The sequence below is a fragment of the Chlamydotis macqueenii genome, chromosome 2 (genome assembly GCF_036417535.1).
Source record: "Chlamydotis macqueenii isolate bChlMac1 chromosome 2, bChlMac1.mat, whole genome shotgun sequence".
NCBI lineage: Eukaryota > Metazoa > Chordata > Aves > Otidiformes > Otididae > Chlamydotis > Chlamydotis macqueenii.
The window spans coordinates 132,725,612-132,786,559 of record NC_141557.1 but is presented as its reverse complement, the minus strand read 5'-3'; the positions used below and the strand labels follow the sequence as shown (position 1 = coordinate 132,786,559).

Sequence of the window (60,948 nt, the reverse complement as noted above, 5' to 3'; positions counted from 1 at the left end):
AGCTCTCCAGATATTTCTTTTTGCCATTATAGATTAAATATGCAGTGTATTTGCAAACAGGCTTTCAAAATATGGTTATACCTTAATAGAATTAAATGTAGACCCACAACTGTTAAAAGATCCAAGAGAACAGGAGCAGAGCATGGACTCTGACACGGGTCTACGGAGCTCACACTGTCTTGTTCTTCACTTGTGTCCCTGGTGCATTCTTGGTACCTGCTGAGAAGCATTTCCCAGGCAATGCCTAGGTCTGTGCTGAGGTGAGCATGTGCTGGGGACCATCCCAATGGGCACTTTGGATGTGAACGCCCTCGTTTGTGGGAGAAGAGAGTTTAGGCCCATGGAGGTGCAGCAGGCTGCCCCGCTTGCCCTCAGCACCAAAGATTTGTCCTTGACCTGTTCTCCAAGCACAGCCAGCAGGACAAACGGGAAAAGGGCTTGAAGAGCAACCAGAGCTTGTGAAGTCAATGGACAGGGAAAACTGTAAGTGACTTGCAATTGGGAAATTAAAACAAAATCCAGGAGCCCTCAAACCAAGATCCTGCACTTTAAATTGAAATACAAGCTTGACTAAATGACCTGTTTTACTGCAGCTTAAAGCAATACACAAACTTGGAAGGCTTGGGAACATTGAAGCTCATGATATCCAGATTCAAAGTTTGCTATCTGGTGTCTCTGCCAGGTTTACCTCTGTTGATTTTGCCAGAAAGACAAGGAATTTAGGCAAGGAAACCCAGTTGCCATAACAAGTTGGAGTACTCCTCTCATTCTGTGGTACAGCGCTGAGCTCGCAGCCTTGTGCCTGGATCAGTTTCTGCTGCTTTTTGACTGTGGGCCAGGTCTTCTAGGGACATAATTTGGCTTTGAAATGCAATAGGCTGCATGGGTCAGAAACTGACTGTTGCAGATCTGGAGCTTTTGGCCGATCTCTCCGAAAGAGCAAGTACATGATGCCACTTTCATGACTCTAAATCAGGAAACTAATCCTAGAGGTAATTTTTGATCACTTTTCCAGTTCCAAATGGAGTCAGAAACAATTTTACATCTTAACTCTGCAGCTCAGCAGCTTCTCTAGTGATCTTGTGTTTTTCAATAAATCCTGTAAACAAATCCCTTTTACCCTGAAAATCAGTGTGTTAACAGCCAGAATCTTGCTGCAGCTATTGATGTATATACTCAGAGCTAAATTATTCACTTTTCTTTCCCCAAATTAATTTTTTTCTTCCCCAATATTGAGTCAGGATTAAGGGATGCATGTGCATATGTGTTTAGCTAGTTCTCTTTTTTAATAAATTCAGTGCTAGAGGTCATATTTATAGGCTCAGTTTATACAGTAATCCTTAAAAACAATCAGCCTAAGCACTGGAAGACACAGAACAGGGGTCAGTCCTGTACTAGCAGAGAAATAGGCTTGGCATATTACTAGGTCTTATTTAAGTCTCATTTCCATGCTTTTAGGACTGCATTAGGTTTTCACCTCACATGGGGAAGTGTCAGAGAAGTAATGGAGCAAGAGAAGAGACAAGCCCTTTTTCAGTTCACAGAACCCCAATTCTTTATTAATCACAGCTTGCTCACAATGACATACAGGAAAATAGCACTAATGAAGAGTAGAATATGCAGGCAGCAACCTCCGGGGTGGGTAGGGACAACTTCAAAACTGCAGCTATTTTGGGGACGATGTGTTAGGTTTGGTGATAACTTGGCACAAGCACCCTGTCTAGTCATTCCTCCTGCTTCAGCCCTCTTAGCCCTAGATGTCTCTCACTAGGTAGGGTTGGCTAACACTGAAGAGTAAAGGTCATGACGAATGGAAGTCAGCAGTGTCAAAAAAAAAAAAAGGTAACAACTGGCTCACGGGTTCCAGGTGAAATATTTGGTAGCCTCTTGTACTATTACACATGTAAAGTGGTAGCATTAGATAAGTATCATAGATCATGACATCTACAGATAAAGCCACTTGATGCTTTTAGTTGCTCCATCGATAAATTTTCAAGTGGTGAATTAAGCTCACTTTACAATTAGCATTTGTATGGCTGTTTGGCATCATCCAGAATTTGTCATAGCTTGATGGTTACAATGTGCCTCTTAAATTTACCTCAAACTGATCCCACTTGCCTTCATTCTGTTGCATGGCTGTATTTGTTGCCTCTCCCTTCAAAAGGCAGAAGGAACAAGTACTGCATGCGGCGATTTTACCTCCATTATAGAGCACACTACAGAGTCCTGTAGCGTAAGTTGCATTTGAAGAAACTACACTTTGAGAGCCTTTTCTCTTGGACAATGTGAAGTCACAATACCTGTGATCTAGTCACTGTTTCAACAAAGCTTATCGATGGCAAAGCTGTCTAGGTTTTTAGGCAATGACTGGTCTCTAGCACCATAGAACTACTACTGACCTCGTGTTGTGTTGGAATGGAAGTCGCAGGGAATGGAATTAGACATGAGGTGCTTCAAATGAACAGACCCAGCAAATTCAACCGAGTGGAAATAGACAACATCAGAAGCCTGTTACAGGACATGTAAGATTATGAAATAACTTGCATAATGCAATACTTGTATTTTTTAACAAAAATGTAAGTATTTACAAAATAAGATCCAAGTTTTTTAAACATCAAGCAAATCATTCTGCAAAGAGACCGCATTATTTTTGTTTTTATTTTTGTTTCTTTTAAAAGTTTTTTATTGAGTTCTTGATTTTTTTTTTAAACCATGTCATACATTTCCCATACTGATATCGCATGATCCATAATAATATAGGCAGGGGGAGTTTACTAATGGTGGGGATGGGTCACATCCACCATTGCTGTTTTCAGCCAGACAGTTCCACCTGGAGCTCCTTGTTTCTACGGACCTCTGCAGCATGCCTCTCCTGGAAAACATCAAGAAGAGAAAAATCAAACCGCTTTCTCATTCTGTCTGGCCAGGGAGGCTCCTGATGACAACTTGTTTAGGTTGTGCATTTGATGCTTGTGCAAAACTTGTTTCACAGCACAACCATCTTTAAAGGATGCAACTCAGGAAAGGTGTCATCCACCAGACCAGCCTGAGGCATATTCGATGCTTACATTCTGCTCATGCTCTGGAGCTCAATCTTTTATCTGATATGGCCTTATAATCCTCAGCAGCTCACAGAGTTCCATTTTAAAGGCCCACATAGAGAGGTGCTGCTTGCAGCATAAAATGTACTCACATTTGCCCTTTGAATTCCTAGATGTTAAATTAAATATAGGGAAGAATGAGTGCACTTGAATTAATTCTTTGCACACTGTATGCACAAGAGGTGTTAGTTCTGTATTATCTGCAGCATTTAGGAACCATAAATAAAGGTCCAATAATTTAGTTCCACCAAGATGGGTCAATCTGAACATCTCAAACATTCCCTTAGACCAAATGATGAAGCTAGCTGTTGTCTCCATTCTTTCTTGGGCTGTGATGGAGAAGGGACAATGCAAAGTTACCAAAAGTCAATGCAAGGTCCTCTGTCCAATTTCAGCCACATTGTCTTCCCTTTTACAAAAGCAGTCATAATTAATTTAAACTTACTTGAGCCATTGTATATTCAGATACTTCTGTGGAAATGGGCCTGTGGTCAGGAACAACAGCTGTCAAATGCATTTGGGAATGTTCTACTTGGGGTGTTTATAAAACTATTATTTTTGGCAGCTTCTGAGTTTTAGGGTTTTTTCTTTGTGCTTCTCTTCTTTCAACTGTCAAACTATCAGACTTTTACCTCTTGTGTCTGATCACTGAAGAAAACCCCAGACAACCAAATGATAAGCACAAGGTGACTGGAGAAGCAAACATCCTTCCCTAGTTGACTTGTTTTTAAGGCACTCTCTAGGTATTTCCATACATTACAGGGTTTTTATGGTAAAAAATTCACAGAAGACAACAGTTATATTTTTATTGTCTGAGTTGGACTATGGATCACAGGCCAAGAGGGCTTATTGCATTAACTGAACCTGTAAATCACGGTTCTTATAAGATCCATAGTTCTGAATGCTAGATTTTATAAGGGACTTATTCCTTGGAGCTCCTGTTAACTGCCGTACACCAAAGTTATCTTTGATTGCAGGAACTTCTAGACACCAATACCTCAGAGTGTCCACAGTTCTGTGTAACTTTTGAAGATCTGAACCCAGATATCTCAATTCTTTTTCTCCATATTCAGGGTTTGCTTTTGTGTTGAAAAACCATATAGTCATGCAATTTTTAATAACTGGTCTGTACAAATGTTCTCAAATGAGTTACTGTCGTTGTGCTGCTTTTGTTTAGTTGTGGGGGAGGGGGTGCTATGGTGGCAGCTTCTGTAAGAAGTTGCTAGAAGTTTCCACTTTGTCCGGTGGACCCGACCGGGTCTAGGGTGGACCAACCGCTGGCCAGGGCCAAGCCAATTGGTGATGCCTCTGTGATAACATATTTAAGAAGGGGAAAAAAAAAAAGGAAGAACCAGAAGTTGGGGGCAGAGAGGGGGAGGCGGGAGCCTTGTGGGCCTTGCAGCCCTCACCCTCTGGCCTTCTGCCAGGTGGCTTCCTGGGCCCAACTCGGCTCAGCCCGGATGAGAAAATTGAATAGAGGAGATGTGAAGAGAACCTGAGAAGTGTCTGCCTGAGCCAATTGTGAAGAATTTCTTGTGAGAGGAACGGCTGCAGACACCAAGGTCAGTGAAGAAGGAGGGGGAGGAGTAATGCTGCTCCCGGCAGAGAGTCCCCTGCAGCCCGTGGTGCAGCCCATGGTGGAGCAGGCTGTCCCCCTGCAGCCCATGGAGGTCCACGGAGGAGCAGAGATCCACCTGCAGCCCATGGAGGACCCCATGCCGGGGCAGGCGTATGCCACTCAGCGGCAGGGCGAAGGAGTTGGAGATAATTTAAATTAAGTTAAGCCTGGTAAGAAGAGAAGGGTGAGAGGAAGTTTTTTTTTTTCTCTCTCTCATTATCCTACTTTGGTTTTATTATCAATAAACTGAAATAGTTTTCCCCAAGTTGATTCTGTTTTGCCTGTAATGGTAACTTGAATGATGTCTCCCTGTCTTTATCTTAAACCTTGAGCCTTTTTGTTATATTATCTCTCCCCCATTCCCTTGGAGGGTGGGGAGAGTGAGACTGTGTAGCTTGGTCCTAAGTGGGGCTAAACTACGACAGTCATCTTTGTTCAGAAGCTGTCTTTGGATTTCATGCACATAGGCCATCATATTGCCTGTGGAAACAGGCTTAACAGCCTGTTAACATTAACCTAGGACAGAGATATGCTTCAGCTGTCCTGCTCATTTTCTTTTGGACCTCAAGAACAGCTAACTGGCTTTTCCCTTTGTTTTCATAAGCTTTGGGATATGTGCCTTCAAACTAATCTAATGCAAAAATGTCAAGAAATTTGAGTACAGTTCTTAAGCTCCAGAATTATCCCATTTGCGTAGTTACTTGTAACATCATCCTTTGGTTTTTGTTGTAGCTTTCCTGCTCTCTCAGACTTTTCTCTCCATCAAAGAAGCAGAGGTGCTTATGGAGATCTCATTGAAAACCACTGAGAGCTATTTTATTTCTGTTAGTCAATTTACTAACATATTAGAAAGCTCATAATTGAGAGAAACAAGTGATCACTCATGCAGAAATAATTAATGTTTTCTTAACACTTCTGAATCTATACTCAGACATTTTCCTCTCTTATGTGGAAGGGTTGTTCTGGAGAAGAGTACACTTAGTCCTGCATGGTGGGATTTGTGATTTACCTGTTTCTCTGCCTGTACCAAAGATCTCCAAAGGAAAATTTACTCTCTTTTAGTTGCAATACTTATGGAAGAACAAGCCCCTTAATGCATAGGAAAGATTTTTTTTTCCCATATTTTTTCATTTTTCTCCTCTAAGAAACCAAGAACTACAGACACAGGACATCTGTTTGATTTGTTCAATGACTTCTTAAAAGTCAAAATCTAAACACAAGTGACCTTTCATTTGTTCATAGTACTTCTTAAAAGCTAGAACATCAACCTTTCTTTGGAAAGAGGGCAGCGAAGGGCCATGAAGACTAAGGATCTGGAGCATCTCTGAGTCTCTCCTATAATGAAAGGCTGAGAGCGCTGGGGCTGTTCAATCTGGAGAAGAGAAGGCTCAGGCGTGATCTTACATAAAAACCTGAAGGAGCGTGCAAAGAGGACAGAGCCAGCTTCTTCTCAGTGGTGCTCAGTGACAGGGCTAGAAGCAATAGGTACAAACTGAAACACAGGAGGCTCCCTCTGAACATCAGAAAACACTTTCTGAGTATGAGGGTGACTGAGCACTGGCACAGGTTGCCAAGGGATGCTGTGGAGTCTCCATCCCTGGAGATACTAAAAAACTGTCCAGACATGGTCCTAAACAGCCTACTCTGGGTGGCCTATCTGAGCAGGGGGGTTGGACCAAATGACCTCCAGAGGCCTGCCTCTTTCAACCTCAACCATTCTGTGATTTTGTGATTACAGATGTTCAGTCTTTTTTGAAAGTGAGTAGTTGTTTAGATAGGCATCAGGGGCTCTCACTTAAAAGTTGCTCAAGTGTAGCAACTAAGATAGGCGCTACCCACAACATGTCTTGAAAATATTGATTAGATTTTTCTCTCTAGTCTAGGGTGAGGAGTGATGGTGTGGTTACCTTTTCTTGGAGACGTTCAATAAGAGCAGCTAAATTAGCTTCACGGTTTTCTTTGATCTGTTCCATTTTCAGTATCAGCTTTTCCTCTGCCATTTTGCTGAAGTTATTGTTCTCCTCCAAAGCCTTCTGAAGCACTTCTCGCTCATGTTCTCTCTTCTCTGCCAGATGTTTCAGCACCTGGGCCTCCTGGGACTGGAAACAAGAGACACATGCGTCTGAAATTAAATACTTATGTGGAGGAAAAAAAAACCCATAGGGCCACAGTTCACTGGTTTGGAAACTCCGTAGAGTTTGCTGCTTTGTTGTTACATGGACTTTTTGGAAAGATCACTTCTGTGTATAAACTAGATTAGCTTCAACAACAGGGGCTTAGAGGCACTGGCCAAATGGGAGGTATGTGCCTGAGACAGCAGCAGAGAAGTGTCCAAAGCACTTCTGTTAACAAGAAATACTGCCAAGTGTTACTGCCCTGGGTCGTCTAGGTTATTGCAGTGGTTGCTCAACCACCGACAGCTGCAGTTTTTCAGCTATGAGCATTTCATTTGTAGACATATGAGACTGGGGACTGAAGGTATGTACGGTGTTAAAAAGGAGGTTGTCAACACAGGAGAGGTGCATTTTTTTTTTTTTTTTGGCCTAGGTTGGACTTTCCTTTAATGTGCTTGAATAGTTAATTACAGACTTTGAAGTTTACTGTTGTGAAAGACAGAATTAATCAATTCAGACAATGTTTTTTTTTTCCCCATGGTATTTATGTTTGGCTTCATCTCACTGATTAGGAAGGGATAAATGAATTTTATTCTATAGAAAATACAGAAAAAAAAAGCTCTTTTTAGTTAAAAGTACAAATTTTGCAAGGAAGATGAAAACTGCAGGTAGGAATTAAACAGATGCAGCCTATGTGCAATATTATGCTATTCTTTGTAAACGCATTGCTCGGAAGCATAAGGTTGGTTATTTATTTTAAGTCAAGTTAGTAACATGAAACCGCTAATCCTAGGAGAGAAGCCAAAGAACTGGCAGCATTGGACCCATCCTTCAGGCAAGTCTAGTCGAAAAGGCATTATGTTTCAGAAAGGTTATTTGGAAATGATAAACAACATTGTATGCTTTTGGATAAAATAAATTAGAGAGAGCACAAGAAGCAAACAGAAATTAGAGAATAAAATATGGCTTCAGGAAGCTAAGTGTCTGTTTCAGTGCAGATCACAATGCACCATTGTTAGCCATAAAAATCAATTAGTTTAAGGCTTAAATTAAAGGCTTTAACCAATAATCACAATTAGTGATAATGAATCCTATTAAATTCTGTCATGTGACTGTAAATGCAGTGAAAAAGGCTGCAATTCTTTTACATGAGAGAGATTCAACTAGGAGGAGAAAACAAGTATTTTAATGAAGGTAGGATACACATAAAGCCAAATGCACTGATGCGGTAAATTAAGCAGATTCTAGAACAGGCTGCAAAGGCCAGGCAGAACATCTTGGTGTGAGACACTGGAGGAAAACATATCTGGCTTTGCAAGGCTGTAATGGCTTGCTTGAGATCAGAGGAAAAAACGGCTTTCATCCATCTTCCCCAATTAATGCATTTGCTTTCACCTCTGGCCTGGTTGCAATCACGGCTCATTTCTCAAACCGTGCTCCCTGGAGCGCTTGGTGATGGGAATGATCTACTGAAATGGTTGCTACCTGACAAAGGCTCTTCCTTGCTCTTGCCTCCATTATAGCATATGCTGAATAGACAGTAACAGAGCAAGCATTATTCAGTTCTTTGACTCAGGGAAAATAACTGTTGTGCAGGCCAAAAGTTGTTGCAAATGGGAACAAAAAGTCCCCTGACAGGTGCAGCCAAGAGCAGAGGGAGTTTAACTGGTGGAGAATGGAAGGAGGATGAGCCAAAGGTAAAGAGAGCTCGGCAAAGAAGGAAATTTGTAAGCCCTGTAAGTTTAACAAAATGTCAATAATTTTTATAATAATATAATAAAAATAAGTTATTTTGAAGCAAAATATTTTATCTCATACACTTATCATGTAACAGTTCTTTAAATGTAGGCTATTTAAAAATGTAAAAAAAGTTACTTTGAAAGATTTTGTACAATGCAAAATGGAAATAATTTAACATCTTGTTTTACCATTTTTGAAGCAGCTGGAGTGACTTAAATTGACTAGTGCTTGTGAAGTTATTCTGCATTTTCTGTTTAATTTAGTATTCAGTGTTAACCTTTCATCTACTTTTGGAAAAGTTATCATCATTAAATTGTGGTTGCTGATATGAATTTTGAAGTCTTTGCTTAAGTGATCCAAAGGTAACCAACAATGTAAGAATCAATTTCCTTTCCTGTTGGGAGTTTGAATGGAAAAGACTCTATGATACTAACTGTAATGTCATGTCCTGTCCCATGAAACATTTAAAAAGTGACTTGTTAATTTGGAAGGCCAGCATTTCATAGTTTTTAAAGATGTATATATAATGTATTATAAATCAAGAATTTTCAGATTTGGTAAACAGGCATTTCCAACAACATATCCAGGGTCCATGGAGATGCTATAATAAAAAGTAAGATGTGAACTGTGCCTATAAGCAGCATTTTTTAAAAGAACATTGGCTTTCAATGGGAGGTAGCAAAATGCCTTTGAGACTCTGGGACACTTGCCTATTTTTCAGGATTTGTTTTCTTCTATTCAAACCCTTTGCCTTCTGGAATGACTTCTTATTGTCATAAATCCAGGCGAACAGTGAAAAATTAGACTTCCATATCAAAGTATACGTAGTTCTGGAGGCTATGCTGGCAGACAGCACATTCAAAAGTAACTTGTCCACTAATGCATGATAATGAAGAAAATCCTTATACTTTAATTCAGTATTTACTGGATGCAAATTGCATTGGCACTGGTAAGAGTCTGAATGAAAGCTAAACTCAGGCCTCAGGAACTGACTGCACACCCCTAATGCGATTTTCCTTTACGGTATGCCTTAAATGGCATTCCTTTTCCTTACTCAAAATGTTCAAGGTACCCAGGACCAGTTGAGAATAGAGGGACTCCCCTCTCCCTCACAAAACATTAAGGGTAGAGTCTCATGTAGACTGACGTCCCTCTTCTAATGTCGTCGTACCCCAGCTGTGAGTTTGCCTGTTTCCCTGGCATTCAGGTAATTTTTGAAATCCCTTTACGACAATTTTGGAAGGTGACTGGTATGTTTTTGTACTGGATTGTCAAACGATTTTCTGTTTCCAACACACTTGGCAAAAGAACTTGGCCACCCTGTCTGTTCAAAGTCAACTCCACGTCCAGAAATGGCTGAATGAATGACCCCAGATACCCAGTGGGCCTGGGATTAATAGACTCCCTTTGTTGTTTGTGTTGGCTTTTCACTACTGCATTTGGACTCTCATCATCTTGAAATGGGATTCCAACATATGTGGGAAGTTTTTATTCCAAGTTTATTTTCAACATTGTGTTGTTTGAAGTGCTGGAAAGGATATTTTCAAATCCTAGATGGTCGATGTTCCAACACACTTGTAAATGGCTTATGATAAGTGCTTCTTGTACAGCTATTGTGAGAAAATGAGTAAAAAAGTCTGGAAATGGTAGGAAAGATAAAGAAGATTAGTAAGGAGAGAAAATTGTGGAATGGTGGAGAAAGGAAAAAACAATACTCAAGGGGGAATATTCAGAAGATGACTTAAATAGAACAAGGCTTAATCAATGCAGCTACAGCTGCAGCGTCTAATGCTAGGTGTGGAGGAATAAAAATATAAAACATTCTGCCTACAGATACTTTTGCTCCTAGAAATGTTCTACTGTGCTAAAAAGATGCTTAATACAGGCAAACTTCTATGTCATTCATGTCATATTTCTAAAGGATAATCTGAGCCCTCAATTTTCAGAGATCAGTGCTTCAAAAGGAAATTCACATCTCATATTTACCTGGCCAGAGATAGATGCAGACACCTAAATATTCACTTTACGAGCAAAATTATTTATCGGAACTGCCTCTGGAGATACATATACTTGAAAATTATTACTCACAGGAAGAAAATGCTATTTATCTGACTACCAGGTGCTTTATTTTCTCACATTTATCTATTTTTGATGTGTACATGCAAATATCAACATCATTTATGCAGAAATAAAATTAAAAGCTTACTTTTAAGCAAGAAATGCTCAGACAACTGCTTTTAAACTGAGAATTTCACCTTGAATGCATTCATCTGACCATCTTAGTAGGATGTAGGAGGCACACTACCAGTCATGAGAGCTCCACTTCCATAACACGTTCATTCACTGGCTCGATATTTTAAAATTAAATTGTTCAGCAGGAGCTGAAAACTCACTGTCTCTTCCTCAACTGGCACAAAATTGCTGTTCCCAGGGTTGTGACTCACGGGGGTGAAAAAGGCACTCTGGAAGGATGCAAGTCCTACTACCTGAACCCTCTGTCTGATGCTCCCCTACCTGCTCATGAGGCATTTCTTGATCTGCTGCAGTTTGAGAAATGGCATTCTAAAGTTAATGAAGATCAATGACAGTTTGTCTTATGATTGTTCGTTAGCAGCCAAGCCCACATCTGACTGTAGGGAGAAGCTTTGTCAGCACTGGGATGTAGGTTGTCTCTGCTCATGAGTCTGTGTGCTCTGAACATACCTTTGTGCCTAATATCAAACCCTCTCCCAGGTGACAGCAAGCGTCTTCCTGTGGGCACAGATCCCATAGGATTATGCTTTTTGGATGAAGAACTGCAAAGTGGCTTGCAGTTTTAGCTAATGTTTCAGGCAGTGCCTGTCCTCCTCCCAGCCTGCTCGCTTATAAATTTGGTGAGGAACAAATGAGGGGAGCAGGAATGAGTTGGAAGAAAAAAGCAAGCTCCACTTTTGTGAGGGAAGTTGCCAATTCCTTCTCTGCCTCTCCTCTCACTTGGAGCATCACTTTTGCAGGGCCTGCACCATTTGTAGGAGAGTGCGTTTGTCCCCCAGCTCTGCTGCCTTCCCCGGCTTGGCGAAGCCTTTTCTCTTTACTGCACACTGCTGCAGTGTGCGGTAAAGCACGGGTGGCTTTTTCAATGCCAAAGGAGAGATGGATGAAGAGTATCATGCAGTGCTGCTGGGGGGCTGGCTCAAAGGGGCAGCGAGTTGGGTGCTGAAGCTCAACGCAGAGCGTGATCACGATGCTGGCAGAGACGCCCCGGGCTTACTGCCCGCTGCAGGGAGCACAGCGAGCCTCGCCCAGGCTAGGCTGCCTGAGAGGCTTACCTTGCAGCATTTCATAGTAGTGATATTAAAAACTCACGTTAAAGATTGTGTAAGAAATAAACTTCTACTGTTTACAGTGTCACTGTGCTCTAATTTCTTAAGTGGGAAGGATGAAAAGATCCTTCTGATTATCCATCAAGATGGGAAAATACAGCACACATATGCAAAAAAAAATAATGGGATAATAACAATGTGCTGTAAAGAGGATCCTATAAATGCAAAGGACAAATCTGTAACTAGCTCAAATGGGTCTCTCTGTGTGGCCCAAAAGGAAAAAATGCCTCAGGTGAAACTGTCAGTTTGGTCTGAGAGCATGAGGTCACAGTGACTGTCAGGTGAGGTAGAGAAAAAGAGGGAGAAAAGGAAAGAGCCCTGTAAAAGCTTATAAGGGAATAAACAAGAATGATAAACAGGAAACGGCAGAACAGGAGACTGCTGAAGGGAATGTATTGCTGTAGATGTTCTCATAGGTTTGAAAATTTATTAATGAGCACTGTCTAATTAACAGAGCAGAACCTAATTCCTAAGCAGTGTGAAATCAATTAGTATTTTTTTCTGAAAAGGCAATTCTCAGCCATTAGTTATACTTGATTTTAATTAGAACTGTGCTGGAAGGACGCGATCGAGAATGGTCATGCCTGACAGCTGTTGTACACAGATTGAAAAGTTGATAACTGCCATGCTGGGTGTCAGAAAGTGTCTGGTTTGTCTGGCAGCAGAAAGTGGAAGATGCATAGGGAAAGAGTAGATGAAATTGTGCAAATCTACCTGATCCTTTCCTTGAGATATATAAATTTATGTATCTCCATAGCTTTCAGCCGTCACCAAGTTACCTATTTTCTGAGCCAGAGGCTGCATTCATATAACAATTTCCTACAAGAAAAGTGCTCTATCAATTTTGCTATTATCTTTTTGAAATAAATAATATTTTAATGATCTCTAAATAGTCTGTGATAACAAATACAGCTTGATTACACAATATATGAAAAGGTGATTCCCTCTCTCTTTGTTGAAATTACTGTCTGATGATTTCACTGAGCGTTCTTCCCCTTTGGATTGTGTGAAACAGAATATAATTGTTCCTATTCATGACTTTGTAGACTTCTATCTTATCTTCCATCTGTTGCCTCTTTCCAAGTTCAAAAGTGGACTACTTAATTTCTCTTCTTATGGAAGATGTTCTGCTCCTCTGATTACTTTTTAATCTTGCTCTGCAATAGGCTCTTTTTCAGGCCAAAAATGAAGGCAATAGCTGAGATGTGGGAGTACCAGGGATTTTAACAGTGAGGTAATGAAGTCTTCTGCTCAGTTCTTTGTTCCTTTCCCAGCAATTTCTGCTGCAATGCTAATGTAGAGGATCTTGTCTATTAAAAGAACTCAGTTATATGTTCATTGAAAATGAATATAGTACCAAGGGAAAGAAATGGCAGGTGTCTGTATTGCTATCACTGATTACCAGTTTATTGCATAATTTTTTCTTTTGGACAAAATGAACAGCAATGAAATCAATGAAATGAAATCTCTGGGACATTGAATTTCTATTTTCCACTAAGTATATGCATAATATCAGGCTTCTTAATTGCTACCATTTCATTCTGTGTCTGTGTCTTTACTTGAGTATTTGTACTTAGTACAGAGGCACTTCACAGATTGAGTCTTTGGGGCACGTGATCATTTGGGTATGTGAAAGCTCACACTTCTGGACAGGTGCTAGTGCAAATGCATATTCCTTTCACATACAGTCATATGCTTTTACTGAAATGAATACTCTGGCAGAAGTATTTATTTGAAAGAAGTAATAGTGCTAATATTTGTGCATTAGAAGCACAGTCTTATGTTAGCAAGGCAGCAGAAATGGCAGATGTGGAAACACTTCAGCATTCATCTAAAATAATTGCTCAAATTGGTGACGTCCAGAATAGTCAGGTTTCATTGCAAATAAAAACTGAGGGCTAGGTTTTAAGGACCTGTCAGTAATCCAGATCTACTGACTTAAACGGACTCACATCTCACCATACACCAGTATAATCACTCCATTGGGTTTCTTGGAATTGACACTGATCTTGTCTGACAGGAGTGAAAGGAGAATGGAGCTGCTTTTGTTGGAGATGCTCCATGTGCAGTGTGGCACACCTGCTGTCCCCAGACTTCTGTATACATTTTTGTCCATATCTAGAAATGATTCTGTAAATGTCAGTTTTAGTAACAAATCACATTCTTTAAGACATAAAGGAAAGGCTTAGAGACATCTAAGGCTTGTTTCATTTTCAGATACCCTCTACCAGGGACTCCATGAGCAGGTGGAAGGGTTTTCTCACTCCAATTTAACTGGTGCAGGCAGATTTGCCACAAAATAACATTGATCATCTGGCTGAAGGACACAGAAGGTCCTTTTCAACACATCAATCATGATGAAAACCAAATAAACAGTTAACATGGACTTCCTCCTACATGTGCCCTGTGTTTGTGCTAACCTTTGTGAAGAAGGTGTAGCAACCCTTCCAGACCCTATGGGACTAACTTAATTATAACTTGACTATGAAGCAGCATTTTACCATTATGAGTAAGATCATTAAGAACGGAAGACTTAGTCTGTAGACAACCCTACAAGGCCAGTTTCCAGCACTGTTGAGACTGTCTGCTGGAAATGCCTCTCTTAGTACCTGTGCTACGCTAGCATCTTCATTCAAGTGTGTGGCGAATGATCCAGAATGCTCTTTATTCAGGGCTGACATGCCTCTGTACTGCATAAATGAGACATTCTAGCTGCCTCTGACAGGTCTTGTGAGTAATTTCTATGGGCCCTACAAGGAGTCAAGATCTGGTGGCGCAGTAGCTGTTTGAATTGCACCTCCATGTCTTAAATCTAGACACCAGAAGAATTACACTGGTTTTCAGCAACTATTGTAGATGCTCTGACTGAACCACTGACACTCACACAGTAAGCATGCATATTTGAACCCACTTGGGTCTCCTGTCCGAAGCTATCTGTATTTTGTGACGCATACTTCCCAAGCACCAAAAAAGAGTGAGGGCTGTTTGCAAGCTGCTGAAACAAAATAAACTAATTTCTTTCTTTAAATATGTTAGTAATTTTTGTCCATGCAGGCCACTATGAATCAGTGATGACAATGGAAAATGTAACAATGGACAGGAAACTTAGCTGTTATTCTGTACACTAAGTCAGGTCTAATTACTAGCACTTTTTAAAGAAAAGATACCTTTCTCCTTTCCTCTGCAGCCTCCAGCTTTTTCTGGATCTCCTCAAGAGAGAGTTCTTTCTTCTTTGGAGAAGCTAAAGTTCGTGGTGCTTCTGAGACCGGAGATGGCGGCTTTAGGATCAGCTCAAAGGCCTGGCCTGAGGCACGTTTGTTGATTTGTTTCACTTCCATATCTGCACAATAAAGTGAGAAATGGTAAACCCTTCAATACCTCAGCGGTATTGAGGAGAGAAGCAGCACAGAAGGAAGTAGGATCAAAGGTACAGACAAAAGATTTAGCATCTTTGCCTTGGGCATTTAAAACGCAATGGCAGATTCTGGGCTGAAAAATGTTCTCAGGAGAAGTACATTCCACTTTATCTGTAATAGCTTAATTATACCTTAATCTCATAAAGATAAAAATTTACAGCAGTTTTGGAGGCTTATTGGGGTTCTGTGTCATTTCACACCCCCTGCAAGCAGTGCCCAAGCTGATTAATTTTTTAAGCATGCTTTCATCTTTTCTTGGCTTCCTTGGGAATTATGTCAGCTGTAAAGAGCTGTAATTTTCAAATGAGTAGTAGGAAAGTACAGCTCAGCGTGAGAGGGCTAGCTTTAAGAGTTTAGTTAGTTGCTATTAGGAACAATATCCAGCACCAGGGGTAATACACAATCAATAGAAGGTAATACATAAAACCAGCAAATGAATGGTTAAATTGACAAAACATCATGGACTGGGATGGTAAACTGAGTCATTTCCCAGCACTAGTGCATTATCTGACCTGCAGGATGATTTCCAGTTGAAGTCACTCACCATCATATTTATAGATGTTCATGTTGCGAGGTTCAGGATAGAAACAGGAGCAGATCAGGGAGAGCATGGACAGCTCCTTCATCTTTTCCTTGTAGGCTGAAATGAGAGACCTTTGTTAGCATGTTTTGCCTCCCCAGCTCCTCTGTAGTGCATCTCTAGCTGAGGGGACTGGCTGGGGACCAGCAAATCGTCTCTGTCACCCACCCATTAGATTTCTCTAGAATATTTACTTTGAACTATTTCTTCTGAACACTGAGCCTTTATCAAATCACACATGAGATGCTCAGTACTGCAGAGACTGCTTCTGATCTCCTACATGACCTCAGCCTTGGGTGTAATGCAGACAGCCCTCTTTGGTTTATAGAAAGTTAATCTGGCTACCAGGAAATGTATTTGGTATTGGAAAAGAGCCACGACTCCACTCTCTCCTGGCAGGTGGAGAGACATGAAGCTCTTACACATTCTCTGACGTATCTAAATGAAATTGAGAACAGCTCTGAAATGCTGCCCATGTGTTGCCATAGGCAGATGCTAAAGGTATTATCTGTTACAAATGAAAATGTCATCCAGATAATTAAAAATAAAACCAGAAATAAGGATACATTTATCAAATCCTTTGCATAATGTCCTTAATATGTGTAACTACTTGAAAAAAAAGCTTTTCCTTCCTCACTTACTGGCCAAAATTTGTTGCTTCCATACTCAGGTCTAGTGTATATCAGCTGATACAATAAATACCCTTGTAATTTACCTTTATGGTGTTACCTTAACTGACTTTGTAATGCCTGCAGGCCCCAGTCATGGACTGAGGGGCAGCTGGTCTAGAAGTGGTGATACCAATACCTAAACATTAAGCAATGTTCTGCATTCACTCTTTCTAATTGCTATTAGCCATAAGTAGGAAAACAGTCTTGTATCTGCTCACTTGGCAGGTCAATGACAGGGCCCAGACTAGAGCCAGCTCTCCTGAGTCCTGGGACAATGCCCTAGCCACCACCCACACTGCATAAAGTATATACGTCAAGGATGGGTGGCTTCAAAACTTGGTACACACCAATCCCCACTACTATCAAAATCATATCTACAGAAACAAACACACATTTGCTGCCAGCATGTGAAAAAGATGGCTTAAACTATAACTGCAGCTGAAAATATTGTACTTAACAGACTAGACCAAATTAATCCTTGATGTTACTAAAGGAAAATAAGACAGCCCTTTGATCTTCAAATTGTGGATACATCCAAAGTTGCCATTTGGCCTTTCTCATGGATACTCTTGTGCTGTTTGAATTTCTTTTTCCTGCTCAGAAAGACCCCTGAGGTTGACAGGGCTTGAGAGCCTTTGGGTGCTGCTCAAAATGGTGGTAGCTGGGTGATCCATCAGTTCAGGAATGTATTTCTAACTGCCAGTGGATGATTAATTAATTTAATGAAGCTCTGCACGGGGACCTCCGATAATGGACACTAAATAACCCACCTAAAGGACACACAGCGTTTTGGAAACCATTGGTGCAAGCCAGCACCTCAGGTCAAGACTGTACTGTAGATTTTGCTTTCTGTGAACTGAGGTTGTCAAGGAAGCTTGGACTTGACAAGTTTTTTGGTTTGAAACATAAGTACCAACTTGCAAGGAATAACTCAAAAATCCTCTGAAGAGACAAATCACAAAGCACTTAACTGCATGCATAATTCCAAGCACACAGGTGTGGTTGTCCAGACAATCCTCTGAGGAGGGCTTGCCCAGCTGGCTGCCCACACCACCAAAATTGCAGCCTTTTCAGCAGGGAGGTAGCGGAGTGGGCACACGAGACCCCGCATGCTCCCTGGGAGGCTGCTAAACATACACAAAATTGAGGCGGGGTTGTGTGTTAAAGACACAGCCATTGATGACACGAGCTGAAAGCCAAACATTCTTGTACAAGGGCTGCTGAATCACTGCTACAATGTATGCCTTGAAATATCTCTGTAGAAAGAGGCACGCAAAGCAGTGCCATAGGAATCCTGCCTTTTGGGGCCTTTGTTATTGTTTTTTATCTTTGCTTGACATTGAATATGTCTTGTTTGCTAACAGCATTTAAAACAATTAGAAAAAGGGTTTGCTCTCCCAGCTTGTCATCTGCAAAACATGTCTGGAAGACATGCTCTAAGAACGTGCTCAGCTCTCTTTCCTTTCAGCACAATAGCCGCACTGAGAGCACGCTCACAAAATGATTGTCCTATTTCATTCTGGCCACTGACAGAATTAAGATGACTTTCCATGCTTTACATGCATCATATTTTCTTTTTTCATGGTATTGATTTAGTCTCCATGTGCCCTAGAAAGTCCTCCAACCATCACTGGAACCTGGCTGGAATGCTCATAGCAAGTTCTGAAGGCTGCTGCAACCCTGGGAACCAAACTACACGTGTAGCATGGGAAAGGAGTCCTGCTCTGCCCTGGGCAGCCATTGGGAGAGTACACAATGCATCGCATTCCTGACGTATTGACAAGTACTGTTCTTCCTGTTGGAGACCTAAGGGCTGAGGGACTCAAAGGGATTGAAGACCTACACACCTCCTCAGGAGTCCAGCATCAGCATTGTGACTTGTGTCCCTCGACCAGGCAAAGAACAGCTTATTTGACAGCACTGAGTAGCAGGAGCCCTGCTTTGCTCAGCTCTCTTTTCCTTAAACTGCCATGCATTCAAAAATAAAGCACTATGGTTAGCCCAGTGACACCTACATAGGCATCTGTAGCTACTGGTCTGATGAGAGGGGCTGACCAGGTAGTGTGGCTGTCACACAGGTAGTTCATGGCTGAAACTGCGGTCTCACAAATCCTAAGGAGTTAGCGTTTCAGCCATGGAAGCCTGTTCCCTCTAAAAGAAACATTTTTTCTACTAAAAAAAAAAGCAGCACACTTAGGCCAGAAAGCCGACAGCACAACATTTATACTATCTACACAGGACGTCTTGTGTTAACTGAAACAGATGCAAAAATTATCTGCTTTATAGTGGAGCTTTTAAAAACCTTTGAAGACAAGCAGTCACTGCAACAAAGTTTATTTTCCAAATGTCTTTCAACTGGCTTGCTAATTATATAGCTCCTTGCGCAGTCATGTAGGGTACATATCATTCCATTAGCTGTGCAAGTTAAATGAAGGAAAGTAAATGATGGTAATCGTAATACTACAAAAGCTTTGATAGGGAAATTGCTAGGAAAGAACAGTGTTGACAAAAGACAGCAACAGAATCTTCTCAGTTACATGGCAGCAAGATTTAAATGTTTAGATGCATCGAACACTTTGAAGTTGGGCAAGAGCAGACCACTGATTCTTGCTAAAACCAGAAGGGACTTCAGTATTAGCACTTCTTGCAGTTTTGCTGTGAATATCCTAGTATTTACAGATCGTCTTAAATTCTGAAGCTCTGTGATTATTTCAGAACCTCATCTATTCTTTTTAAATAAATTCCTCACATTCAGAGCTGCAGAGAAAGCCTTGGAAATATTATCTAATGCCCCTAAAAACTTTGCCAGTTTCAGAGAAAAAACAACTCAGATAAGTATAAAACTCAAGAATGCATGATCTTTTTTTTTCTGAATGACACCCAAATGCACCTTAATATCATTGTTTTAAGCCAATCTCACAATTTTCTCAAACTTCAGGCATTATTTTTAATGGTTATGTTTAGAAACTGTGAAAACACTCCCTGCTTTGGGTGAACATTCCCATGTTCGCTCTTTGTGAGCTCCTTACTTGCTGGTCCAGGTAAGATCTCCCAGAGGCTTTCAAGGGTGCCAATGCTCCATCTGCATGAGCAGGCAGGGAAGCACAGTAGGACTGGATCTCTGGAGGGAAACAATTCTAAGGACTCCATGCTCATGCTTTATATATTTTGGAGGTCTTTTTTAGACTAGTTTGGTTCCACAGTCTGAACAACGGTTAGTGCCTGGAGCCCAGCAGACATACTACCAAAGCACATATTCCAGGTTCATCACCTATCAAGCAAACCCGTTTGTCCCCTCTGAGATTGCTCTGCAGTGCGAACCAAAGCACGGGGTGTTTTGGTGATTCACTTCAGATGTGCTCTCCTGATCTCAAATAATATGCTTATTCAGATACATCCCATTTTCTTCCAGTAAGGACAGAAAATCAGCCCATCGCCAGTCCTGCACCTCATTTGCCCATTGAGTGAACCTCATAAGGAGGAGTGCTAGGTCTGCCATCAGAAGGCAGCAAAAACTTATCTGTTGCTGGTAAAAAAAGGAAGATTGGGGAAAACACTGGTAAAACCACCCTGTCTGTTTTCATCTGTTATCCAATAGCTATGAGGAATTTTTTACAATTTACACTGTAAAATGAAAATCTGTCCTGACTGACAGGCCACAGGCAATTTGGGTCACATTTTGTTCCTTGGCAAAGCACAGCTAGGACAGATTGCTGTGTCACAGCAGAAACCATTATTCATAAGCAAGACTATTTTTAACACATGAAAGCAGAAAGATAAGTGTAAATGTTACTTATAATTAACATCTGATGAAGGCAAATCTGTTGATTCCTTTTGCCTTACTGAATCTGGTCTGCATATAATAAAGCGTAACTGATCTTTGACACTTCAAGTCCCACTAGCCAGCTAGTTTGTGAAGTTCTGTGCACCTGGAAGGAAACAGACACTGGCACATTGCCCATGGTCAAAATGTGCAACCCATAACATGGCTCAGCCCCATGTTCCCTTGCCAGGCTCCTGTGAGCTTTCTGAGACTGAACTGAAATCCTGCTTTCTTTTCTGCCTTGCATGAGACTGCAGGAGTAATAAGTAAGATTAGGTGAAGTGTGAAACATAAGGTACAGAAGATCTGCCACAGCCATCCTTTACACTGATGTCTCACTGCATCTAGCTCTGGAGCCCCCAGCATAAGAAGGCCATGGATCTGTTGGAACGAGTCCAGAGGAGGGCCAGTCCAGAGGGCTGGAGCATCTCTTCTATGAGGACAGAGTGAGAGAGCTGGGGCTGTTCAGCCTGGAGAAGAGAAGCCTCCAGGGAGACTTTATAGCAGCCTTCCAGTACCTAAAGGGGGCCTACAGGAAAGATGGCGAGAAACTCTTCAGCAGAATCTGTTGTGAAAGTATGAGGGGTAATGGTTTTAAAATAGAAGGAGGTAGATTCAGATTACATATCAGGAAAAAACTTTTTACAACGAGCGTGGTGGAACACTGGAACAGGTTGCCCAGAGAGGTGGTAGATGCCTCATCCCTGGAAACATCCAAGGCCAATTGGGATAAGGCTCTGAGCAACCTGATCTAGTTGGAGATGTCCCTGCTCCTTGCAGGGGGTTGGACTGGATGACCTTTAAAGGTCCCTTTCAACCCTAATTATTCTATGATTCTCATGGATGTTATTAACAAAGCAGTTTGTTACAAATTTTACTTTGTTAATGCTCCCTGTGAAGTGCTAGAATTTTTGGTTTGTCAAGACAATGCTTTAAGTCACAAAAAGCCATGCCATTTTTTGAACACCAACAGGCACACTCTGTTGGCCAGTATTTTTTTCTTCCCAATCCATTTTAGTAGTGTGCTGCATCCTTTTCTGTCAAATGGAATAGTATTATATGATCATAACTGTAGTAGTTTCCCCATAGCTGGTGGGGTATTTGAAGAAAGCTACACGATGAGTGCCAGTAAAGTCCTGAACTAGAACTGGGACTAGTACACAGCACATGGGGAAGTAAAACTCAAGATGGGGCAAAACTGATAGAGATTCTACACATCATTTAATTTTTGACACTCATCTGAGATCTATGAGTCTGTGATTCACTTTAATTAATGCTGTTCATCTAACATTTAAGACAGCTAGTTTGCAGTAATAGTCATGAAAGCTTTCTTTTTACTCAATTGAGAGATAAGCACCATAAAAGAGTGATTGTTCCCAGTCCAAGATAAATGAAACAGGTTGTCTTAAGGCCAATGAATCTCCCTCCATTGTCAGAAAACCTGAGGATATTTGTAGGCTCATGGAGTCCCCAGTGATGGAGGGAATTAAAAAAGTCCCTGCAGCGAAGACATGTTATCCATCCCTTATACTCAGTCATAAGTGGCATCTCATTGTGGTAGTTCACACAGGTGGGACTTATTTTGTGACTGTCTCTAAATGCAAAACACATCTCGACAGAGTATTTGGTGTGAGTCCATCTCACAACCTTATGTACATCTGTGCTCTTCCAGTTTCTCCAGCAAAAATCAGGATGCTTTAAACTGGGCTCATAGGCTCAAAGCAAAGGCACTCAAGATGAGCTGGACAGAACTGCCTCTTTAATGCCCTATGGTGCTCACCTCTCTCGCTGTTGGAAAGCTGGCATGGCCCCCCACTCACGTGAGGCCGTTCTTTGGTAACTAAGTCTTTAAAATTGCATTCTTCATATCCGCAATTCAGTTTAGAGATGAGTACAGAGTTTTGATCATGTCCCTTGCCTCTGAATTGTGTGATATTTCTTTATCTAGATCATAGAGGAAGAAGGTACTATAAAAAGGAAACAAGAAACAGACAACGAGGAAAAGAAACTGTGAATTACTGAGTTTCCTCTGTCAACAGTGACTCTAGCGTTTCCTACTATATGTCCAGAAAACGAGAAAGAAAGAACCTGGACAGATCTCATCTGCTTTTGTGGCAACTGAGAGTTTTAAAAAGCAGTTCTGGGCATAAATTTCTGTATCCTTTATGACCATTCTGAGGTCACTAAAGCTACTTTGGTTTTGGCAGAAGTATTAGCAATCGTATTCTCTCCATCAAGAGATCCTTTAAACAAACAACTTAAAAATGGTTTGAGATGGGATCAAGCATTAGTGTGATTCATCAAAGCACAGGACGGCAGGGAAATCAGGAAGCAGTGTAGCATCAGTTCTTCAAAACACACAAAAAGATGCAAGCAACAGATCTGACCCTCCACCTTCCTATTAAGACTGTGTCAAACTGCAGCAATGAACCCCGCCCTGGAGTGCAAGCCCTCGCATGCCACTTCTGTGACATAGTTCGGGTGACAGCACAGGATCTGGCTGGAAAACCTACCCCAAGGAGCACACAAGCAGCCTTTTGCTTATGCAAAGACTGCCCAATAATTTTATTCTTGCACATGCAAATGTGCAGATGGGAGGGTGGCACAAATCTGACTCAAAATTGCCCCTAAATTTACAGCTTAATCACTGATCATGACTATGGATATTTGGACTAAAATGGACTACGCCAGATGCCGTATCTGTGATTTTTACTTACCATGTGTGATTGGATTCAGATGTCTCTGTTCACTTTATTTTCTGATGTCAGAATGTTAATGTTAAGATGCAAAGTTGCTATTTTGTATTTTTTCAATTTTTGTAGTTTTCACTGCTGAAGCAATAAGAAAACCCATTTACTGAACCCTGGCTGTTACAGTCATCAGTGACATAAGTTAATGGGACTATTTTGTTGGGCTAATGCAACCACATCACCAAAATAAGATTTTAATGGAAGGGTTTTTTTTGAATTAGGAAAAAAAAATCTTGTCATCATTACTTGAAACAGTGATGCAGATGCTTTGCCATAGTCACTACTGGAGAGCCTTGGGCCAGATTGTACTGTCTGTTAACAGAATGCAAACATACACATTTCCTTCCAGTGTGGAAGGAACACAGACATGCGCCTCTTCTGACTGATATTGTAGCAAGCTGGGCTTTGTCATATCTTATAGAAAAATCCTCAATTTTACTTTTAGTTTAGGACTACTGGTAGAGTAGTAGTGATTCTGCAGGTTATCATTCTGGGCCTGATCCTATCATTAATTTTCTTGTTCTCAAGAAAAATCCCTATCCCCTGAGCTATCACTCAGAGTCTTATATGAATGATTTAAGGATCAAAACCTTAAGCCCTGGAATTTCTGAATGTGCAGATTTGCTTTCCGTGATTTAATGCTCATTGTTTGCAACCCATTTCCTTCGCATTGTATGCCTGAAGGGTTGTGACATACCCTTTCCCAGCACACAAAGCCATTAAACTATTTTACTTCTGAGACAAGTTACACATAAAATGGCTTAAAAAGCCAGGCATTTCACTCTAAAATTTTCACTAACATGACTTTGAAGGTCCACCCTGGTAAGCAAAGGCTAAAAGGAGCGTTTTCAGGAATGCTGATCATAGAATCATAGAATCATTAGGGTTGGAAGGAACCTTTAAAGGTCATCTAGTTCAACCCCCTTGCAAGGGGCAACATCTTCAACCAGATCAGGTTGCTCAGAGCCCCGTCCAACCTAGCCTTGGATGTTTCCAGGGATGGGGCATCCACCATCCCTCTGGGCAATCTGTTCCAGTGTTCTACCACCCACATTGTAAAGAATTTTTTCCTAATATCTAATCTGAATCTAATGTTCACGTGTGAAGGACAGAGAAGCAGAGGGCTTCTCAGAGACTCTCCTCTGCACAACCATCACAGCCCTGCTGTACACAGGTTCTCTTGTCTCAGCATTCCTGACATTGGGGCTACCACCTCCACTAGTCCACTGTAACAGCAGCCCAGTGAAATCTGCTTCAGGACTTTCCTGCAGCAGGACAACCCCGAGATTTACCATCCTTCCCTCAAAAAGGGCTACACAGCGGTTACGAACCCTCCTAGAGCCATGCTGTTCCCTGGATGCAAAGCAGTGGTGCTTGGCTTGGTTCTGGGTCCACACTGGTGGCTGAAGCACCAGGGAAGGGAGTGCAAAGGAGGTGGTACTTCTTCAGTGTCCTCCTAACAGATTAACAAGTGTGATATGGGGTGGACTGGAAACATATAAGCTTGGAACCACAGAAGTTGTAAAACCCCCAGAAGCCTGCTTTTCCCCGACAACCCTGGCACGCAGATACCAGCCACCACCATGGCAGCTTGCCTACAGCCTGCTGGTGATCCAGGCACTGGCTGGGAAGGGCAATTTCAAGTCCTTGTGTTGAGCACACTCGTTTCCCCTGGACCACCCACCAGTCAGGTACTATGCTATCAGAGATGGCTACTGTCTCCTGGTGTTCTCTTAAGGTCATCTCGTTATTGTATTGTGGGAGCACATGGAGGCCCAGCTGAGATCTGCACTACTTTCTGCACAAACATGTCAGATGCAAACACCCTGTGCCAAAGAGCTTACAGTGTCAGTGAGAAGACAGGCCAAGGATGCTGGGAGGGGGAGGAAATGATCCAGAGGTGAAAAAAAACCTGCCTCAGGTCATAGGTTCACTCTGTAGGAAAGCTTTGTGGAGAACACAGGTCCCCTGATTTCTGAGTGAGTGACATCTCTGCTGGCACAGGCTGTCTCTTTGCGAGTACTGCAGAGAACATGGGTGCTGGCTGGTGAAACAACCCCTAGATTGAGGATGCAAATCAAGTATGATGAAATAGAATGGCAACAGTCTAGTGGCACAGCCTGCTACGATCAAACAGCATCTTCCCAAGGTATGAATCATGCCCTGAGTTCTGTTTTAGCACAGTAAGACTGAGTTACTGGAGCAGGGTGTGACAGACCTGGGTGCCAGCATTTCTCTTATTTTTCTGAATCTTGCCCTCAACCATGTCTTTTTGGAATGGTAGCATTTATTCAGTTTTTCCTAATGATCTCTTCAGGGACTTCCAGTGACTTAATTTTGCATCCCCCGGTCCCTTTCTGTAGGCTCAACAAACTCTTCCTGGTCTTGCATCACCCGGCCATGCATCACCTTGGATGTCATTTTATTCCATGGCAGCTGTGCAATATCATGCCTAGAGAGTAATGACATCATCCTGGCATATCGTCAGTCTTCGCAATTGAAATAAGGGTTCTGCTACTGTTTCTTTTCATCTGGACACAGCAGATCCTTTCTAGACTTGTACTGATAATATTTCAATTATGTTATGAAATCCCTCCTGCTCATCTTTGGACTGAGATTACAGACAAATTGTTTTAAGAGCCATATTGAGCTTCTCAACAGAGCAAGTTTTAGGAATTACCCACATGTTCTGAAAGCAAGCCACTGATACAGCATCAAGCAAAGGAATGGCCCAAAATGCTTCAGCAAAGCAGGCAATTAAGAAAGAATAGGTAAAGAATCCATATTTCTCTTTTTTCATCATTGGACGTACCCAATCAAGGGAACACAGCTACATTGCTACCAATTCAATTAACAGACAGTCTGGTCCTTGCCTCTGGTCCTTGCCTCTCGTCCTTGCCTCCCCCTCTACTCTGCCCTGGTGAGACCCCACCTGGAGTACTGTGTCCAGTTCTGGAGCCCCCAACACAAGAAGGACATGGACCAGTTGGAGAAAGTCCAAAGGAGGGCCACGAAGATGATAAGAGGGCTGGAGCACCTCTCTTATGAGGACAGGCTGAGAGAGTTGGGGCTGTTCAGCCTGGAGAAGAGGAGGCTCTGGGGAGACCTGATAGCGGTCTTCCAGTACCTCAAGGGGGCCTACAAGAAAGATGGGGAAAGGCTGTTTAGTAGGGCCTGTTGCGATAGGATGAGAGGTAATGGTTTTAAAATAGAGGGGGGTAGATTTAGATTAGAAATTAGGAAAAATTTTTTTACGATGCGAGTTACAGAACACTGGAACAGGTTGCCCAGAGAGGTGGTGGAGGCCCCATCCCTGGAAACATTAAAGGCCAGGCTGGATGAGGCTCTGAGCAACCTGATTTAGTTGGGGATGTCCCTGCTCCTTGCAGGGGGGTTGGACTAGGTGACCTTTGAAGGTCCCTTCCAACCCTAACCATTCTATGATTCTATGATTCTGTGATTTTTCTGGGATCAGATATACATGTGGTTTTAACAGAACTATAAGTTAGACATAAAATGTGATTTTTTTTTTTATAACTCATGCAGAGATTATAACCACAATCCTCATCAATACACATCTTGTGCCATTCGAAAATGCAGATATCTTTGATGTCTTTTGATATTTTAAAAATTGTTCTTTGAACTGATGAAAGCCAAAATATTAGTTAGTCATAACTTAAGGCTCAGAAAACAATAAGCAAATGCAATCACAAGGTGCATTTTTTTTTGCTTTAGTCAAAGAAAATACTAAGGGCAATCATCTAAGTAGAAATCTGTGTTTATATTATATGAGATAAAAGCAATTATAATTTGCAGTAAGGTTGGACTCTTGATCTTTATATTCCAGTAATTACATGTGTTCCTTGCTTGCTGAGTCATTTCACTGTCTGCAGAACCTATTGTAATTATTTTTACACCATAATCATCAGGAGAATCCATCTTAGAGACAATATGCTGCTGTGAGGGCTGTGGAAGGTACCTCTGAAACCAATGATTTCATGCAGTCTAGAAAATCCATTTTATAGTGTCTGAACAGGGAACACATAGAAGCATTCATTATTTAGTTTATATATATATATGTATCTATATATAAAAAGTTTTTAAAATGTAAGTTTATTGGTTGACTTTGAGTGATTTGCATGTATTTAATGTACTTAACCCAAAGCCAAATACGTGTAACTACATCTTTATGCTGCACAATCGGTCTTGCTGGCTGCCATGACTACCGCCTAAATGTCAAAATGCAAAAGACAATGAAAGGAGACAGTTTGAAAAATCCAATTTTCTTCTGGGTTTTGAATTTAGTGGGCCATCTTAAAATAAGGATGTCTCATCAGTTTGAATAAGGGCATTAGTTTGCTTTCTGTAGACAACTGCAAATGGCATATTTAAGTAGATTACTTAAAAATGAAGGGTTCCTGTCCTTGCAGTGATACAAACAATGGCATACACATTATAATTGTGTTAATTAACAATAGTATATTAAATTTTAATGCAAGAACAAAATAAGCTCTTAGTAAATGACTTCTAAGTTTCTGTATAAAACTGTTTGATACTAGAGTTTACCTGCCGACGTTACTCACATTTGGGAGGATTCTGCTTTAAACCCAAGGAGGTGTGATAATGGAAACTGTGTTAGTAGATGCCCTGATAGTCTGGTTTATATTCTGCTGCTTTATATCATATGGCTTAATTCCCTTTTTTTTTCATAACAAAGACTAAATACATTTAAATGCTTTTATACAAATTTAAGAGCCTACTCAATTGGGTATATGTGGGAGCAAGGAGCTGTATTTATTTAATTACAAGATGTTCCAAAAGACTGAATTTCTCAGTTTAGAGAAATTCAGTCCCTAATTTAAGAAAGCCTCCCCAGGTAGAAAGCCCATCAAGGATCTGTTTATCCTTGGAGAAATCCTTTGGTTAAAAAATAATGTCTTTAGGTTTTGAAGGACTTTGAAAGCACTGCACAGAGTAAGCAAAAATGACATCGACCATGTTGATACAAAGCAGATTCTGTAAAACTCCTATTTTCATTTGTCATTATCTCCTAATAAGTGGTCAGCAGAATGACTTTTGCTAGGTCCCCAAATCGAGAAACTTGCGCTGCTTCCAGATATTTCAATATTCAACATGTTCACCATGAAAATCTATTTTCACAGCATTCAAAGACATAATTTTCTGCTAGTCTTCTATACAGTCCTAAAGAGAGTACAAATGCCTAAGTGAGATTTCAGATGATGTTTCAGTGTGTGGCTACGTAAACCCGTAACTGTCAAAACTGAAAGATTAAGTTTTAAAGATCAAAATAGGAATGGATACTGGGGCAGTAACTTTAAAAAAAAAAATTACAGAAATAAATTCAGCATGTGTAAGTTACCTCTTGAAAGTCTCACAAGAAAGAGTTTTTTCACTATTTCTTCCACCTTTCGTTTAAAGGGGTCAGATTAGGAAAATGGAGGGAGGAAGCAGGCCAGAGGCAGAGCTACGTGTGAATCAGCAGGAAGGGAGGCTGGGTTCACCAGCGGTTGAAGGTACTTGGTGCTGTGGAGCTGCACCTGAGGTACTGCATGCACTTTTGGGCCCCTCAATTTAAGAGTGACATGGAGGAACAGGTGAAGGTCCAGTGGAGGGCTACCAGGAAGGTGAGGGACCTGAAGCATGTGGTCTGTGAAGGGTGGTGGAGGGGGCCAGGCTTGTTTAGTTGGGCAAAGAGGTGGCTAAGGGACAATATACTAGCTGCTTACAACTATTTGAAGGAAAGACCAATGAAATGACAGACCCAAACTCTTCCAGATAACAGAAGGAACAACAGTCACAAATTGTGCCTTGGGAATTTGTGAGATTGTCCATTCAGGACTTGGCTAGATGGTCCCTCTTCAAGCAGGAGGACAGGCTAAATAACCTCTAGATGTCCTTCCCTCCAGTTTCTCCATAGTTCATTTCCCAGAGTGAGCTCAATTTTATGTGTGTCATTGTGGGAGGGACAGCTTGCTAGCAACTTACAGCCCCAGCTCCACTGCTCTTTGTTATTCACATCCTTTAGTGCTTGCTATCGCATCTCACTGAACATCTGCATTGCCATCATTTGGGATTTGTGTACTAGCTGAAGACTCTTGGTGAGCTCATCCCCAGCACATTACAGAACCAAATCCCCTGGGCTCCTTTCCTGGCTCTTTCCCTCAGCACTCACTCCCTCGCTGCCCTCCATCCTACCTCCTTTCTTGCCAAAACTCATGGTTTCCTTTTGCCGTGTTCCCAGGGCACCTCATCGGGGTACCACCAGGAAGAGACTCTGGCTCTTCAGCTGCTGGACTTTAGATGTGGTCATCACCATGGGCCACATCCTCACTCATCCTTCCACTTTTTTGAAATGCAGTCTTCCAAGTACCCTTTCTGATTTGGTAAAAATTCTCTCAGCACTTAAGCTTGCTTGCAAAGCAAGCAATAAGCTATATAGAACAGACACAGGCAATAAAACAAATACATAAAAGCAAACAAAGAGAATTATTGTCACTATTCTTTTACATTTTGGCTTTGCCTCACTGGGAATGTTTTGTATAGCTTGCAGAGTCTAAATGATCATTTCGTTCTTGGAATTGTTGCAAATAAAATAGCAGTCTGGTGATCAGTGAGTATTATCTTATGTAGCACAACAAATCTGGGGTCTCTGCAAGTTTTGTTATTGAGCAGAAACCATAACATCATATTGGAAATGGAGCATGTGGATATAAATGTGCCCATTTTAAGCAGAAATTGGCACAATTGAGAACATTAATATAGGTCAAACTCAAGACATAATCCAGATTATAAAATAAATCAGAGAGATTGATTTAACTGGACATTCTTTGTTTTTTTTTTTTTTTTTTTTAGTAAAACTGATTTGGGCAATGACAACAACCAATGAAGTGACTTGTGTGAAGTGATGGATGAAATCTTCAATAATCTTAACTCATGCATTTTCCAATTTGTCACATCCTTTCTTAGCCTGAGAAAAAACACACGCAAAGCATGCATGCTAAAATACAGCTTCAGCTTGAGCACCCACTGAGCTGTGGCCATTTATCCTTCAGAAGCCCATCTAGAAGACATGGCCCCTGTCCTGCATCATTCTGCTGTCCTGAACTTCTCCTAACTCCCAGTAAAATTAATTACAATAGTTTGAAGTTTTTGTCAGTCCTGATCTTGAGCTGATTTACTAGCGATCAGATCAATTGTGGATGAAATCTCAGCCTTGCTTTAAGTCAACCGAAAAGTTCTTTTTGACTTTGGTGCATTGAAGTTTTAGCCAACAGATGCTTCAGTGGGGCTTTCTAAGATGAAATTTTTGAGATGTTCATCACATGTCCGTTATTCTGCAGCTTTCAGATTTTTCTTTACGATCTTTAACTAAACTATCTGTGCAGCTATTATTACTAATTACCTGATTTATACTTCTACTATTGTATCCTGCCATATCTTTATGCATATATTCAAACATTTGATTGCCTCCATTAAGAAAATAATGATACCACTCAACAGTATATTGCTAAAATGTATCATAGTTAGACATAGATTATAAATATTATTGAGTACTTTAATCAGAAGATGTGTAAAATGAATGAGAAAAAAAAGAAAAATAAAGAATGACAGCCTCCTCTTTGAGATCATGCTGATAGTTCAAATAAATTAGTGTATTATTCAGAATTGATTAAATTGGCTGAGAGAGAACAACTGCTGATGGGATATTTTTGTTTCAATTGATGCTACAATAAAACTAGAACAAGAACCACTGGTCAGAAAAAGTGACCTGTGTTTTAAGCAGCTTTGCTGAGATTTGCATAATAGAAACATATTGATTTTTGAAGATGTAAAATTAATGCATAAATGCCTATGCTATGACAATGTATACGGACTTTCAGTAATATGACTCCTCCCAATTAAGTCTTTCATGATCCACCTCTGTTGTTCATCTTTGTCTTCTCTTTCCCTCTTTTATACTGTTTTTCAACTGAGTGATTTTTTTCCTGTTGTGAAATATTACTGAAGATTTCCAGAATTCATTTCATCTGTCAGTATATTTATCTCTCTGTAGCTAGCTACCTGTCTCATTTTCTCTGCAGTACTGGCCTCCGCTTACACAGAAGAGGATCTTGATGAATTCAAAGACACTGCTCTGCTACTAAATTAACCACAGGAGGAGCTGATCCCTGCAGAGATGCTCCACTGATTTCTGTGGGGCTCTGGTGTGAGGGTGCTTGGTTCATTTAGAATAAAAAAGGATCTTCACTTGCAATAGCTAGAGTCTCAGGGTACTGTGCACCAGCGTATCCCAGCATCAACAGCATTTGTCATTAAAGGCAAGTCAGAACTTTTTCAGTGTTGTTCAGCCTGTCTTTTATAATAGACTTATCAAACTTCCAGGACTGGCTTAGCCATTACGTTTTTCAATATGTTCTAAAAGTAATGGGAGCTGGAGATACACAAACGTCAACTTAAAATAGCCTGTTTTTTCTCTTTTGTTGTATAATCAAATTCTTTTTCCTGTATAAAAAAAAAAGTCTATTTTCCTGTATAATCAAATTCTCCTTTATTAGTGCAGCTGGCTTTTATATGACTTTTGAAAATAACAAAGGAGATGTTTTCTTCCTAAGCTACTGCTTCAGGAGATTTAAAGGGGGAAAAAAATGAATTCAGTAGACATAAATCAACATGGGTCTACTGCCATAGACTTGCACTGGTTCACGATCTAATTCTAGCAAGCCTGGTGTTCCTGGCCTTTGGATACCTCAGCCACTTTAATGTGTGACCCATACACCACAGTAAGCCATTGCCATTTCCCATCTAGTGTCACTTTTTTTACTTCCACTGCATTAGAAAATATGGAAGTCCTCCTTCCACTGAGTATCACTTTGTTGAATTACAACGATTTGGCCTACAGTTTTCTTGGCTGGAGGGCTGCCTCTTGCTGAATTTTGGATAAGGTTTTAGCAAAAACAGTTCCACTATTTCTGGGAAGATGACTAGGGAAAAACACATAGCTTGCATGTGGCAAACTAAACAAGGGCTTATTGTTTTTGTTTGAAAGGCTCTAGCACTTTGTGCCAGGAAATCATTCCTCATTTGAAAAATCTGCCCAGGCTTGGCTGTGGAATAAGTCATTGAAATATCTGATTTTAGGCTTCAACTGTGGCTGGGAGAGTCATGTCCAAGCTTTACAGCCAATTTCTCTGAAGTAACTTTGTGCTGGACGTGACTGATTCCACACGGGCTGAGAGCGATGCTTCAAACACTGCTCCTCCTGGTTTCTGCGAACCAGAGGAGTGCTGGAGATGGGAAACAGAAGAGGAAACAACTATCCTATGGTCTTAATTCCTCCCCTTCCAGGACCGCAAAAGTGTGGAGGATTATCAGAAGGAATAGGCTGTGTGAAGGGATAAGAGTTGAATCTGCCTGATGGAAGAAATTGCTGAGAGCAGATGTATTCAAAGAAGAAAAAACCCCCAAAACATGAAGTCATTCAAGGGATGGGACGATTGAAACTGGACCAAGAATGACAGTGACACTGTGACTGCCTGGATAATGAGATTGGTTTAAGAAAGTGTGGGAAAGTGTACCAAGGAAATGGATTGGGACTGGAAATCAGTAGGTGGTGGAGATGGAGCAGATGGGGAACTCTGAATAGGATGGCAGATTGTTCACAGGAAAGTCCAGAGTCATCTGAAATAGAATAGTACTAAATGCAATTTTGTAACCTTTGTATTACTCCTGTTTGCTTCTCTAAACACCTTGAATTTTCTGCCAGGGCTCAGTATTTATTCCTATTATGGCCATTTTTCACCCTTGACAGTACTGTTCATACATTTTGTGCAGAAATCAGGATGCTGATAGAGCTAAGACGTCTAGAACAGTAAAATGGCAAGCAATGCAAACTGATAATTACAATTTTGCAGAGGACTTTGAAGTACTGCTATCATGTTTAATCCTGCTTTTCAGACCTCCCACCACTAGAAGGTAAAATTCTTTATACTGTTCATCTAACACAGTATGATCCTCTAAGTAAGATATTTCCCTTCTTAATGTTTCACTGCAAAAAATGTGAATGCACTTCAAAAGGGAGTAACCTGAACAATCAATGCAGATTAAAATAAATGTCTTACTATTACTTTTCTTAAAAAGTCACTTTTGATATTTTACTTAGAAAATAGTGATGTTCAGAGGTAGAACATCGTTTCCCCAACGAGAGGCTATCTGTTTTGAGAACAAGTGTTTTGTTGACAAATATTAAACATTTTGACTTTTTAACCACAATGAGTATACAGCATATAATATTGAAGTCTTGAGAGCGTCAAAAAAATAGCTAAACGCGTAGAGAAGATATTAGCTTAGAAATATTATCTTCTATTACATCTACATAATAAATTGAATAAATGCCAGTATGTGGAGACAAAGACTGCATATTCAAGTGACTATAAACACGGCTGCTGAGTGACATCAATTGCTCTTTCTTTTCACACGAATGATGTAAGAAACAAATATATCAAAATAGTTAAATATGATATTTAGTAAAGGCTAAGGGTTACAGAAGTGAATTTCACTTCCAAAAAAAATGTTTTTGAAAAATTATAGAGCTTGATTCATGCATTCATTTTAATTTAAAAGATTTCCCAGGAGCATGCAAACGTTTCTTACAGCTCCATGCAGGTAACTGGAGGATTTGCAGTACAAAAATACTAGTAAAACACAAAATCTAATTTTTGCTACATTTTTACATACAAATTCTTAATTTGTAGACTCCTATGCCAGTTAGCAGTATGAATTATATATATATTCTTTTTTCTTTACCCAGGCAACTCCCTAAGCTTTATAACAAGTACCTGAATAGCACAGAGTGCTAATACAGCTTTAGAAGGTGAATTGCTCTGTTTCCTAATCTGATCAGCATGGATTTTTGCAACTTCTGTAACATCAGGGTGTTATTATACATTTCCATGCAGTGTGGAACATAACCTCACATCACAATTCTGAGGCAAGTATATAAGATTATCCTCACCTTAATGAAGAGAAAGACAGGTCATAAAATGATTGACAAATCCAATGAAGGACCTAGGTGCCTAATGGTATTTTTAAAAAAATCAGGCTTCTAAATCCAAAATGTGGATTCTGCAAATTCCTGCGTGGCTGCAAAGAGGTCATTAAAATCCATAAATACCACATTTTGTACTCTTCAAAGTGGTGGTGCATTGTAAGGTGCTACTTTTGTACAAGCAAGGGTTGTACCGAGGTTGAAATGTTTAATCCCTTAACACTGGGAACTGGATGTTCTTCCAAACCAGTTCTCAACCTCTGAGGAAATCTGTGTAGCCCATTTCCTGAGACCATGTGGCACACACAGATAGGACAGGGTAATTCATAAATGCAGGAGCAGCCACTGCTTTATTTTAAAACACAGCTGAGGGGAAACATTGTCGGCTGTCTTACTCCTGCCCTTTGGGATAACTATCTATGGTGAGCACTCTGGGCTGGGAAATGCCAGAGCTGACTTCAAGCTTTTTCAGCAATGAGGAGATTCAAGCTGAGGGGTCCTAACTGCCACCCAAAGTCATACCTGTACCCCACCACAGGTGCCTTAGAGTTTTACTAACCCTATCCTCAGCCACTTCCCTAAACTAAACCACCTGCTTGAAGAAAAACTGATGGAAAACCCCCCCACCAACACCCACCAATCCTGTTTTGTGATTGTGTGCATGAAGGATCACAATTTCTCTGCACAATAACAGCTACAACAGTGAAGGGTTTTCTGTATTGGAAGGAATGCATAAATTACAATTTATTTATGAACTTCTTGTATTAGACAGCTATACCTTCAAAAAAATAACATTTTAGATGTATTCAGTGAAGACTAACGTTCTGGGTAGATGCTGTGCATCAGTTTAACTGCACATCCTGGCAGAAAGATCTTAAATTCACTTCATTTGTTAAATTATGTATTAGCAGACAGGAAAAAGAAAAACATAATAAGTGGAAGAGAAAATGAAATAATTACAGAGCAGCTTTGTATGCTGGTGTTTCTCAGACACACGATGTCTTGACTATTTTGTCCCCAGGGGCCAGCATTTCTGCATCAATCTTTTTTTTTTTTTTTTTTGACTGAGGATGCAGGTCTGTCTGTGCAGATTGAGGTCTCCAAAGCAATTTTTTTTTCTGGTTTTGAAAAGTGCTGAGCAACTAGAGCAATAGATGCTGTCTGCACTGTAGCCATGAATGCCCAGCACCTTGCAGGAGTGAGGTACATGTCCCAGGTAGAATTGCTGGCTAATGTTTACAGAGGGCCTCACACTTCCAAGTGGGATTAACATTTTAAACTGAATGAAAACTAGCACCACCTCAGACTGTACCTGCTAAATTCATAGCATGAGGATTGTGTGTAGCCTAGAAAGAACCGTGAATAGCAGCCATTCCTCCAAATCAGCTCCCAATTTCTGTGTCCCCATGGGCCAAGGATCAGCTGACTGTGCTGAGGCCAGGTGTTGAACACCATTGACTCCAGTGAGGCAAGACTCATTTGCAAAGTTGGTTCATCCATCATCCACTATATGGCTACTGCTGAAGAAGACACGTTCTCTACAAGCCACCTGATGACAGAAACTGTTTTTCCTTATAAAGGTGACTTGTATGGAGAACAAACACTGATGTTTCATGATGTGAAAACCGCTCCTCCTTAAAGCACTGGGCAGAACTACTAAGAGTGCCCAGATAAGCGGCTTTGAAGCCTGACAATGTAAGTTGAAAGGCAAATTTACTCAATACATATACAGCCTGAGGGGAGCATGCACTGCGAGAAGACATGGTTTAGTGGACATGGTTTAGTGGACATGGTGGTGTTGGGCTGATGGTTGGACTTGATGATCTTGGAGGTTTTTTCCAACCTTAAAGATTCTATGATTCTATGATAAGACTTACTGGAGGATTTCACTTCCAGCTGTGTTGTTGCCCAGTGCCCATTGGGCTAGGAGCCACCCTCAGTCCCTTATGTTCAAGTGGTGGCCTTCTTGCTGTATAATCTTTAGCAAAGCTTTTACTGAGTTAGTTTTCCAACTGTTATCAGTTATTTGGAGTGACACCATTTTAGGATGCCTACTTCAAGACACATAGGGCTTGCCGTTTTTTGGGAGTGCTGAACATCTCTTGTTCCTTCCGACTATGAACTAATAAGGCAGTTAAATTAGACCTACATGGAAATGCTGCACAGGTGAAGTACTGCCCAGACCTACCTGTGGTGGGAACACTCTGATCTCTGTGTTTCAGACTGCATAATAATGCCTACTTCTCACAGAAGGCTCTTAGGAGAATTAATTAGTTAATTTTGTACAGTCTTCGAAGGCTTAAATGCTATCCAAATATATTACTCGGTATAAGAGTCCCATCTATCTTCTATAATGAATTTTTTAAATTAATGCTATTAAATTGAAAATGGAGGATTCTTTTTCTAAAGAAAGGAATATAAATGTCACCTGAAAAAAATCTAACAATCAGGTTAGATTACACATATATTTATAGTATAAAATAGATGTGCAACATGTGATCTAGAGAAATGTACTATTGCAGTACAAATACCAAAGAAGTTTTTAAAAAATTAAAATCCAGGCTTAATTAATGAATTAAAAGAAATTAAAATCGACAAAATCAATGTGAATGAATTATAGGAATACATTATTAAACAGGGAAGCCTTTAGTCTAAATAGAGCTTATATTGGTAGAAAGAGGTGATGGAGGTGGAGGTGAGAGAACATTTTGGAAGTGTTCAAGCTGCTGAATTTTATTTTTATTTCCTCAGCATGTTATGGGATCTCTTCCATAAGATGATGGAATAGATGACGCTCCATCCTTCTGCCTGTACACTTCACGAGGTAAGTAAAGATCTGCTATGAGGCAATATAAATTCCTAGCCATATGGACTGTTTTTAAAATTATTACTGCCTGAATTCTCAATAGCAGGAAGAGTAATCTGCTCTTTAAAAATAGGATAAGAATGTGAATAGGTGTTAACCTCCAGTTACCTAGTGATTTGTACTTGCCAGAAACTTCGTATTAGCTTAGTAATAAAAATTCATAGAAAAATAAACTAATTGAGATCTTTCTTCTGCTGACAAAATTTGGAATAATGCTATCTCAGTCAAATCATATTTCTGCTAACATTATGAGACAATAAACTCTTTTCTGAATCTTGTCTCCATTCACTCTCATCTTAAAGTAATTTCCTATTTGTCTATACAGATATGTAATTTCCTGACAGTTGAAAATAATCCAGTGCTGATTTGCATTCATTTACTTATAAAAGGAGAAGGTTAAAACTTTCTGCTAAAAAATGGCGTAACACAGAAAGGAGCATGCTCAGTCCAAACTCAGCCTGACACTTAGCCATATGTTGTTTAACTTGAAGCTTGTCACTACCACTGATGTCCAGACGACTACTCGTGTGCAACTGTCGAAGACTGAACAATTGTTTAAACGTATGGGCAGAACAGAGGCAGAATGCTTACCTCTTTCCAGTAAAAGAACCCATAGTTATTAAAATTATTGAACCAGTCAAACTGAACAACCATACACTTGCTTGGGATTTTGTATGTAGCACTCAGTTAATAGACAAACTTAGAAGTGACACTGCCTCCATCAAGCTAAGCATCGAGGTCTGAGCTTGTTAACTAAAATGCAAATGACAAAATAGAAGAAAACTCTGAAGCACTTTTACAACAGTTTAATCAGTCTTACTGAGATACGCAAAAGAGGCAGCCCTGGGCTGCCTGAATTCCCGTACCCTCGTAATCCCACCCATTTATCACCTCACAGAGTTCCTGACTATCTCAAAAGGAGTCTGAATTAAAATACTTCTTTAACACATTATTAACACCATGTATTTCTGTTAAACAATTTCCTATAAAACAAACAAAAACCATAATCTGGACCAAGACTTTTCTGTATGATAATTGCCTGAAGATGTCTTCACAATAAATGTTCTTTAAATTAAACTCACAAGGAAACAATGAAATAACAGTTTTTCTTTCCAGTGGCATCACTGACTGCTCCACCCTCATGCTGCCATGCAGATCCCCTAACAAAGTTTATCCAATGAGGCGCACGGCCCGTTGGGTCTGTAGAGACCCCACCCGCAAAAGATGCTGATTTACATAACGCACATCCTGTGCAGTAGGGAGCACACGGCACGAAGGGGTCTCTCCATCCAATCCAGATCTCGCTTAGAAGATGGCGTCAAGGGGAGGATGCAATTGAAAAGCCCCCAGAATTTCTGCACAGTCGTGTTATATGGAATTTGAAAATAAGGCTCACTTAAATATAAATAAATAAACAGAAGTGGATGCATGTGCCTGGTGTGCAGCGTTCATATACTACGTAAATTAAACAAAGAGAACTTCACGGGCATTCAGAGTGCACTGAGCTCCAGAAGTTCTTGCAGCTGTTGAAATTCCTCCATAAGCCAAAGCAGCTTTCTTTGAAAAGCTTTTATTTAACAAGCCTAAGAGAAAATGAGGCTTAATTTTGCTTTCAATGGGCAGAACACAAACAAAGGCTTATCGAGGCATTTAGCGTCAGCCTAACCTGAGTTATGCAAAGTCCAAACCCAGTAGGACCATTCACAGCCTCCAAGTCAGACACCTGCCTAAGTGCCTTGCTGGACTGGGGCCAGAAACATAATAGCGGGCCAGCTTAAGCTGATTAGAAATGTTCTGTTGGCTCCAGTGGCAGGAGGATCCAGCCTTTATTGCCACTTTGCAGAACACAGTGCTCCACGGGGGAAAAAAAATAAAATAATCAGACATTCTGTAGTTCTCTCAGTGGTCTATTGAGTAAAGCTTGAGTACAAACAAACGTAGCTTATTTAGCACTAACTAGAAATGTGTATGACTGAGAATGCATCTAATTTTCAGTGTGAAAATAGAATTTGTTGCGTTGAAGAAACTATTGAAATAAAGTGGTTTATTCTAATATGCCATCTAGATTCAAATTTTCTCTGCAGATAAGTACAGCAAGGAAGAATAAGGTTCAAAGAAATGGTGAAGAGAATCCTTAACCTCTGTGAGTCAAAGAGGGAAGATGTTTCTTTCATTTCTAATGGAATGCTGTTTTAATTTGTATTTTTAGAAACCTAGGTAGTCGCATGGCTTTTTATTGCTTGTGTAGGCAGCTTGTTAACCAGGCACTAACAAGCACACTGGCGTGGCATGGCTGATCTGTCTCTGGGCAAACCTAATGATTCCAGGCATTGCGGAAACCTTCCTATTTGTGCGCTGCGAGATCATTAATCAAAGGCTGAAGAGCCCTTTCTTCCCTAGTGACAGAATTCCTATCGGGGCCTTCTGCAGCGCTAAGTCGGACTACAAATTATTGATACCGATCAGCAGATTGCTGCAGTGGGGAGGGGACGGCGTGCTCGTGCTCGGCACTGCAGGGCTGGCCAGTCTCCCGCAGCCCTCGTCTCCCTCCTCTGTGTGCATCTCCAGCTCTCTCACGCCTTGTTCCACCAGCCGGGTGAAAATCCCTTCAATCCACACCTGATCATTTCTCGGGAGCGGAAGGCCAGCATTCAAATAAATAAATGTATCACGCGTCACTTACAAGCCAGTGCCAGCAGGATTCGGGGTAACTTTGGGCAAGGTGATGAAGAAGTGGTAACAGAGTCGACACAGAATGGGGATTGGAATAAAATTTTCTTCTTGGGGAAGGACAGAAATTGTGTTTGGGCTCTCCATCCCTATTTTGTGGGAACTGTATGTGCACGATGGTGAATGATGGTGAAAAATTGAGTTTGAATGTATTAAACGTAGGTCCTGCCTGATTCAGCCCCTCCCCCCCCAAAAAAAAAATCAAGGAAAAGAAAAATCAAGGAAAAGAAAAATCAAAGAGTAACAGGGTCTGGATGCTTTCGGCTGCCTGACCCCACGGATGCTCTCTCGCTCCCACACCCTCCGCCGCGATTTTCCGCCGCTTGCTCGCTCCCCCCACCCCGCCCCCCATCAACCTCCCTCGAACAAAGGGGCCGGAGCCGGGCCGCTGCCTTTGGCCCCCGCTGTCCGGAGGGGACCCACGGGCTCGCCGGGGCGGGGGCTGCGGAGCAGACACCGCGCATCTCCCGCCGCCCGGCCCCGCCCGGTCCGGCCCCGCCCGGTCCGGCCGCTCCCTGGAGCCGAGCTGGGGGCGGTGGCGGGGAGGGGGGCGTTGCGCCGCGGCGGCTGGGCGCAGGGTGCGGCTCCTGGTCAGGGAGCGGGGGGGGGATGCGGGGGGACCGGGGCGGGGCGGGGGGGGGTGGGAGGATGCTTTGCTTGCGGCTGAAAAACGCAGAACCGCAGCCCTGCAAGCTGCCTCTCCCCCCACCCCCACGGGAGAGAAGACCCGGGTGGGAACCGGTAAAAAACACCGGCTATCCACCGTGCAGTGACCTACTTCAGTGCCCCCCGCCCCCCCGCCCTCCCCCGCAGCTCCCCGCAGCCCCCGCGCCGGGCTGGGCGCGGCCGGCCCGCACTGCGCCCTGTGGTGATGACCCCTCCGTCTCCCCCCCCCGCCCGGGCCGCCGCCCGCAGCCCCCCGCCGCCGCAGCGGTGCGGGATGCTGCTCGGCCCCGCTTCTCCTCCCGCCCTGGTTCCCTTCCGAAGCAGCGGGGTGCGGTGGCCCCGGCCGAGGGGGGTGCGGGAGGCACATTCACAGCGGGGATAACTTCCCGGTTCTTTTTTTTTTTTTTTTAATGCTCTAATATATATATCTATTAATCTTTAAAATAATGAAAGCCATTTCAAAATCAGGCTGTGCTCATGTGCCGACCTCACCCATCAGTAAATAAATAATCTGATCGCAGGTTAGGGAGTTAAAAGAGCCCCCAGATCTCAGACCCCCTCCCTTTTTAATTTTTTTTTCTGATCAAAGAAATTAAAAATACGTTTAGCGTTGTCTTGATTTTTTTTTCTAAACTTCAGGGATGCTAAGAAGAGCACCCAGTGTCGGTAGGAAATAGCGGCCGTTGTAGCTGTCTGAAGAAAAAAAAAAAAGAGATGCAGTTTCTTACCCATTGCTGTTTTAGCCATGTTGGGATGTGCCGGCGCTCAGAGGTGGCGAAGGCAAAGGGGTCCGGCTACAGCAGTGGAGAGAGGGAGAGGAGACTGAGTAAGGCACTGAGTCAGCAGAGTGGGGCTGTGCGAGAGAAGGAGCAAGAGGCAGGAGCCCATGAATAATTATCGCTCCTCTACCCAAGCAGATTGGCTCTAGAGGTCCCCTGACATGACTTCCGCAGAGCCAGAATCTCTGGGCATTAAATATTGATCCGCCAATGGTGCCGGAGCACAAAGTGCCAGAATGCAGTTTGAAATGGAAATCGGTCCTCCAACGCCTCTCCCCCCTTGGTCTGGCTTCAGTAGTACATTCCACGTCAAATGTTTTATGTCTGACATGGAAAAAAAAGCCTATTGGTGATGAAGGCTCTGCTGTTGCTACCTGTAAAACATGCAAAAATTTGTTTTAGCATGTTTTATCCCAGAGACGTGACAAAAAAAAAGAGACCAACAGGAGGGATTGTCTAAACCATCGCAGTAAAACAGCCGCTCAGATTGTTTTTACCTCTGCATTCTATTTCCTACAAATGGATACAGATTCCGCAGACAATCTTTTTATGGTGAATGCTTCTGCATTTCACTCTTTATTTCAGAATCCCCAGACCTGACCCGGGACAACTCAAACTCCACTAAAACTTGGGGAATGGCAGCTGGACCTGCCAATGCTCTCAAAGGGCTCTGCAAAGCCAAAACGAGGATAAATGTGAAAAAAAATCTGTCCATGACCACTTCCCTGGTGTGCTATAACAGGAGCTGCTGGGAAGTAATGAGCTTGATTTGCTTGATCAAGTGTGCAGAATGGGACCCGACACGATTATTACACGAAAGGGGATGGACACATTCTCAGGATTCTCTACATTAGTTTTAAGGCTTCTCTATCCACAGGAAGAGGAAGGCCAATGATGTGACTGACAGCCACCAAACACATATGGATAGTTAATTGAAAGTCTTGCTAGAAAGGGGGCCATGAAGATGAACAGAGGGCTGGAGCACCTTTCCTATGAGGACAGGCTGAGAGACTTGGGGCTGTTCAGCCTGGGGAAGAGGAGGCTCTGGGGAGACCTTATAGAGGCCTTCCAGTACTAAAGGGAGCCTACAGGAAAGATGAGGAGAAACTCTTCAGCGGGGCCTGTTCTGTTAGGATAAGGGGTAATGGTTTGAAAACAGATGGAGGTAGATTCAGGTTGGACATTAGGAAAAAATTTTTTACACTGAGGGTGGTAGAACACTGGCACAGGTTGCCCAGAGAGGTGGTAGATGCCCCATCCCTGACAACATTCAAGGCCAGGTTGGATGAGGCTCTGAGCAACCTGATCTGGTTGAAGATGTCCCTGCTCCTTGCAGGGGGGGTTGGACTAGATGACCTTTAAAGGTCCCTTCCAACTCTAACCATTCTGTGATTCTATGAAAGATGGCAGTGGTGGGACCCGTTTGTACACCTCCTAGGGCTGGAAACCGTTGCTGGCCTAGAGGAGACCAAGCCGGTGGGACAGAAAGGAGATTGCTCCATCTTTATGCTGCCATCTCATCCTTTCACTGTCTGACTGGAGCTCATTTGCCCCTCCTGGGGGAAACCCAGCTTTGTTGTCAAAAGCTTGCAGGGACAGTAGCCCCCCACACTACTTGCAGACAGATGGGCACAGGGCAAATGTTCAGCTTGGAATTTGGAAGACACTCCAAACCCCTTGTGGAGTTCTTTTGTGGTGGGCATGAGTGGAAGAGAAAAGTAGGAGAATGGGCAGAGGTCTCCGGGGTGGACCTGCATTCTCCCAGGGCAGTGGCACCGTTCTCCTTCCTGCAGCGCTGCTGCTCACAGCTGCACAGTCTGTGCAGTGTGCCAGCACCAGCTGCAATGCTCTTCCTCCGTGCCTGCTTCCCTAGAACAAGGAGTGCAGGGTTGTGCTTTTTGAGCTTCCTTGAGGTCAGCAAACAGCATCTTTGAGCAAAGCAGGGCCCAGAGCCTGACTCTGAGGGTGGCTTTGTGGCTTTCTCTCTTGAGTCCCTAGTGCTGATTTCTGAATTGCTGGGGTTTTTTTTTTGTTGTTGTGTTTTTTTTTTTTTAAACGAGAACAGTGCAGCTTGGAAGCGAGTTGAGGGAAGGTGATGTCCCAAAAGTGGACAGCGCATGCAGGGAGCCGTCTGTGATTCAGCAGGGTGTGAGCTGTGGGCCTGGCAGATGTGGTGATGGCTTTGTGCTGAGGGGGCTGTGGCTGGCCGGCGGGAGGGGGACGGGGCCGGTTTGCTGGGGTGTAGGAAGTGACCTCCCTTCCCGGGAGCCCGGAGGCATTTTCGGGTGATACAGGCCCTCAGCTGTCGAGGGGAGGGCCAGTGGCGGACCAAGATGTAACAGTGCCGGGGTGTCTGTAAGCGAGAGGAGCTTATTCCTGGAAGGAAATAGTGACAAACGGCTGCCTGAGCGCTGCGCAGAGAAGGGCGGAGGGAGGGAGACGCCTCACTGGACCGGGGAGCCTCGCCCTAACCGAGGAATCATCCCCCTCGCCCCCAGTACCCCCTCCGGGGCGGCCCTACCCCGGGCTCAGGCGGATGCAGGCCGTGCTGGGGGGGGTGCGGAGGGCGCGGCGGTGCAGGGGTTGGGGGGAGCGGCGGTGCCAGGGGTGGGGGTCCCGGTGGGGCGGGGGGCGCGGCGCAGTCCCGCACTGCGCGGAGGGGATGGGGGCCCGGGCGCTCTCCATGGTGCTGGAGGCGGCGGCGCTGCCCAGGGCGGGGCGGGGCGACGGCGGCGTGGGGGGGACACGGACACAGATACGGACACGGACCGGGGGGAGGGGGCAGGCAGGGCGGGGCAGGCAGGGTTAGGGGAGGCTGCGCTCCCGCCACACCCCCGCTGCCCCCCCGCGGGCCCTGCGCCAGCCGCAGCGCGGAGCGGGTGAGGGGCCCGGTACCGGCTCCGGCCACTCCCCGCTGTGTTCCCGGCAGCGGGGGAGGGGGGCGGGGGGCTGGGCTCTGCGGGGCTCAGCTGCCCCGGGGGCGGCGGGGACACGGGGGCCGCGCTGCCATAATGCTCGGCGCGGCTCTCCATCCCCCGCCGCGGCAGCCGGCACGCCCACCGGGCAGCAAACCCGCCCAGGTGTCTGTCTTTTTTTTTTTTAATTTAATTCTTTTTGTTTGTTTGTTTGTTTGTTTGTTTGTTTTTCTTCTTCTCTTCTTCGAGCTTAACCGGCAGCGAAGAGTGGCGGGTGTAGCGGGGTAGGGGTGGCTTCTCACAGCCGCAGTGGCCGCAGCGTTTCCCCGCTCTCTTCGCTGGCGCCACCCGGGTCCCCCCGGAAATGCGGGAGTGGCTCCTCCACACCCGCACCCCCTCCCCGCCCCTGGTCGGTAGGGCCAGGCCCCTCCGGAGCGCCTTCCCAGGGAGCCGGTGCGGTGCAGCACCCGGGTGGTTGTGAGGCCCGGGGAGGCGGGGAGGGTGGGGGCTCCGCTTTCCCCCAGGGACAGGGTACCAGGCTCCCGGTTGCTGAGAGCGGTGCGGCCGACGGCCTGGCAATCACATCACTGTCGCGTCAAACATCACTGTCGCGTCAAATATCCCTGTCCCATCCAACCCCTGGCGTGTGCGGGAGCAGTTACTAGACACTCCATATATCATTTCTGATCCACTGCCACCTTTTGATGCTGTGTTTCACATAAAATTTCAGAGGAGAGTGAATTAAGCTCCAGCGAGCTTCAGCAAGGCAAGAACTTGTTTTCTTTCACAGGCTGGGCTGTCTCTGGATTGGCATTAAAGCACGTTTGCAGCCCAGCCTGCCTCCAGGTCTGTGGATATGCTGCTGAGCAAAGCACTCCTTAACTGCTTCTGAATAGCAGGGGGATATAACAGAGGCTTTCATCCCACTTTTTGTTGGACACCTCTTCTGCAGCCTTGGCCAGATCATTGAAAAGCTTCTCTTTTTTTTTTCTCCATTTGTTCTCTTCTCCATTTGTTGGAATGGATCTTCTTTTTTTTACCTCCTTGGAGAGAAGGAGTTGAAAAAAAAATGTTTGTGCAGTGCTTTGGAGACTGTTGTTGCTAGGTAGATGAACTACATTGGCTCTGAAATAATACGAATGGCAGAGATGGGAGCAGGTCGTGAATCTCTTACTCGCTGCCTGTACTCTGTGTCACTGCTGCATAGTCTGGGAGGCTCTGCAGCCTTGTTTAGCTTTCTTAAATAACTTCAGAAATTAAGCTTTTTCTTATTGACTTTTGGGAGACTTGTTTACACTTAGTCTTCGTCATTAGGAAATGTAATGGACCTTATTTAGAGCAGCTGATTTTTTTTTCCTTTGGTCACGCCTATGTCTTCTTTTTGCCTCTCCCAGAGCAATTTCTTTTTGTGTCTATGGAATTTTAGAAAATTAATCAGTAATTAGTTCATTATTAGCTTGTTTTCATCCCTATTGCTTTCAGCCCCTCAGCAAAACCTATGGTAAAAGATATGATTCGGATTGTACAAGGAAGTACTCAAAATTCAGAGAAGAATGGTGCCTGTGCAACCTTAATTACCCTTCCTATGCATATATATCATGATACAGTTTTTAATTATATACCCACATGCTATTTTTTTCCACCAGATTCTCCCTACATACATAACAAAATGGATGGCACTCCATTGGAGAGCACTATTTGATATTTTCTTTTCATTCTGTTCTCATAAAACAGAACCTTGACACAGTCCTCTGTGCCCTTGAAAGCACGGGTAGGATAAAGATTTTCTTACAGGAATGTTTGCCAGAATATTTTCCTAACATGGGTGAAAAAATCTTTTGTCTAGCCTTATTCTTCACAGCAGGTTAAGTATAGGTTAGAAGATATTAGCATAGTTTGTGTTTCAGTGAGCAACTAAACCCTGCGTATTTTAATGTGACATTTAGAGACAGACAACTACAAACATAAGCATGTGTGATTTTGTGATTTTTGTAATGTTTTGGCTTTTTTTGGTAACTTTTACTGAAATTTTCTGCAGAACGCTATAAATATACCAAGCAGATGAAAAGATTAGCTGTGTACTGAAAGCACAGGGAGAAAGAGTGAGCACTGATAGAGATGTGTAACTGTGTCTCTCATCTGAAGCATCGTCACCATTTTCTTCTGGAATTATATTTTTCTTATGCGTTCATTTTCCCATGTAACATCCCAGTTATAAAGCAGTAATGTGCTGTTACATTTCTATTAGCATTTCTCCCTTTCTGAAACTGTGCTTTTTGCTGGGCACAGCCTACCTAAAAATCATCTGGTTAAAGCTCAATAGTGGCCTGATAAGCCAAGCTGCAAACAATGTCACCATTAGTGATTCCAGTTGCTGCTCATTCCACACACACATTGGAAAAGTGCAGCTTTAGTGCTCACCCAGTTTCACGCAGGCTTTTCTAGTTGCAGGGCTGCACACGGTGTTCCTTTCAGCAGCATTCAGGATCACAGTGGGGAAGCTGAATAATGGTATTAGGGTATTTGTGGATTTTTTTCTTTTTTTCCCTAGAAATCCGTAAGCAACGGCTTAATGCTAACACGGGGATCATGCATAGTGAGATGTCCCTTAACACCCTTGTCCATTAGATATGAGCTAGAGCTGTGCAAGGCTGCATGATGGGAGTGACTTGGTGGCATCTAGACTCTGTCCTGTGCAGCAAATACATAAAGCACCATAGGGCTGCTGGGGGAAGGTGTGGCAAATGGAGGTGGAAACCAACTACGTGATTCTGAACAAAGACAGCACGTTCATGAGACCATGAGAACTATTGTGTGGGGGTCAGACCAAGGGGGCATCTATCCAGTAGCCTGTAAATTGTATATCCTCCCCTTCCTAGGCCCCACCAGACGAGGATTTTCTTGTCGGTGATGTTCTTGCCTTGGGTGAATCTGCAAGTAACTAAACCCTGTGTATTTTAATGCGAAATTTAGAGAGAGACGACTACAAAAATATGCATGTGTGATTTTGTGATTTTTGTAATGTTTTGGCTTTTAATTAACTTTTTCTGAAATTTTGATGAGCCCAGGATGCTGTTGGCTTTCTGGGCTGCAAGTGCACATTGCGGGCTCATCCACCAGCACCCCCAAGTCCTTCTCCTCAGGGCTGCTCTCGATCCATTCTCCACCCAGCCTGTATTTGTGCCTGCGATTGCTGGGACCCATGTGTAGGATCTTGCACTTGGCCTGGTTGAACTTCATGAGGTTTGCACGGGCCCACCTCTCCAGCCTGACAAGGTCAAATCTTCTTTTGCTTATTTTAAGCATGTGTCCTAGCAAGACCTATTATGTTTATCTCTAGGTATGGGATGCTAAGTATACTTTCAGTCCTAGAATCACAGGGTTCTTCACTCTTTAAAATAAAAAGAAATGGGGGAAAGAATACCAGATTCAATTCTCCTTTTAAAATGGGAGGAGACAAGTAGATGTTGCAGGATGAGCTCGATTGGGCTGATGTGGGACAATGCCATCCACTGCACCTCAGAGGTTCATGATGAAATTTTCCTAGAAAAACAAAAGCGGCAATATTCAGCAGATCTAAATCACAAGTCTTTCCAAGACCAGAAGGCCTGGTTTGAAAGTGTCCTCCAAGTGTGTTATTGAAATGAGGTATGTACTGGCATGTTTCTGATTTGGTTTGCTGACTGCAGTTTTCTGAACAGCAAAACGCCTTGTGTCACAAGAAACAGACAACAAAAGTATGGCACAAAGTGCCTAACTTTACTCTTTGCCCTTACTCTTTACAGTGACACATACACGATTGTTTTAACATTCTTTTGCTGGTTTTGCTCTTCTTTGGATTGACTAAATTTATTGTGACTGTTTGCTGGTTATCAGCTGTTTCATTATGGATTTTGTCTCACCCCCTGGAGAAGACCCACAGACCATTTGGTACTCCAAGCATATTCTAGACCATTTTTCTCTACGTAGTCAGGCATATCCATAGATATGCGTGTTTTAGGACAGTGTTATGCTATTGCTGGCTCTCAAGCAAGGATCCAGTTCCTGATATCAGGCTCATTATCTATTATTTTTGCAACTCAAATTTATTTTGACTTACTTGGTGATTTATCACAGTAAAGAAAACAGACGATGATAAAGGAAAAATACGCTGAGGACAGTTAAATAGACTTTGAAGATATTAATTGCATTTCGCTGAAATTCACACTTAGAGGGAAACACTAGCAGAAAACCACTTTGAGAATGAAGCGTAGGAGAACTTTTTTATTTCTAGCCTTGCTTTTATCCCATCAAAATTTAAAGAAAATTTCATTTAACAACTATTTTTGCTCACAGCTTTGCCAGACTTCATTATCTTCATCTGGCATTTTCAGTGTTACATGCCCATTGATTGTTTGTGTTTGAAAAAAGTCAGCTGAGATGTCTTAGCTGGTTTGGAGGAAAAATGTTATGCAATGTGACAAGGTTTTGCTCATTCTGTTCATCTTTTATTGGAAACGCAGTAGCGTGCCCTGTTCTGCAATAGAAAATTGAAATTTGGCAGACAATTGTTTTGGTAGCAGAGAGGTGGACTGTCTTTTCACTGTAAAAATCCTCTTAAACTTGGCAACTTTTTAATGCTTTAGAAAAAAACCTGTGCTTTATACTGCTTTTGGAGTATAAAGCTAAAATTTAAGCGCTAAAATCACTGAAGTTTCTTTTCTCACTGAGCATGGCTTATTTTTTTTTAAACAGTATCTGTCTCATCCTTTGGAACTGGGAGCTGGTCAGGCAAGTAGGAAATGGAATGGACTAAATGTCAATAATGAAGAACACAAAGACAGAATAATAGCAGGAGTAATGAGGGAAAGCTGGTACTGGCTGGACAAAAAGAAAAAAAACTGCAATGATGAAGCCTTTGGGAGCACGAGTAATTAGGGTCGCAGAAGCAGACTAGGGAAAGAGAAATGTTGTGAGACAGGGCTTGGCGTTTGTTTGCTGAAGAGATGAAGGACGAGGATTTGTGGCATAATGTGGGGAGGTGGTTGCTTGGCAACCTTAATTCGGTCCGCTTACGATACGTGTGTGATCGCATGTTGTTTTTATGCAGCATTTCTGGCTGAAGCGTTACACGGGATGGACCTGCTCTAGGGATGTGTCAGGGCTGTTCAGGAGTGATGCCTCTGTGACTCCTGCCTCGTTTATTGCTTGAGCTGGGAAGTTGTTAATGAATGAAGCAAGGGAGGGTAAAGGAAGGTCATGTGACTGAAATATCGCAGCATTGCACTGGACTTTTCCTATCTAGTGCTAATATAACCACTTAAGCCAGTTCTGTGATCTCTGTATGTGGAACCTCTAATGGTCTGATAGCTTCTAATTATCTAATTTTTAATGACCACCTTTAGAGTCCTAAATGCAATTTGCCCAGCAGTCACACCTGCGACTGATGCTGCAATCTCTGTGTTTGAAATACTGTTAAATACTTTTAAATCACATCTATGACACCTCAAACAGGACATCTAAAAACAATGAATACCTCTGCCCTTAATCTTTCTGGGCATCCACATCCTATATTTTAGAGAGCAGTACTGTCTTTTCTTTGCTGCTGTGGATTTTTGTGAAGCTAAATTAATTTGCATTTGTGCAGCGCTCAGATATTGAAGTGATGAGCACCATTGAGAAGCCCTGGAGGAAATTAATAATTCTGCCGTCATAACACAATTGAATAATGGGCAGTAAACAAAGCATGGGCCACAGAGAGAGTTACGAGGTGTAAGCAAAATATTGATTAGCTGTTTGGTGAATGAAGAAGTGGTCCTATGCAAAAATAGTAATTAAAGACTGTGTCAAAAGACATAGATATGAGATATTATTATCACCTTTGTACAGAAGAGATTTCCAAGAGGGGAATTAAACAATGTACTGCTGCCCCATGGGCCTTTCTCTGTCTCTAGGGCAGGGTTGTTTGTTTGGCTAGTATGGAGTTTCAGGTTTGTGATGAGTATTTTAATGGCTATACTCCTATTTTAAATGTGTAGGGTTCATCAATTCACTTCATACTGAGAGGAGAAGGTGATGGAGTTTTTGGAGGTTCTTGGCTTTTGTGGGAATTTGCTCCACAGTATGCTCCACATAGTCACTGCCTCCAAATAGTGTGGCTGAGTACGCTAAGGGTAAATAGTACTCAGGCAGATATTTCCTTTGTGCTGTGGAAGACAGTGGCAATGCATTGACAGCTTGTGCCTGGTTGGAGGTCAGATAAACATCTTTGATGCTACTATTTGGAAGGTAAAGGATGCTGTAGTAAAAATCCACGCAGGTAGAGAGCTGCTGTCTTAGTAACTCACACCAAAAATTGCTCAAAAATAATAAAGCATTGTTTCCTTTTGTATTGACCTTTTGTTTTGATTATTAGTACACACAAAGTGGTTTTTGGTAGTGTCTACTTGTAGGTACTGTAGTCATGGGGCTCAATAGGAACCTACTTTTTGGATCACATAAAATTTCTCTGCATATTTATTTGTAGAATGGTTTGGGTTGGAAGGGACCTTAAAGATCATCTAGTTCGAAACCTCTTGCCATGGAGAGAGATATCTTCCAGGTCACTCAAAGCCCCATCCAACCTGGCCTTGAACGCTTCCAGAGATGGGACATCCACACCTTTTCTGGGAAACCTGGTCCAGTGCCTCACCACCCTCACAGTAAAAAATTTCTTCCTTATGTCTAATCTAAACCTACCCTCTTCTGGTTTAAATCCATTACCCCTTATCCTATCACTACATGCCCTTGTCAAAAGTCCCACTCCAGCTTTCTCATAGGCTCCCTTTAGTACTGGAAGGCTGCTATAAGGTCTCCCCAGAGCCTCCTCTTCCCCAGGCTGAACAGCCCCAACTCTCTCAGTCTGTCCTCATAGGAGAGGTGCTCCAGCCCTCTGATCATCTTCGTAGCCATCCTCTGGACTCACTCCAGCAGATCTATGTTCTTTTTATGTTGGAGGCTTTAGGTCTGAACTTGCAAAAACCCAGGTATCACCTGAGTTCCAGCTCTGTGACATGGGTGATGTTTCTGCTGACTGACATGTATCTGTCTCTTTTTGTCTTTTCTTGTTTATATTTTTATGTGCAGCTCTGCAAGGCCCATATGGTACAGTCCCATGTCACAAAGTGCCCCCTCAGTTTTTCTTCTGTAGCATAATTAAAACAGATCTTTGTGTTTGCCACATGGAGAAGGTGGTAAAAAACCCGTGGTACCAGCAGCCTATACTATTTACGCTTTTTACTTTGCATAGCTGTTTCTTTTTTCACATCTGGAGTTTGAATGTAATCACTGTGTCCAGGAGGAATGCATCTTTTCCAGTAAATCTTCACACAAAGAAGGAAAAGGGAGTCTTATTAAACCACAGAACTTGAAAAGACCGTGAGCTATTATTCATATGAGCTAATTCAACAGTCAATTAAAGCAGTAACTCACTCTTATCTTTTCTAGGGCTGAAAAATTCCTGTCTGACTTGTGATTTCCTGTTCAGTCAAATACTATTGGATTAAAGTCATGTAAGGGCTCTAACTTTAGCCAGAAAATGGAAAAAAGAGGAAAAGCTGCCTGCCTTTATCGATGGCTCTATGGTATGTAGCCATCGTAAAAACCAAACCTGGAAAATCGCATTATAGTAAAACTTCCAGTTCAGCAGCTGCATGGGACTGGCTAGGAGTACATTTTCATACTGGTTTTTAAACTTAAATTCAAATTGTGCAAAAGTTCTTTGAAGTGGGGGGATTTGGAGTGGACTTCTTATATTCCTCCAGAGAAGCTGACAGGTAGAGAAGTCTGGATGGGTCACAGTGTTAGCATCCTACAGATTACAGCTTCAATCAACACATGAAAGTTGATTTTAGCTGAAGAATGTAAAAGAGGTGATTGGGGAAAGTTCCTGGGGAACAGTAAGCTGGAAAGTGAAGAACCCCTTTTCTAGGGAAGATTCAAGTAGGAATCTACACTGGCATATGACTATGTACTGCTACTGCTAGCCACAGTTGTATTCTATGGACTACTATAGGATATCAGCTTCCAAAGGCTTGTAGCTTTTAAAATTAAGCCAAGTTTAGGATTAGAGATATTTCATTAACCAAAATTTCAGAATTTAAGAGATCACATTTGTTTGATGGTTTTAGTGGAAAATCCATCTGCTCACCCAAAACTTTTTGCTGTCCTTGGTATTTTAAGATATCTCTGAAGTATAAGTAACATTTTGGTGCTGACTGAAGCTCACAAAACCAAAAAAACTAAGACTTATCTTCTTTTGAGGCTGAAGCATTAAAATATTGCAGCATATATGTAACATGAGATCATGCAATATAAGGAGGATACCACAAATGTACCAATACGAGTTTCAGGATGACAACTTTAAGCTCTTGGATTTATAGATTGAGCAGTTAGGCAAGGATCAAATTCCACTCTTTCAAGATGTGGATCTTCTGAAATTGCTTGTTGGATGCCTGGCTAGCAGTGAATTTCTGGCAACAGGATTCATTGAGCCAGAAAAGTTTGATCTCCTTTAGCTGAAATCCTTGCTCCACTGACCCTTCTGCCTTTGCAGATGGACAGAACAGAATAGTGAATCATACAGGCTCTTTCTTTCATGTATTGAACAAATATGTAGTTACTCTTACATTCTCACAACTGTTTGGCAAAATGACTCGTATTTTCCTAAAAAATTTCTAGAAAGGTATCTAGTCTTCACCCAAAGGTACTGAGAGACGAAAAAATCCATTGATCTTTGTAAAAAAAATGTTGTCTAGTTTTTAATTTAAATTTCTCTGCCTTCTGAGACAATCTTCTGGTTTTCTTTGTGTCTTTTTCTGTTTTAGTTTCCAGTCTCCTCTCAGTCCTTTTCTGGAAAAACCAAGATGACCTGGCCCCTCAGGTTTCTTGCTTTGAGAAATTATCTTAGGTCTGAGCTTTATGGCTCTTCTTATTCCATTTCTGTCCTTCTTTTTTAACATGTTTTTTTAAAAAAGGGTAGTAGACAGGAGCATATTATTCTAAAATTATCCCATCAAGAGACAAAAACTGGCTGGCTGCTTTTGCTCATTTCTTTTCTTTTAACATGTTCAAAAATTGTATTAACCTTTCTTGCCATAATGTAACTGCCTAAGAGTTCATGCTATTTCTCCGCTGGGACCTACAGATCCCTTTCAGACTCTGCTTTCCAGGTTATTGTTCTCTGTTATGTTAGCCTGCCTGTTTCTGGATCTATATCTTTGTATTGGAACATACTACAATGTAAATTTATATTATTTGCAAAATAGAAAAAAAAATTCCAGATCCATGACAAAGGTTTCAGTGTGTTGTAGTGACCGTCTACATCTTCATTGCAATAGTAATGATTTAAAGGCAACTGGACTTATGCAACTGGACAAGTCCAGGCAACTGGACTTGTGCAAAGTTTTTGACACTGTCCAGCACAGCATCCTTCTCTCTAAACTAGAGAGACATGGGTTTGATGGATGGACCACTTGGTGGATAAGGAGTTGGCTGGATGGCCGCACTCAGAGAGTGGTGGTCAATGGCTCAATGTCCAAGTGGAGACCGGTCATGAGTGGCGTCCCTCAGGGGTCCATGTTGGGCCTGGACCTGTTCAACATCTTTGTCGGCGACATGGACAGTGGGATAGAGTGCACCCTCAGCAAGTTCGCCGATGACACCAAGTTGTGTGGTGCCGTTGACACGCTGGAAGGGAGGGATGCCATCCAGAGGGACCTTGACAGGCTGGAGAGGTGGGCCCGTGCCAACCTCATGACATTCAACCAGGCCAAGTGCAAGATCCTGCACCTGGGTCATGGCAATCCCAGGCACAAATACAGGCTGGGCGGGGAATGGATTGAGAGCAGCCCTGAGGAGAAGGACTTGGAAATTCTGGTGGACAAGAAGCTCAACATGAGCCGGCAACGTGCACTTGCAGCCCAGAAGGCCAACCGCATCCTGGGCTGCATCAAGAGAAGCGTGGCCAGCAGGTTGAGGGAGGTGATTCTCCCCCTCTACTCTGCCCCGGTGAGACCCCACCTGGAGTACTGTGTCCAGTTCTGGAGCCCCCAACACAAGAAGGACATGGACCAGTTGGAGAAGGTCCAGCGGAGGGCCACGAAGATGATAAAAGGGCTGGAGCACCTTTCCTATGAGGACAGGCTGAGAGAGTTGGGGCTGTTCAGCCTGGAGAAGAGAAGGCTCCAGGGAGACCTGATAGGGGTCTTCCAGTACCTCAAGGGGGCCTACAAGAAAGATGGGGATAGGCTGTTTAGTAGGGCCTGTTGCAATAGGACAAGGAGTAATGTTTTTAAAATAGAGGGGGGTAGATTTAGATCAGATATTAGGAAAAAATTTTTTACAATGCGAGTTATAGGACACTGGAACAAGTTGCCCAGAAAGGTGGTGGAGGCCCCATCCCTGGAAACGTTAAAGGCCAGGCTGGATGAGGCTCTGAGCAACCTGATCTAGTTGGGGATGTCCCTGCTCCTTGCAGGGGGGTTGGACTAGATGGCCTTTGAAGGTCCCTTCCAACTCTAACCATTCTATGATTCTATGATCACAGTCGTCTTAGCCTGCAAATACAGAAAACAGAACATTAAAGGCCTAACTCTTTTCCTAGATCAGTTTTAAGCAGTGAACATCTATCAAGAGCATATAACTCTGCAGTGATGAGGAATTGCCTTTCATATTCATTGTTATAATTTTTAAGGTTAAATTTGGTCCGTGGGTTAGAAGCACTTAAGCAAGTGTTGTGTCTGGAGCAGGATGATTTGGTACTCTTTTGGTCCCTTCCAACCCTAACCATTCTATGATTCTATCATTCTATGACCAAAGAAATTAACCAAATATTCTTTTACATCTGATTTTTCAGTGTTGTTCCATCAACTATCAGATGCTGCAATTTACACGTCTCATAATTAGCTTTATATTCATATGTAGGAAAGCGTAAGATACCTGAAGCCAATGTGAAATGCTCCCTGATCTCACTAAGACAAGCAGTAGGCTCCTCAGTGGGCCACTCCATGAGCACAAAAATATTTGAATGTGGAGATGTTTGCAAAGAACTGGGTCATGGTGTCATCTTGCTGAGTACCATGCTTAATTCTTTGAATAGTTTCATTAATTAGACCTATTGAAGGTGCGGTAAATGCTCCAATCAATAGAGTGTCATCAGTTCATAAATTTTTATGTCTGGAAGGGGCTATTACTTTCTCTGAGTCATTCTGCAAATAATTATTTATGAAGTAACGAATTTGATTAGTATTTTCATATCCACTAGCATCAGCTTAATAGTCCCATTTAGATTACTGAGAAATGCTGCTTCACATCTGATTTAAAGTAGATCCTTTTTTTTTTGGAATCTCTCTGCGAAGTGCCTCTTTGGATAAAGATGCTCTGCTTGTGCTTGTTTTCTTTAGTGTCTCTGGTTAACCAGCCTTTAGACATTTAACGTAGTCACATTTATTTAGGGCATTTCCAAAAATAAAAACATCAAATTAGTTCAAGTTGATGTGTATCTTACAGGAATCTGTTATAAGAATTTAATGGATTTATATCCCTCCTGAGCATTTTTGTTATATTGCTTAAGTTCTAATTCTTAAGGCTAAGTAAATACAAATTTTTAAATGAGCTTCCTAGGTATTAATATAGATCAATGAAGTATTCCTGTATTGCCAAAACAGTTCTGATTCCAGTCATTGGGTTTTACCTGCAATCCTTCCTCTGGTAATAGATTTTACAAATGGAGGATATTCAATTGTCTGAAAAGGTGGGAAGAATCTTGATCAGTAAAAGGAATGGAGCATCCATCACTTCTGAGAAACATGTGTCTTTATTGCTAAAAATGAATAATTGCGAAAGTAAGTAAGACACATTTTGGAGAGCTCAAATTTTCAATTCAGCAATGCATTTAAATTGACATTATTAAACATCAGTAATGGCGGCAGTCATTCTAAAGTGGGAACTGACAACAAAAATTTGCAAAAGTCAGTAGGTTTGAACTAATATAGTAGAGCCCATGCCCTTTTTTATCTCAGTAGTCGTCTCTCTCACCATTGCAGCAGTAGGATGATAGCTTTTCCTATGTCTACAGTGGTTCTAGGGACTAAGAATTGGCTTTGAATAGCCCTTGGAGAAGAAAGGATTGTGGCACAAAATTAATGTTTTAATATTAAGGTGGCATTATTATTTGAAAACTTCAGTTGTGGTGAAGAACAGAATTGCTATGACAGTAATACAGCAAGCAATCTTTTATTTTTCCTGGTGTGTCAAATTGAACAAGATTTTGTTCCAATTTTATAGTTACAGAAGCTGAGATCAGGTGTTAATGTGACTTTTGAAATGCCACAGCTTGACAGTCAGCATGTTTCATTAAGAAATTTGTTTTCTTTACTCAGGAATCCGGGTGTTCAACTAAATCTTCGTATATCAAAGATCCTCTCATATAGTAACTGTCAGTCTTCCAATATGATTTTGTTTCATCCAAAGGAATCCAGTTTGCATGCTCCAATCAATAGTAGGATGTCCATTGGTAAACAGATTCATGATAGGATTGTGGAGCTATATTCTCTGCACAGAAGGAGAATATTGTATCCAGTTCATATTCATATTTAAAAAAAACTCTTGAAAGATTTGAGAAAGCAAGGGAAAGAACTACCAAAATGATTCATGAGCTGTAGGAAATACCTCATCCCATGAGAAATAAAGAAATCGGCATGTTAGTGAATTAAAAACAAGACTCAGAGGTGACCTCATTAAAATGCCTGAGCATATTCACAATAAGAAAATTCTGAGTACTAAAGAAGTAATGGCTGGAAGCTGTCACCAGTCAAATTCAAATTAGAAATTCTGTGCCTGTTTTTAACAGAAAGAGTGATTAATCATTGAAATACATGATGAAGGGAAGAGATGGATTCCTCGTCTCTCATTTTCAAATTAAGATAAGATGTCATTCTGGAAGATGTATTTAAGTCAAACACAAAGTTATTGAGCTCAGTACAAAGGTAATGGCCTGTGATAAGTAGATCAGATTAGGTGATCACAAATGGTACTTCTGGATTTAAGCACTGTGACTCCATCATTAGTCCACTAAGAGCTGAGTGAGCAGCTGGTATTTTTCTGTGTGGATCATAAATTGTACTGCTTGTAAAATGCAGGTTGCCCAGCCCCTATGCTATTGCTATTCAGGTGTGTGGAGTATACTCTAGAAGAATTTATTTGGGATAATCCTGGGAAAACTAACTAGGCCAATCCAATGACTAGAGAAGCTACTGAAGACTGCTGAGTTTAATATAGCTTGGATGAGGTGACACAATTTTGTCTATAAGCACCATGTAAACAATTCTATATCAACTCAAATCAAATGTCCACGTAACCCTCTGACTTGTTTCTAATACCAGCTAGGATGTTAATGGTCTAAGAAAAGAGTGTGTATAGAAGGACATAGCACAATTCATGTTGGAAAACACTTCAGGGTGTCTCTGGTTCAGCCTGCTGCCCGCAGTAAGGTCAGACTCTGGGGAGAGACCAGGTTGCTCAGGGCTTCCCAGCTTCTGGCGATGGCTGGTCTAGAGGTTTCTTAAGCAGCACCTGGGATGCTGTGTTTCATGTCCTGTTCCTCGAATTGGTCTAGGGCTATTTATGTGTTGACTGCCTTAAGATCCAGTGACAACGCAATTTAATAGTACACTGTACAAAAAGCCCTGCTTCCCTTTACCTTAAACCTGATCTTTACCCACAGCTTGTCCTGTGAGAAATAATGAATAATCATTTTCCTTCTCGCACAGTCCACATTTTACTAAAAATGCAGCACAGTCTCCTTCTTTTAGCCTGGTAATAAAATGCAAATATATCTTTGTGCTCTTTAATACGTGAGATTAAAATGTGATGTTGATGACATTAAAAATAATGGAGCAAACACACGTTGTTCCTAAAGGTCTTAGCTGTAATGAGTTTTGGCTTCACTCAATAAAAAATCTTCTTCACAGCAGAGCCTATTCAAGACTGAGTAAGCTGTGGAAAATCAATTTTTCATGGCTGCTTTGGCCTTGTGCAAAAGCTTAGTGGTTTTTATAGTGAACCAAGCCTTTTGTTTTATGATTTGTTCTGCTTATACATTGAGAGGATTGAGCTACTAATTTACAAAGGACAAACAAATCTTGTGTGAAAATTTAGTCACCTAATTAATATCTTAAGTCAGAAGTTTTATTGTATTTTGTTGCATTTGTGGGCTTTTGCACATTAACACCTGAGCAGGAACACATAGTAAAATGTATCATGAATTATCAAATGTCAAAACCCACGACACAGCTTAAAACTATAATTTTTACAATGAAATGGTATTTGAATAAGTGTCACATTGTAAAACTGCAGCCCTGTGGAGGCTAATGGAAAACTGCATTTCCGTATAGCTCCTGAGGGCTGCTCCCAATGCATTAATTAGGAAAATTACCACTAGCTTTGTCGGGATGAGATTGGGTCCAATTTCTTGGAATAACAATCCGATTCTGTTATGCACACTCATGTACCATAAATCCTCTGCACGTCAGGGTGCCAACTTTCGAGCCAAAGTATTGTACACCATCAATAAGCTTGGGTTCCGTTCTGCAGCCTGCAGATATTGGCACAAAGAGTCAAGGCCTGAGCAGGGAGCATGTATTGTTTGCTTATCACGAGCGAAGCTGCGTTTCTGCACTCTGCAGAAGAGCTGGAAGCACACACAGCCCCAACAAGAGCCCGCGAGCGAGCGGTAGCAGGCAGCAGGAGCCGGGCAGGAGGAGAGACCTGGCTACACCGCGGTTTGTTCACTGCAGTGGATGAGCACAGTTGCCAGCTCTCAGGACTTGATTTGATTCCCCAGTTGGAGCTGGAGGTAGCAGCCTCCTTTGGCCAAGGCTTGCAGAGCTGATTGCTGAAGAATTTTGGCTTAGAAGGATTTTTGGCAACGGCATCCCTAAAAGCTAGCTGCTGAGCATCCCAAGGTGGATGCTAGGCTTAGCTTGCACAGGTCTCCTGTGTTAGTGTCCCTCATCTTGCTGAACTGGAAACAATTAATTGTCATGCTCAGCAACTCCACTTGTTTCTCAGCAGAGTTTTTTAAAGTCAGTTTGTTGGTTCCCTGAAAGACATACTTATAAAGTCGTAAATGATGGTGCTGAGCAGCTGCAGTTAGCAGAGTTATTTCCATAGGTTTACACTTAAACTTTTAGAGCAGTATTTACTTTTAGGTTAGAGAATTGTAGTACCAGTGTTGTGAACTACTTACAGTGGTTTCCAAAACTGAAAGCTTGCCTAACATTGGCTTTTATTACTAAATTCGGTCAGCTTTCCCGAGAGCTTCACTCAAGTTTAGGAAACTTTGGGGTTCATGCCTGAAGGTCTTTGCTTCAAAGCAAACCCAAATGAAATTCTTTGTTTCCCCCCTGGGTATTGCTTTGAAATTTGGAGTTCATTTGAAACCTTCTGCAGATACTTTGGAAATTCTGTAGTGTGGAAGCAACGGGAGCAACACACGTTCGAGTAATAGCAATGGGAACCATCCAGTATCCTCGTAGCCTTGGGCAGGGAGCATTACACCTTTCAGAAGAGTTAGGAGCAATCTGTATTTTTCAGAATTAGGCATTCAGGTGTCAGTCTGACTCCCATTACTACAATGGTGCAGCCTGCTCCTCTGTGATCCATTCTGTAGTGTGTCTCAGAGCAGCATTTGTCCACGGGTGAGAGAGAGAAATAGAAAAAAAAGAATACTGTTTAAGGCTGAAAATGTCTGCTTTTGCACTTTTATATCCCTAGACCAGTATTGCAGAATTATTTTTATGGGCTATAAACAGATTACATCTTTATGCACACATAGAACCTTAACAGTGAAGGAAAATAAAAATATTTATCTCGCTTAGTGTTTTGTCTCACATGGTTTTGAATTTAAGATGGAAGACTGTGATGTGTGCTTATACAATCATTTTCCGTGTTTTCTCCCTGAGATTGTCAGTAAATGTGTTCATCCTGTTCACATAGCAATGATTGCTGTAGCGCTGTCAGAGATCGCAGAAGTAATTGTGGGCCTGTTACCATGGTGTGCCCTGCTTCAGCTGCTGGAGTAATAAGTACAATTCAAGTGAACTATTATGTAAATGTCCTTGAGGAAACATCAAGTGGTGAAAACATCAACAGTTGTAAGGACAGGACCCACTTACTAAAAAAATAAGGTCAACTAATCCATTAAGCTCCCTGAGGAGGAAGAAAAATGACTTCAAGGTAGTTTTACATGGGGAACAAAAGTTTGATAATAGGATCTTCATTTTAGAAGACCCGTGTGTAAAATAAGGTAGAGGTTGGAAGCTGAAAGATGATTGCAGGCTGTAAGTATGGTTTACATTTTTAACTGTGGAGGTTACTAATAATCTGAATTATTTCTCAAAGATTGTGATGGTTTTACCATCACTGGCACCTTCACAACTCAGTGTTTTCTTAGAGATATGTTCTTATCCAAATGGAAATTAATTCAGAAACCATCTATAGTGATAGAGAAGATCCTATTACTTTATCCCAGTACTCGACTTGCTTGGCAATTGCTGAATCACTCATAGTTTTTGACTACATAAAGCATGATGACATTATGTGCATTAATTTGTATACAGTTGCTCTAAGCACTGTCATAACACAGGCATGGATCCTTCACTTGGTCAAAATCCGCCACGTAGAGAAGGATATTTTTATGTGCTGCTTAGATCTACAAGAATTATTTTTTGCTGT

At 42.0% G+C, this 60,948-nt stretch overlaps 1 protein-coding gene across 1 annotated transcript; it reads right to left on the bottom strand.

The window, feature by feature from the left end:
• Positions 1 to 1,529: 1,529 nt before the first annotated feature.
• Positions 1,530 to 41,506, bottom strand: STMN2 (stathmin 2). Its single transcript, XM_086742434.1, has 5 exons — positions 41,231 to 41,506; positions 15,896 to 15,991; positions 15,103 to 15,275; positions 6,627 to 6,818; positions 1,530 to 2,872 (listed from the first exon to the last, which is right to left on the bottom strand). The coding sequence occupies exons 1-5, from the start codon at positions 41,247 to 41,249 to the stop codon at positions 2,813 to 2,815; spliced, it is 540 nt and encodes a 179-aa protein (XP_086598560.1). The 5' UTR covers positions 41,250 to 41,506; the 3' UTR covers positions 1,530 to 2,812.
• Positions 41,507 to 60,948: the final 19,442 nt, after the last annotated feature.

Bases quoted from the DNA above. Each gene is read 5' to 3' on its own strand.
- STMN2 (XM_086742434.1), bottom strand. The intron at 15,276-15,895 runs GTGAGTGACTTC...TTTATTGTGCAG, and splicing joins GAACATCTATAAATATGATG to ATATGGAAGTGAAACAAATC. The intron at 2,873-6,626 runs GTAACCACACCA...GATGTTTTCCAG, and splicing joins TTGAACGTCTCCAAGAAAAG to GAGAGGCATGCTGCAGAGGT.